At 42.5% G+C, this 72,089-nt stretch overlaps 2 protein-coding genes across 6 annotated transcripts; both read right to left on the bottom strand.

Moving 5' to 3' along the window:
* Positions 1 to 29,705: 29,705 nt before the first annotated feature.
* Positions 29,706 to 45,499, bottom strand: MAPK9 (mitogen-activated protein kinase 9; the record flags this gene model as incomplete). 5 transcript variants are annotated; one of them, XM_079542178.1, is made up of 11 exons in its annotated part: positions 29,706 to 29,897; positions 30,504 to 30,579; positions 31,064 to 31,127; positions 31,629 to 31,753; positions 32,717 to 32,899; positions 36,772 to 36,843; positions 37,806 to 37,971; positions 39,518 to 39,656; positions 40,021 to 40,079; positions 41,236 to 41,365; positions 45,378 to 45,499. In XM_079542178.1, the coding sequence occupies 11 exons, from the start codon at positions 45,497 to 45,499 to the stop codon at positions 29,750 to 29,752; spliced, it is 1,284 nt and encodes a 427-aa protein (XP_079398304.1). In that variant the 3' UTR covers positions 29,706 to 29,749. The 5 variants fall into 5 exon arrangements, with proteins under 5 accessions (XP_079398304.1, XP_079398302.1, XP_079398303.1 ...); XM_079542176.1 differs by having other exon boundaries at positions 29,706 to 29,892; positions 30,508 to 30,579; XM_079542177.1 differs by lacking the exon at positions 36,772 to 36,843 and adding an exon at positions 36,460 to 36,531.
* Positions 45,500 to 50,937: 5,438 nt separating this feature from the next.
* GFPT2 (glutamine-fructose-6-phosphate transaminase 2) lies at positions 50,938 to 70,170 on the bottom strand (the record flags this gene model as incomplete). The annotated part of the gene is made up of 19 exons (XM_079542184.1): positions 50,938 to 50,982; positions 51,627 to 51,788; positions 52,183 to 52,350; positions 52,997 to 53,124; positions 53,722 to 53,836; positions 53,972 to 54,129; positions 54,414 to 54,534; positions 54,863 to 54,960; positions 55,071 to 55,166; positions 55,275 to 55,438; positions 56,117 to 56,234; positions 56,511 to 56,590; positions 57,423 to 57,484; positions 59,003 to 59,137; positions 59,653 to 59,711; positions 60,250 to 60,375; positions 61,036 to 61,134; positions 61,762 to 61,869; positions 70,137 to 70,170. 19 exons carry the CDS (start codon positions 70,168 to 70,170, stop codon positions 50,938 to 50,940), a joined length of 2,076 nt encoding a protein of 691 aa, XP_079398310.1.
* Positions 70,171 to 72,089: the final 1,919 nt, after the last annotated feature.

Below are 72,089 nucleotides of genomic sequence, written 5' to 3'. Positions count from 1 at the left end.
CTGGCAGTCACTTAGAGCCCCACACAGTGAGGTTCTGCAGGTGTGCACAGGGACAAGCCCTTTGGCTTTATGAGGTGGGAATCAGCCCTTTGAGTCACCCATTGAGAACTACCCCATGTGCCACAGCGCAGACAGGCAACCCAGACCTTCACTCAGTAGCTGAACCTGTGTTTATTTCAGTCATCACCAGACCCTACAGAGAGCTGTGAGAGCTTCTCCTTCACCACCATCACCCGAGACACCCAAAGTATTTCCAACCAGAGATTCAGCATATTCTTACCATAATAGATGTGCATAGCATTAAAAATAATTGCATTTTTTTCATTATTTTTTATGACTTAACAACTACAATTGCCAAATGCTTTTCTGCAGCCTGGCTATTAGAAGACTGCATTAGCGAATGGGAGTTCATTTGCTCCAGCTGACTCACTTTGGGCCTCATCTAAGCCCATTAAAATGACTTTCTGCTGTCTTGAGAATATTTTGGATGAGGCTCTGCTGGTGCTAAGCACACTTGGAAGAGCACCCCTTCCTAGCAGAGTGCAGATGAGCCAAGGCCATGCCTGCAGTGCTCTGCTGGTGCCCAAAGGGCAGTGCCAGGACAGGATGGGGCCATTCCAGGTCTGACTCTATTGTGCACATCTTTGGGAAGCATCAAACTTGTTAACCACGAGAGCAGCAGAAAAAGAATTCTCACTATAAATATTCACAAGATCACACGCAGCCCAGCAAATCCTCTCTAAATGAAGGAAAATAAATTAGGAGAGGACGCTGGCCTGCTGATTAAATCTTAACCCCCACTCCCTGCGATGAGCTGACATTTGCTGGCTCAGATGCAGCAGTTGCACAGACAGCCCCTCCGGCTGCTGGTGACATTCAGGGATGACTCTGCCTTGGTTCTAGCACAAGAAGGTTTGATGGCACCAGTTCTGCAAGGAAAGATGAGCGCTGGTGCCCCACCACCACTGCACGGTGCAGGTGGTGCTCACCCCCAGCTTTCCTTCGTCATACTGACAGCAAACCTGTTGGCTGTTGTATAGCCAGATCCCAATTCGCCTCAAAGAAAGGCAAAGAGGAAGAAAAGGAATGCCCTTTGCAGTGTGTACTGAGCCCTGTTTAATTTTTCATTTACAATTATTTCCTGAGCAGCACTCGAGAGTTCAGGTGGTAACATTAAAAATTCCCCGCGCCCTCAGCTTTCCCTAATTAAAATTGACAACCCTCATTTTGAACCACAAACATAATTATCCAGTCCTGCTCACCGGCATGATGGCTGAGATTGTTTGTTGATAATTTATGAGCGCTGGGGAAGATGAATAACAAAGCGGAGGCTCCGAGAAGCCTCTCAGCTCCTGCCTTTGAAGTCACAGAGGTGCCAACACAGACATCCCCTTCCCGTGCCATCACTGCTAAGGTGACATCCGTGGGACGTGGGGTTCTGCTACTTTGGGGGTGCTTTTCTGGAAGGTTTCTAGGAATACCAGGGCAAGTGCTCAACCCCAGCTGCTCTGTAGTAGGGAAAGCATCCCAGGTGGCTCAGGGCACCCTTGGAGGGGTTGTCATTGGGTGAGCTCTGCCCCTGCATGAGAAGGCTGTGCCACAAACCAAGCCAACAACACACACCGAGTGACTGCCCAGGAACAGCTTGAAAAAATAGCTCCCCCAAACCAAACTGATCTTTCCCCCTTGGTTATCCCATACTTTCCTTACTATCTACGAAAAAATAGTTGTATCATAAAGCCGTAATAAATCATTTTTTTTGTGCTTAGCTCATCCACAGACCACTGTGCACAGCAGCAGCTCCTACAGCAGCAATTAGCCCCTCCATATGCTGGAGATGGAGCAGGATGCAGGGGGGCAAGCAGGGGAACATCAGCCACAGAACCCAGACTCCTTCCTCAGAGCCATCACAGCTTCTTTACAGCTGTGCAGTACTGCAGGGGAGGAAGTCGCTACAGAGGAAACAGCAAGAGGACGAAGATCAGTGCATCCTCTTCGAGGTACTTTTTGCCTTCTGGAGCCCATATCTCAAGTGGGCTCTTCAAAGCCAGCCCCATAAAGCATGCTTGTTCCACACAGGCTGTTTTGGGGAGGGTTTTTCATTGGTAGCCATGCAGCTGCAGGTGGAAAATCAGGTTAAACGATCCAGAGGACATGAGCAGCACCAACCACCCCAGTGATGGAGCAGACAGGCACCAGGTGTTGGCCAAGTCACTGTTTACCAGGTGAGGGGAAGCAGTGAAATAAAAGAGATGCATTTCAGTGATTGTTCAGCGTTGGGGTTATTTAGGGAAAGTTTTTGCTCTCAGGCATTTCTAGCATGGGAAATGAAGTGCTAGTTGGATTGGAGTTTTTTTCTGATAAAAACTATTGCTTGTGTTTGCAGATGGCAAGAGTGTGGGGTTATTCTGCAGACCAAAGCTGCTGTATATCTGCATCTGGAAAGAAGCTGGAATTAACATTGCGTGGCCATATACATTTATCTGTAAAAGATTCCCCTCCTGAGAGCTGGCTCAAGATGGCCATGAGGATGTTGGGTTGGACTCAGCATAGACCAATTACAGTATTCTCCATCCAAGCTCTGTCCATGCTCAAGGGTTCATCAGGTCCAACATCAATAGATGAACTACTGCCACTGCAGAAGTTTGTCCCCAGCAGGAAAAATAATTGTGATTATCATCAGAATTCATTTGCAAGATGACACCACACTGAAAGAAACAGATAGAAAAGATTCATATCTTCCAGGAATCAAACAACTCATACCTTTAGAGTAAAAGTCCTTCTCCTGTTTTCATTTTGGAGTTGCATTAGGTCTGTTTGGTAATTTTTTCCCCCCTTCCCAAAATGGAAGTGAAAGATTTAAAGGAAAATCAAGAATGGCTCTTTCTGAAAGTGTTAAAGTTTCGATCCGAAGAGATTTTTTTATACCAGCAGCTTGGTGAAGCCAAGAAGAATGCCTGAAATATTAAAATATTGGCACATCCACTCAAAACCCTTCTGCTTAAAGCAGAACCTGTCTCTGCCTCCAGCTGTTACAGGGGTTTTCCTCTGATTTCAGGTCATTCTCAACCTGTTTCCCTGCTGCTGTTACCATTATTCCATCAATAAGCTACATGAAAAATGACAAACCGCTGAGAAACAATTAATATCCATCTATATCCTTTGACATTAGCAAAATGTTTCATTTACAAACCAGCTCTGCATGCAGCAACCCAGACACATGCCTCAATTGCACCCATTTGTCACCAACCCATCCCTCAGAGCACATAGGGTGAGTGCCAGACCCTGAACCAGGATGGGACCCTCAGCTCCTGGAAAGAAATAATAGGGGAGCTCAGCATCACCCCAAACGTGGCCTGGGTAAATCAGGAGTGTGGTTTTCTCCAAAGACTCATGAAGGCTTTGGTTATGTGTGAGCATCACAGGTAGCTTGTTACCTGACTTGGCTGTGCTATCAATCCCAGGCAGGAGCTACCAAGATCTGTACTAAAGCTGCAGAGGAGAAGTGTCACTACAGACTCTCTACTTTTCCCTCCAAAGCATGAGGGGCAGAGGTATGAGGTGGGCACAGATGGGATCGTGGAATCTTTAAGTTGGAAGAGACCACTAAGTTCATCCAAGCCAACCACCAACCCATCCCCACCATGCCCACTGACCACATCGCTCAGTGCCACATCTACCCTTTTCTTGAACACCTCTAGGGATACAGGCAGTCTCAGAAAGAAGGGCTCTTCCATGAGATCACCGGCATGCGCTGAATTAAGAAGTACACAGCAAGTTGTGTGTACACAGCTGCTGGCACCAGCTCTTATCATAGGTTTGCTATCAGCACAAAAACAGCTTTAAACAATCTCTCATGAAAAACAAGGGTCAGGATTTCCCCAGTCAACACAAAGAAATCGCACATCTTGGTGTGCTGCGTGCAGGAGCAGAGCTCGCGTCTGGGATCACGCTGCTACTCCAATGCATATTAATGGCCTGAATTTAAAGCAGAGTGGGGGAAGCAGGCAGCTGGGTTGCCAAAATTCCCCATGCACACTGTGACCCAGGCAGGATGCCACCATAGCTCCCAGTGCTGGGGTCAGCATCACACCCTGTGACAAGAGGACCCGTTGCTTGGCACAGCTACCAGTAAGCAGAGCTTGAGATCATTATTCAGCTCAATCACTGGCACAATTGTCAGAAATTTCTTTTAATTTTAATCTGCCCTGTTCAGCATCTTGGTTATGCAGAATCAGAGATACTGCCATGCCCGGTGCTCACTATGTTATGTAGTTCTGGTGGTTCAAAGACAGCAAGTACTGCTACCAAGGCAGGAGTGGAGTCCCAGCATCTGCAGCTGATGGATGGAAATGAGAGGGTTTGTGTTAATTGAATACATGGATTTCATTTTCTTGTGGGAGCTTAGATTTTAGGTTACATTTCACTCTCTGTACTACAAAATAGAAGAAAATGTGTTTTTTAGTATTGAGCTAGTATTTGCACAGCTCTTGTCATTCAAGCAGAGCATCTTACAGTCACCAATTACCTCTATCTTCCCAGCATCTGCGTGAAGTAGAAAATCCCTGCCTGCAATGAAGGGTGGAGAAATAAAGCACTGCAAGTTTCAGCTATCTGCAGATCCAGGAGACTCTGAACACTGCCATGGGGAAAACCCAGGGCTATGCTGAAAACCATCCAAACCTATTCTGAGCACCACAAATCCCACGGCCATGTTGGGCAGCCTGCTGACAGTGGCCAAGTGCAACTCCGGTGACATCCGTAAGACTGAACTACAACCAGCCCTTCTCCTGAGCTGGGAAGGCCAGGGCAGGTTCTCCCAACCACAGACCGTGTTGTGGTGTTTGCCTGAATCCAACATCAGCACAAGCCTCCATGAGCCTACCTTGCACCTCTGCTGCCTTCATGAGTTCTGTGTTGGCAAAGGAAAGCCCTGCAGCGTGGTGATGCTCACCATCCAACAAGGGAGGAGTGCAGCAAGCCACCACCTGGGATTATGAGAGCGAGTGGTTGGCACAAAGCTTAAGGGAAGGAAAAAAAAAAGCCCTAAAACTACCCATCCCACCTCCCCTTAAAACTCATCCCTTAAATTAATGACACCCTCAGCCCATCCACGCCGGTACAAAGCCACAGCAGACACCGCACTGCTGTTGTCAGTGTCTTCAAACAAAAAATGGGACAATATACATAATACAAAGAAACCTGCACATAATGTAATCATTGTGGTTATAATTTCCAGTAAGATCTACATGGGTTAGACTTTCTATATAATTAAATCTATAGATTTCTTTCTCGTGCTTACCTTGCAGTTCCCTGAGCTCTGATGAAAAGTGTGCTGTTTGCAACAAGATTTATTGCATCCAGCACTCTATATTATAGCTGCTCTGCTAACCACAGTAAACAAGATATGAAAAGCAATCACACAGATAATGCCATGGAGGAACAAGCACCCACTCTGTCTTTAACCCTTTCCTTCATGCTGGAGGTGTCAGGCAGCATTTCCGTGCCACCAGTCTGCTGTATTAGGGGTCTTGTTTCTGTTCTTACAGAGCCAGGGCTTGGGTTTCTCATTCACCTCATTTCCAAATTGTCAGGAGAGGTGGCTTTAACCTCCAGTTCTACCAGGGGGCACAGCCCACAGAGGGAAGAACACTAAATAGGCAGAGCCAGGCCAGCTGCCCTGCTGGGACATCCTGGTGCTGCTCTGGGCTCAGCAGGATGCCGGCCCAGGAGATGGTGCTCTCATTTGTAGTGGTTTGCACCACAAAAGCTTGGATTTGACCCTAGAGACTTAGAACCATTATTTAAAGGGCACATTTTCATACAGAGGTCAAGTGGAGATGTGTACGCTTAATCAAGTCATTGCTCACAAGCGGAATAGGTCCCCTGCTGCCCACATGGCACAGAGCATTCCCTCAGCCTCCCCTTTTTCCCTCCTTTAAATCTTCACCAGATCCAGAAAAACACCCCGGGGACAGGAACAGCAAACAAAGACAAGAGTAACAATGATAAAAATCTGCTTTTCACCATTCCCATCCTACTTATGCAAACAGTGAGCACATATCCCGTGCACCTAACCAAATAAATAAAGCCCTGCTAAACATCAGCACGCGGGAGGATGAGGAAGCAAGCAGCCACTTGTTTGCTGCCTTACAGATGGAAATTGTTGTCCACTCCAATTCAGTGGAATGAGAAAAATCACTGCTCTATTACAGTATTTTCCATCCCAAACTCAGTTAACCATTTACAAACAGGACAAAGGCTCCAAAGATGCTTAATTGCTCCTTTATACAGAAGCAGCTGCTCCCTTTCCTTCCTGCCCACTTTCCTCCAGCTGTAAGCCTGCCTGCAGCCAGACAGGAGCTGTCACAGCTCTCATCCAGGCAGAAGTCCTCCAGAATAATGAGCTCCTTCTGAGTGATGCTGAGGTCGGACAGCAGCTGAAGTACAGATCGAACTGTTCTATCAAGGATAGAGAAGTTTCCCGTGCTGGAAATAAATGTAAAAATAGACCGGGGTCTGCAGCCCAAACAGAGCATATATTTAGAAGCTGTGAGTGGGAAAGAGCATAACATTCCTGGAAAACATTCAAAAAGCATCCAAAGAAGATTAAAAGATTTCCAAGCAGAGGTTTTTAAGGCAGGTTGCTAGGGATGTTGGAGAGGGCCATTAAACTCCACCCCTCAAAACACATTCCTTAAAAAGCCATTTTTGCAAGGGGAATGTTGGTTCTGGAAACTTCCGAGAAAGGAGTTCTTTGGTATCTAGCAGGCCTGAGAAACAGCTTCAGGGCTGGTGACAAACAGCTCTGGGAAGGACCCAGAGTGACCCAACCCTTTCCTCACCCTGGCAGTAAGGGTTTGTCAGAAGCATTTTCCCCATACAGGCTGTTCTTCAATTTCTCGATGCAGAGACTGTCATAAAATCATTAAGGTTGGAAAAGACCACTAAGATCATCCAGCCCACATGCCACCCAACCACCCCATCCACCTCCTCAAGTCAACCCCATCCCCAGCCTCCCTTCCTATGCCCCACATGCCCTGCTCACTGCAGCTTAACACCGCTCTTCCCTGCCCCATCCATTATATACATACATATATATAATTTTTTTTCTGTATAACATATTCAGATGTTTATGCCAAATAAACTTTGGCAGGAGTGGGTCTTTCAGGCTGATAGAGAGACAGCAAGAGTCTCATCTTCTGAGAAAATGACACTAATAAGGCTGAAGCTTTCTTTGCTAGTTTTTTTCCTTGTTATTTCTCTTAAGAAAATAAACCTTTGTGACACACGCTGCATATACAGCTCATTAGTGCAATGCATTTGATGGAGACAGGGTGTGTAAGAAAGGGCAAGAGGCAGAGCTGGCCCTCAAGAGCCACCAAAAGCTCTCTGTGCCCCAATTTCTGCCTTCACAAGCGTGGTTCCCTGTGACATAAGCTGGATCCATTGATTTTTGGCCCAGCTGAGAAACAGTCCAAGACTTGTATACAAAAATGAGGATTCTGTTATTGAAAGATTACTGTCAAGGAGCTGAAACGTGCCTGTTGTTCCAGAGCACAACCACGAGCATCTTTCTAGAACACAAAAGCAGTGATTGCTCTTGCCAGGGACAGGGGCTTAGTCTATTTGTAATATAATAGAAGAATTTCAGAGATTTGTGCCTTATTGATTTTGCCTAATGGAACAAGCATATTTCCAAGGGTTACTGTGTACTCCAGTCTGCAACACAAAGGGCAGGAGAAATCCCCTCTCCCATTCTAGCAGGCTGTCAGCATTTAATTAATCCAGCAGCTGCAGGGTAGATCCTTAGTGCAACCCTTCAAAAAAAAGACAAAACACCAATTTATGTTCTGAATGCCCCGGTGCATTATTATACTCTTACAACTCCTAAACTGGAGGCTCCAAGGCGGAACTGCCAGGAGCAGCTGAGCACCTGTCAGATTTCTCCCCTTTAAGGCCATTTCAGATGCTCTCTATCCTTTAAAGCATCAAACGCTTTCCAGCAGGAAGTCCTCTTTGATGCTCATTTTCTGAATGTAGATAAATGAATGCTTCCTCTGTATTTGGAAGCATGGAGGAAGTACCTGGCATTCCGTAACTGCAGCATGCACAGCACAGTGAACCTGGACATGTTCTTTGGCAGCATCCCATAATGCTCCAGCCAGTCACTCCTGCTTGTCCCCACCTCCCCTGTCATTCTGAATGCCACCACTCAATAGGTTTTCTCCCCATCAGTGCTATAAGCTACTAACTGCTTTGTCACTCCAATCTCTCCTCTTCCCAGCCCTGCAAAGACCTCCAGTTCACATGAATGGCACTGGTAACCATCACCTGGTTTGGTTCATCTAGAAAAAAAAAAAAAGAAAAAAAAAAAAGCAACACCAATTTATGAGGAGCAAAATTATTTTTATAAGCTGTAACATCTTCTGTATGCTGGAGCAAAGCCAACACCTCTGTATGCCTTCAGGGAATGATGCAGAGATCAGGTTCACTGCCTGATAATTAGAATCATGCAATCTTTAAGGCTGGAAAAGAGCACTAAGATCACCAACTCCAACCCCAATGCACCCCTACTGACCATGTCCCCAAGTGCAACATCTCCACAGTTCCCAAACACTCCCAGGGACGGTGACCCCTTCCCTCCCCCACCTCCCTGGGCAGCTCTGCCACTGCATCACACTCTATCACAGAAGAAATTTTTCCTAATATCCAACCTGAATCTCTGCTGGTACAATTAAGGCCTTTACAGAATCACAGAATGGCCAGGGTTGGAAGGAATCTCAAGGATCATGAATCTCCAACCCCCATTTACCTCTCATTCCAATTTGAGGCTCCTGGGAGCTCCCTCCCTGGTGCACAGGGTTGCAACAAGTAGTGTTGGCCAAAGGAAGTGGATAAACAAAAGGACCCTGTGTGACCCAAATCTCCTGTTGCTCTGCTGGCCTGAGCATAGGAATGCAGAAAAGCAGCAGGTACCTTCAGAGAGGTATTAACTAAATGGGGAGAAAAAAAACCTTATCACAATACAACATAGCTTTCCATCTCCTAGACTTGGCAGGGAGTGGATAATTTAGGGAAACAAGTGATTTTGCAGCTTGGCATGGCACACTCCCCATTTAGAGGAGAATACTTTCTGGCACTGGGCATGGACCAGAATTTGACACCAGTAGTGACTCACTGTGAAAAGTGGGTGTTGATTGACTTGGCTTCTTCCAAACACAGTGCTACCCACAGATCAGAAGCCACGTGGCACTGATGTGGGAAACTGCTGAATTTTGGGGAGCCTTTCTCAGCTGCCTTTAGATGTTTTCAAACTTTTTGTCTATTTTTTTTTTTAGAATCACGAGGCTTTTACACTTCATGCTTCCTTGGCATTGAGTAAAGTGGTGCAGAACGAGAGACCTGAACGAGATACAAGAGGAGAGAAAGATGACACAACTACAGTGGGTCTCTTTGGATCAAGGCTAGGGTTTCTGTTCTTTTCCATTTCAAGAAAACCTTAATGGGACTTTATTGACTTCACCTGTGGTAAAACATTAGCCTAAATCGTGGTTTATAAACAGTAAGAGAAACAGTGTCTAGGGTACCCATTGCCAAGAGTTCCTCCACAGGGGTTCAGGGTGGTTGAAGAACTCCTTCAGCCATTCATTCAAGTTATACCTCTGCTGCTCATACTCCATCAGCACTGGTGGGATAAATGCTGGTTAAAGCATGACTTCAGGCACCTGATCTCTAGTTCTTACGTTAAAAGTGGATGCAGCAAGAAGGGAAGGCGTAGGAAGATGCCCTACCCCTGAGCAAATTCTTTGCCATCCATCCATCTTCCCCCACGTTAACTCCCAGAGACACCACCAGAGTGCAGATAGCTGCATGCTGGACTGCCGCCAGCCCTGCACAAGTAAGGGCACATTCAAGCCCAGCATGTTCTCTGGCAAAAGCATCGGGCTTCATTTCTAACAGCTAAAGATGCTCAAAGGGCACTGTAATGGCTGCCTGAATACCAGAGGCGTTCCTGCGGCCACTTGGTTTCTTCGTGTGCCAACGCGTGGTCTGATTCACACAAGGTTCGCAAAGGATCAAATCTGCTCTTTTCAGAGACAGCTGGGAATACCCCCGGAAAAATGTGAAAAACACAGCATGTGTTGGGACCAGTGTCTCTCCCTCATTATTCCATGTAAATACACGCAGCCTGACCCTCCAAAAAGACTTTGCATTTCTCAGAAAGTGACCATCTGTCAGGCAGCAAGGGACGCTCGTTATTTAAATTAAGGAGCTATTCCCTGCTGCCATGTTCACTCACATCTTGTTACACCAGCAGTTCTCAGACACCCCATTCCCTTCACACCGTGAGCTGAGATCACAACCCACCCTGCAGCTATTGCCCATAAGGGCCCTGCTAAAGGATGCCAAAAAGGTGTGGGCCAGAAGAGCCCTGGATTTGCCATTCAAGGGTGTTACACAAAGCAGAACAAAAGCATAGGGAGCCCCATAAGCATACAGTGATGATTTTGGGGCACCTTAACATGCTATCTGAGTGCACTTGAGGGGAGTAGAGGTGCCACAGAGAGGTCTGCCTGCAGGCTGGGGCTGGCAGGAGCTGCCCCTGCATGCTCCCTGGGCTGCTCAGAGCCTACTGCTCCTGTGAGTTTCCAAATCACCTACACCATGCCGAGTGAAATCAGGTGAGGCCACCCAAATATTAACAGTCATTGCTGTGACTCACTGCAACACCTCATGCACAATTGCAGAAGCATGGTAATGGAGGATACCCAGCACGGCCCCAACTACACATGGTTGGCCTAAATGCTCTGAAGTGGACTTTTCCAACCCTAATGATTCTAGGACTCCCTTGGCTTCTCAGCAGCTTCCCCAAGCATTTGCTGCACAAGCCACTCTGGAATACATTTTCTGGCTAGTTGTGCTAATCATGGGCCTATCATGTCCAGGGACATCAGGGATGTAAATGAGCAGAGCTGGTCTGAGGAGTCATCTGCAGACTACTGCAGGGGCTGGAGGGTCTCCAGAGGTTCCTCCAACCCCTATGGGTCTATGATTCTATGCATCCCCAGCTCCTGCTCAGCTGCTGGTGGAGCAGGTCCAACTTCTCACAGGCTGCCATCTCCACCACCAGATACCCACAGCACCAGAGAGGCATTGGGATTGGAAATGTGACTTCCCTATGGCCACAGAGACAGGCAGGAAGTCTGTGCCAACCACAAATAGAGGGCTGACTGTGGCACAACATCCAGAGGTGCCATGCAGGCTGAGAGCATTTTGCTAGAGGTAAGCTGCATGGCCAGGCACCAGAAAGGGTTGTGAAGAGCTGGAAAGAGCCATGGGAGGGCAAACTGTTTATTAAACTGAAAGAAAAAAAGCTCTGCACTTTATGTTTTACATGAAGGGAAATGAATCCATTTTCTCATTTTTAATAAGGCAAGTCCTAAATGCCATCATCAGAATAGATCCCTTTCCTGTTCTAAGAGAGCAAATATTCTCCACAAGCAATCCCAGGCTGTGTTTATTATGGATATTGCCACATTTTTCGAGATGCAGAAATAAGAATCAACAAAGCACAGGCTGTTTATCAAACTGTTCTAAAAAAAGCCAGGAGGGAGCGGAGCTTTAGGAATGCTGAAATGACATCAGCTCTTCTTCTGATCAAAATCAAGACTGAACAAGTAGAGGTATGTGATCTTCTCAAGTGCTGAATGCTAAGTGACCACACACCAGGAAATCCTGAGCACCACATTGTAGATGGAGGTTGATGTTGCTCAAGGGGAAGCAAAGAGAAATGGAGTTGATGTATGGCAGTGCTGGAGCTGGCAATGGGTGGCCGCAGGCCTGATCAAATACTAGGATAACTGGACAGCTCGAGAACATGCAAAGAAATCCTGTTAAGCAAGGCTAAGCAAAGATTTAGAAGGATGGATGGTCTAACAGTGCCTGCTGCCTGCCTTCTTGGCATGGCTGGGATTGGGATTTTCAAGACTTGAAGCTCTGCATCCTGAGCATTTGAGTGTTCAGTGTCCAGCCACAAAAACAGCCTCTCCTGAGCTCCTGCTACTGCCAGCCATACGATGGGGGAAAAACAAGTAAGCAAACAATATCACCGGTACACAATTTTGGAGAGCTGGACAAAAATAAATCAGAGCTTATTTCTGGAGTGTTCTTCAAAAGAAGAAAGTTGAAAGCAAGTCAAAGGCTATCATTCAGAAACAGCAACGGAAATGCCTCCTAGTGACACCAGTTCAAGCAGCCACTACAGAAGATAACCAAGCACAAGCAAGAGAATGCAGCACTTTGTGCCTGCCCTCTGGAAGTCCTATTTCTATCACAAGGCGCTTTGCCCCTCTGTGTGCCTCTAGGAACAGGCTGTACGAGGTGCAGAAGCCCCCCAGCTGCACACACAAACAAGGAATTCATTTCTTCTTGATGGCCCACAGGAGAGAGATTCCAGCAGGAAGCCCTGCTGAAAAATGGTGCTGTCATTGCACAAGCAGGAACCCAGCCCTACAAGAGTGAACCCCCTCTGTTTTGCACTGGAAGAACCTGAGCTGAATTATTTGGTCTAGATGTGCATCACACCTCAGCAGGCCCAGAGGAAAACAAGAACAGCCCAAGGAACAGTGGGAAAAAAAGGCTGAATGAACAGGAACTGAAACAAAGAGATGAGTGATAACCTTAGGTACACAGACACTCACACAATCTCTTGTAAAAGTCCAGCTCTGCAAATAGGGAGCTGTGTGCTTTAACATCCCAGAGCACAAGAGCCCCTTCCACCCATCTCACGACCGATATCTGCTGGGTCCTATGGGACTGGAGAGGGTCAATTCATCTCCGTGTCTCCCATTAAAGCTTTCTCCTGCTGCTTCCTGAGCAGGAGAAGCAATTCTTCACAGCCAACAAAGCACCTTTGCTACCAAATTGAGGTTAAATGAGAATTCAAAGAAATGCTTAAAAATTTCATCAGTGCCACTTGGACATATGCCTTCAGGCTGTTTATCTTTAAATGAGATGTCACATGTAATTTAGTGGCTAGATTAAGCACTGTTTTTCACACGGTCGCTTGCTGTGGGCAGCCCTGTATCAGTGCACACCTTCGTTCTTTATTAGGCAAGATAAATGAAAATGGCACCATTTTTCTGCATTAGAGCCCAAATATCTGACACGTCAACACCATCTAATGGAACAAAGCACTACAGATTTCTAGAGCAGGTGTTTAATTTGCATGCTATTACCAACAAGCAGGATTAATGCTTTACTAAGTACTTACGTTGCAGTAATGAGCAAAGCAGGGTGGGGTTCTTCCTCAGCATGGCAAACAAGCACTAAAGCTCCATGCTCCTTTTACTTCTCAGGTTGTACTGTCTCAAGAGCACCAGGTGTGCTCAGCCTTGACTTCTTAGATGCGATGCTCTCCCTACCTCTACTGCCAAGCAAGCTTGGAAGCATCTTTTTTCTCTCTAGTTAATGTTTCTAGCTGTGAAGTGGAAGCTGTGTTATTAATCCTGCTTTATAAAGCCCTTTAGAACACACTGAAGTTTAGAACACACATCAAGAAGTTTCCTTTGCAGGCTGATGGGAAGTCTCACTTTTGGGTTTCACAGGCATTGGCAACCACTGCTCTCACCTGCAACTGCCCTACATATCATATACAGAAAGAAGAATGCCTGAACTTCCTGAAAGTTGCTTTCATTAGCAGGGATGCCTCCTGTTTTTCACCAGGTTGGTAAGTCCCAAGTGAGCTGCACCTGGGGCACAACACATGCACATGATGACAGCTCCCACAGCAATATGGGCCATCCCCTGCCTCATGAACCAGAGGGAAGGGAAGAAAACTGAGGAGTACGACAAACTGAGCTGGAGGTGGACACACCAAGCTCTCCTGCAAATTACTACATTAATGAGTTTAATTTTTAAGAAACACATCTCACCTGGTTTTTCCTTCAGTCAGTCAGAGGATTCTCTGCAGGTCCTTATGCCCATCAGGTCAGGAATCTTTGGTAAAAATAACTCATTCTCAGTCTGGGGCTGCCCTTCATTTTTATCACCCACCCCACCTTTTGCAGAGGCTCCACCTCTCTCTCCCAGCTGTAAGGGACTCATCCATCCTTGGGTACCTCGTGGCAAATTGGGCTATGAGGGATGCGGGCCCTGAGCTGATCACACAGCTGAGAGCACCTTACCTCATCCTTAGCACTGCTTTGTTAAAAGCCATCCTCATTTTCCTGAGGAGGAACCATGCTAACAAGCGGCTCCTTCAGCTGCTCCTCCTGTGACAGCTGATATGATGCAGCCCACAGGCTGGAGGGAACTGCTGCATCCAGTCATTAAATAAAGGAAAAACCTCACCTGCCGTGTTGCTGTAATCCTGCTGCATTGCCTATCATAGGAGAAATGAGGAAAAAATTCATTACTATTGATTTAAATATCCGTGCTCGCATTATTGGGTGGTGGCAACAAACAGCCAGCTGCAGGGAACGCACTTCTGCACAGCTGTGTAAGCACTCAGGTCGTGCTGGAGCCTCAGCAGAAATGCTGCAACAAATGGGGGTGTTTCAGTCTTCTAGTCCCAATGAAAACAGCGCTCAGTGATGTCAGCAGAAACTGCAGTGCGTGCACTGCTTGCTGCTGGGGCACTTCTGGCACCTGAGGGGTCTCACGGCACCTTTTAATAAAAAATAATGCATCCCCAGCTCTCCCATTCCTTCAGAGGTGGCTCATTCCCCATTTCCTAGAGCCCCATTTCTGCTGAGTGCAATTGTAAATTGAAAAACTCCTTTCAGAACAGGCAGATGAGAAATTTGTTCCCCTTTCCACTTTATGTCCAGGCATTTGCTGTGCACGAAGCTCAGATCTGTGTAAATGCCACAGCAGCAGGTGCCGTGCTCGGGGTGCCACTCTGGGGACAACACTGAACACTGTAAAATGAGTCAGGTGCTATTTACCCACCTCTAAAGAGACACAGTGAAGGTCACTGTTAGGGAAATACAGTGGGGATGTATTGGTGGCCTTTGGGGGAAGTGTCCCCATGCCGTGCCTGCTGGTTCCTGGCCAGCAGTGACTGTGGAGCCTGCACAGCCTGCAGTTATCATGGAGCCTGGAGGACGATGAACAATGACTGAAAGAGGGTTGTATAGAAAATGTGAATTTCTGGAAAGCTTGCATTATTTACATGGGAACACACAGCCAGCAGAGCACAGGGTGCACAGCCCCGAGCTCAGTGTGGCAGTGGTGCTGAGCGGCTGTACATGAGCAGCTGAAAGGCATTTAACAGCTCACCGTGGCCAGCAAGCAATGAATTATTTACAATATTTTACTAAGAATAATTGCTGTTTTTAAAAGTGAATTTTTCCCCCTTCCTCCCCAGGGTCTGTAAATGGTACAGTGGCAGTAATCAGGAGTAAAAGGAAAAAACTGAACTAAAATACAAAGTCACCCAATGGTGGCTGCATGGGGTCCACTCAATCATGGTGCAGACAAGAGCATCTTGAATGTGGATCCAGCAAACGTTTATTCATTCAGCACACAACTGCAGAGATCCAAGTGAACGTGCTGCCAGCAGCCAGCCCCAGCAGCCCAGGGATGGAGCACAGCTCTCATGCATTCATTAGAATGTCCCCAAAATGCTGGGGATGGCGAGAGACCTGCAGATGACAGCATCAGTGCTGTGCTGTGCACAGAGCAGCACCTCCAGTGGTTTGAAACTTGGAGGGTTTTCCAGCTGCTGCTCCCTGCACTCCCCGTGCTTCCCTCAATTAGCAGTGCCCGCTCTTCCTGTGCCTAATGATGATGTGCTCCAGGCACAAGTCCTCAAGCAAGATGCTCTTTATTGATTCTTCTATTGATTTTTTATCTTTTCCCTTCTTGTTGTTGTACATGCAAACGGATGGTAATGACTCTCCATTACCACCACTCTCCAAGTCTGGAAGAAGCAGTGCTGCGCTCGCTCAGTGCCCATGCTGAGCCCTCCCCTTCTGCCTCAGTACAATTTCACTTTTTTCACCCCAAAACAGTGCCCAAGTGCAGGGCATGCATTGATTCCCTCCCTGGGTTTTGCTGGTACCAAACCCTGCTCAGATGAAATAACGCATCTGGTGATGGGCACAGGAGGGAAGGTCCCTTCAGGAAGGGGTTTTCTTAAGAAATCAATGAAGAGTCAGCAGCACGTGGGACAGACGCACAGCACCACGTTAAGGGGAGAGAAACTCAGAGGCAGTTGCAGAAAATCCATCAGTTCCAATTGGCAGCAGATTCCAAGTGCAGTGTTGGTGGCAAAATGCAAATAGTGCCTGGAGAATAATTGCAGAGGGGTGAGGGGAACAGGAAAATGACCTCTTTTCTTCCCTATTCTTCAGCATCTTTCCTGGGGTGGGAAGACTTAACAGCATTCCTCCAGAGCAGAGCAGTGCTGCACTGAGCAATCCTCACACTTATGGCATGTCCCATCCCACTCCATGCAAACGGTTCCTTGCACATCAACCTCATACACTGCCCAATGCAATTGTGTCAGTGGGAATCACAAGGAAAAGAAAAAACACAAAAGCATAAAATAAGTTCTGTCTGAATGTGGTTTTGCTGGTTTTTTTTTTTTTTTTTTTGTTTTGTTTTGTTTTGTTTTGTTTGTTTGTTTCCTTAATCCCTGTCAAAGATGACCTCGGAGCTCATGGTGGAGCAGCAAACCCACAAGTTCTGGTTCTGGTCCATCCCATCCAGCTCTGGACAGTTCAGATGAAGAACCAACAGCTGAAGATGATATTGGGAAATTCCTGACATTTTCCCCTTTTGCAGGGGCCAAAGAACAACACAGGAGGAGCCTTTCCCATGGGACTGTGGTGTTCTTTGTCTGACAGCCATCTCAGGGCAGGAATGCAGAGCAACCCAAAACAACAAGAGATGGAGCAAAACACACCTCAGCTCCTGGATGTGCAAACAAAACAAGTACCAGCACTTGCCAAATAGCAAGGGATTGGGCTCATTGCCAACTCCTGTAATGGCTTACAATGCCATCGCCCTGCAATGCAGCTGGCTGCTCTGCCAGAACGAAGCATCCATACTCCTGCCCCAGGAGAATTCCCCTCTGTGAATGCTCTGTAGGAAGCTGAAGATTTCTGAGCACAGGTCTTCCTTGCCCTATTCTGGCCAACGCCAAATGTGCCAGGCTAAGAGCGAGGTTCTTGCTTATAGCTGCTACTAACGAGGTTAACGTCAGTAAATGAGTGTCATCATAGAGTGAAGTTGTTGTTCATGAAGGAGGTCACCAAGTGTGAATAGCAGAGGAGGAAAAGAAACAGGAATGGGATGGAGGAGGGGAGGGATGGAGGAGACAGGGAGCCCCGCAGGGCCGTAGCTGCCGGCAGAGCCACACTGCCTGCTCCTAGATCTTAAGAAGCACAGAGCTGCGGATGTGGAGCGTGCATCACGTTAATCTGATGACTCTCACAGATGTCTGGAGTGTTGTTGGAGCTGATGTGGAGCTGGTGTTATCTGAGCTCATTGAGCCTTTCTTGCTTTCTCTGTTTTTAAACTAGCAGTAAGATTCTTTTCCATATTATGCACTGCTGGAAAGTCCCGTTTGCATGCAGACAGCTGCTGTTTTTATAGACATCATCCAAAATGCAGTTAAACACGACAGCTCGCTTGGAGCAGCAGACATTTGTTACACTGATAGCTTCCAGAGGGATTGCGGGAGCACTCTGCTTTTTTGCTACTTTAAAGCCAAAGCCTTGTCCTTATGCAAGGACAAAAGTCCCAGATGGAAACGTGCCTTGGGAAGACCCTGAGAGAACGCTGGGTGCAGCCCCCCAGCCCTACTTACAGCCCTCAGGGTTCCCTTGGGTTGGCTGCGCTCTCCCCATTACAGAAGCTCACCCCACGCGCACTGCCCTTGATGTAGCCCAGCACATGGAGCGCTCTCCTCCCAGCAGCCTCCACTTTCCACCCGGTCCCCCTCACTCAGCTTTTCGCTTTTAAGTCATGAAAATTAATTCCTGGCTTGCTTTCATAAGGCGTTGCTCCCAAAAGTCTGCTGAGCTTGGCAGCGCTGTGAGTTCCCACATCAACCCAAACCCAACCGTGACACCTAGTGGGTAAAAGGTGAATACCTTTCTCAGAGTGAAAAATAAAACTTCCTTTTTGCTTTCCCATCCCGCTTCGGACTCCAGCAGCAGGAGCCCATACACCGGGCCATCAGCTGCAGGGAAGGGCTTCCCGGCCTCATCCCCAGGCACAGCCCAGCTGCTGGGGACGGCTGCATTGCACCATCGAGTTATGAATGTTTGCTTTTCTGTTTGTTTTTCTTTGCCAAAAACTTGCTATCCAACAGGACGGGACTGCTGCCAAGAGATGGGAAATACCGAGAGACACCTGAGTGGGGCAGCCAGGAACAGGAGCCGAGCCAAGCAGGGCACAGCAGCTTTGCTGCAGGTGCAGAGCAGAGCTTTGCTCTTGTTCCCATTTGTTCAACATTTCCAGCACAGCAAATAGATCATTTACTGTTAAAAAGATCGAGTGGGACGTGGAGAAAAAAAAAGACACAACAACACAAGGAACTTATTTTCCTCTTGCAGTCAATCGATTAAAAATAAAATTATAGATGAGACCACGGGATTCACTGTTCTAAAATCATTGAAACCTGGGCTGAAAACCGACACGAGAGCAAAAAAAGCAATTCTTTAACAGAAAAACCAAGACAGCACTACAGTCAATTTCAGATGCAGAGCACCCTGACTGCGGGTGGTTTAATTTCCTACAAAAATCAATTCACGCGTTTTCATCAAGTTCTGATTTCTAAACACAGCTCGCGACAAACCCACGTGTAAAAGGCTCAATCCTCGAAAACTGCTTCTTTCATTGCAGCACACAGGTCTGGAAGCTCTGTCTGAATAATGCACGCAGGTGCCACGCAGCCCCAAAGCAATGGCACTGTGCTATCTCAAGGCACAGAGCTGAGGCCCCAGGAGCCATCCTGTTGCACCAGGCTCTCCCTGGAGGAACCGTTTCCAACGCATCAGGTTTTGACCACACTCTGTGCTCAGGATGAAGCACAAGCTCCATTCCGAGTCAGTCCAAAATAAGACATAATTTTGCAAGATATCTCAACTCCATGCAGAGTCTGGAATGGAGTTCTGCTGTCTCAAGACAAAACCACAACGCTTTGCCTTGCTGATCTTTCATTGATGAGGAAAGTAATATAAATCAAGGTGAAAGAATATGGTGCACAAATAAGTCAGTACAGAGGTGGAGCAGTGCCAGCAGTCTGGGTGAGCAGCACACAGCATGGGGCTGTTGTGCCCCACTGATGCTCTGAGGGCTGCACATTCCCCACCTGGAGCTCAGTAGCCCCCGCTGTGAGGTTGCCTGCAGACATGGGCAAAGATGGTATCCAGCCTGAAGAAGCCATTTCTTCCCTTCCCACATGCCCCGCTGCCAGCACGGAGCTCCAGGAGCAGTGGGAAGCCACGTCCCTGCCGCTCCCTGTAGTGGCCATGGGCTGTGCTGCTTCATGGCACTGTGAGCAGTAGGGCTCAGCGCACCCATCAGTATCTTCTCGTTATACATCAGCTCTGGGATGGCTTCAGGGTGAGCAATCAGCAAAATGCAGAGAGTTCTCCTGCAAGCATTAGAGCGAATGGAAGTGTCTGTGGCAGCGCTGAGGCCCACAGGTGAATGAGAGGGGCCATCCTGGCACTGAGCACCCATCAGCTCTGCACACTGACCGAAACCTGCAGCCACCACAGGGTCCCGGCGGCCTCAAGCAGAGGGATGTGCCTCATCCACTGCCCAGAGCTCCTCTGCACTGCTGTCTCCATGTCACCCTTCCACATCACCAACCGTGCCGTCACAGCAGGGAACAGCAGCTGCTGCCTCCCTTCTCAGTGGAAGAAAACATCCATCCACGAAACTGAATCTGATCCATCCAAAACTGCAGCCATCTGTCACGTTATTAATAGGCACAGAGCTTGCGCAGAGCGCCAGCACTGTCAATGCAGGAGTGGTTTTGCCGCTGGAAGAGAAGTTCAGGTTAGCAGTGCTGCTCCATCATCTGACTCGTGTCTTTCCTGACCCATGCAAAGGGAGCACGAGGAGCCCTGCACCTGCAGAGTGAAACACTTTCTTGTCACTTTTTGGTCATGTCCCAAATCTCCCAGCCCAGAAATGAAATGGCTGAGGGCAGCTCTGCAATAGGTTGTTGGTCAAATAACGTCAAAAGGAGAGGGAAAAGGAGCAGATCGTGGGGACAAGAGCCAGACTTGCAGGCAAGTGGATGCAAAAACAAGCGCCTGCAAGGAACCCAGGCTCCAGCAAAGTCAACTGCTTCCAAATATCTGAAAAGCTCCAAACAGATGCGGGGAGAGAGAAAGCTCTCACAAGCTGTGACAAGGCAAAGAAAGATGGGCACCAAAACACATCCTGCTGTAACAGAAAGGCACTGAGCTCTGGCAGGCACCTGCCCTGAGCAACGTTCAAGGGAAATCCTCCTCTGAGAAACCTGACAGGGCTAAGCTGGCACAGAGATGCCCAAGAAGCACAGACAGCTGCCCTGGGGGCACAGAACACGGACCCAGGGGACAGCAGTGACAGCCACTGTCCCACAGGCCCTGGCCCCTGGCAGTACTGCTGGCCGGGCAGAGTGCGAGGCCAGAATTGCATGACACGGCTTTAACCCAAGGCAGCATTGCTGTGGGCCTCCAGATGCTGAACACGAGGGACACCATTTCCAAATGGTGCTTTTCCATCACATAAATAAGAGGAATGAATGCATCACATAAATAACCCTGATGAACCGACATCATTGGCTGTAACTTGGAGGTATGTCATGCAAGCTGACCATTTGATTAAAACACAATACACCTCAACATGCATCTTTTCCACAGATAGAAGCAAGTGGCTTAATTTAGCATTTACCATCCTTTGCCTTGAACACTGTAAAGAAAGAAATCCATTACATCTTTTTACGTTTCTTTATTCCCTTCTATTTTTTTCACTCATCTCTTTCTTCTTAGAAAGCAAACTTCTCCTAGGCTTTGGCTTACCATTCTTATTAAACTCGTTACTGTGTTCTGCTTACATTTTTACCACCCTGGAAGTCACATAAGTGAATAACTCTTCTACCTGCTGCAGAGCTGTAACATGAACAGTGGCATCTGTATACTTAAACCTGTACTGAATGTAAAATTGTACCTTCTATGATAGAAACACGTGGCTCAGCCTTTGTTCTTCAGAAGGAATCCCAGCAGTGACCATGCAGCTGATAGCCACATGTCTCACTGGAAGATCTCATGACGTGTACACAGAAACAGCAGATTTTTCTCCTTCCCCACAGAACAGTTTGTTTAAAGATCAAATATGAATCCATCTTATTGCACGAGGTGAGAGGGGTGAGGCAGCACTTCCTTGCAGGTGTGTCAGGATGCTGCTTTTTTGCTTTTGTACTCTTCTACTGAAAGCATTAGGTCTACCTCTGTAGCTTAAGCAACCTGAAAAACATTCTATCATCACATAAGCAGGAGCTGTGGGATCTGCTGTGCATCCCTTTATCCAGATAGTCCGCTGCAAAGCCCTGCGGAGAAGAGATAAAACTACAAGTTCTCCATAAAAGAGCAATATTCCTGTAGGAATTAATTCACGCCATCACATCACAGGTGAAGCTTTTTCAAAGCCAAAGCCTGGCTGAGACCCAGCCCCTTAGTATTAGAAAGAAAAATGAAAAGCAATTAGATCAAAGTAGCAGATAAGTTTCACTACAGCTCTCTCGGATGGTTTACAGAGCAAACAAAAAACCATATCAGCATCTTTACAAGCTTAACTCTTCCAAATGCTACAACTGAACATTTTTTTTTTCCTTTTTTTCCATTTAGCTGTACATCTGCCTTGTTCGGTGAGAACAAAGGGAAACACAACACTGTTAGAGCACAAGGTGAAAAGAGATTTCTACCAGTGTCCTTTTATATACATGCAGATAAATCACACATGCCCCTGTGGCCACCAGTAGTCCACCTGCAGCCGGCAATGAAGTCTGAAAATCCAATTATGGCACGATCTGGATGTGAATACAGACCTGTCAATATTACCCAGAAGGGTTCTGCAATTCAGAAAAACAAATTTGAAAACACACTCCTTACTTGGCAGTAAAACCAAGAGTTGTTTGTGTGCCCAAACGTTTCAGTTCATCAGCAGAAAGCAGCTCCCAGCAGCCTCAGAAAGCTGTTATTCATTTATTTTTCATACTGAGAGTTTTTTGGTGAAATGAAAACTCAAGTGGTAAACAAAACATTTCTGTTTTAAGATAACTAAGAACACTTTCTCTTGGTTAGATAAAACATTCCACTTCAACACAAAAAAACAAGAGAAAGAAAACAGCCACAGTAAATAAACAGACGGCTCAAATTGCTTAAGTATACATATTTATTTGTCATTTTACAGTGGCTTTAGTACTGTTTTATGGTAAGATTTTTGGAGAAAAAAGCTTCAGAACAAGGCTTTAACTAGCACTTCAGAACTAGTTATTGGCAGCTTTCCTCACGGAATTCTAGTTTCCTTAGAAAAAGAATCCAAAAAACGAAACAAAACAAAACAACCAAGGAAGCATGACTGCTGTCCGTCCAACAAAAATACCTTCCATCATCCTGAAAACAAAGTCCAGCATCAGACAGAATAGTCACTGCACCGAAGGGAACATGTTCCTATTGCACGAGCGTCAAGAACGAGATACGACAATCAAAGCCTGTCATAGGCAGAAGAGGCCACGTGTTTATGGAATCAGACTCCAAAGCACATCTTTCTTCTGAAATTATACACCGTATCGTCACGAATATTAAGGCCAAAATATCAGAACACTGTGACAGGTGACAGGGCTTGATGCTGCTCCGTGACGTTTGGGAAAGGGGCTGCAAACAGGGCCCAAAGGGGACGGACAGAGCGTTTGAGGGCAGGTACAGCCTGAAGGCATTTCCAACAGAGTTCTCACAGAACAGAGAGCCTGGGGGCGGTTAAATCATGGGTAATGTCAGATTTCCTAACAAATCACTCGAGGAGCCTACCGTTCCCTTTCATAGCATGTGTTCTGGAGCAAAGCACAGAATACATTCTCTGGAATTCATACAACAACAGTTCATTATTTCCATTTGTTCCATTTCTCTGAAAAATAGATGAAAAAAAATCATGATCTCTCTAAGTTATCTTAAGGACCCAAGAAGGTTTCGCTGCACGGGGTACCTGCACACAAGGATTTCTGATTTGCCCTGATGGAGGTTTCTGGATGAACAACTCTCCTGGAACCACCTGTGGGACACAGTATGCCCCAGAACTTAAATAACACGATTGTAGTTATGTGTTGCTATCTTTTCTAATCATGTTGATTTAATTAGCGTAGAAAACACTTGAAACAATTGCTCCAAAGAAGCAGTAACTGCCATGGAATTTTAAACACTTTAGGAAAATTTGGAAACCCGATGAAGCTGAAAATGCACATCAGTCATTTTATAAAGTTCGGTTTGCCAACATTTAAGAAAAATATAAGTATCAAAAACAGACAAATACGTTGCTAACCATCTGTTACATTTTCTTTTAAAAAATTAGCACCAATTTAAGCATCTGAATTCATAGAAAAGCTAGTGACACACACGGCTCTTCAAAGTTATTCCCCACTAGCAGACACAATCATAGCTTGTGTTACAGGCATTAACCAGGCTTCATTACCACCAACAAACAGAACTACCGATTCAGGTAGTGGGCACAAAATGTGGCTCTTACCTGATTGCCTTCTCCTCTGCTTTTGTTACCTAGAAACTACGAAGTAAAGACACAGCCTGGGGAATGCACACGTGAGCAAGCACGTCACAGAGCATCAGGCTGCTGGAGAGCTGCTCCGGGGACTCTCCTCCTATGGGATCCATAGAGCATCTATTACAGTAGAGTCCCAATGGGAGCAGATGTTGCTGCCTCACACTGTATACACATCTGGATTAGGATTAAGAGTCAAATGGTAATAGGAGATTTTTGCTTTAAGAAAAAATCCTAGTGCCCACAGCTAGCTGAGCCTTCTATCAAGCTAGAAATAAAGACTTTGCCATACTTTATACAATAGATGCCTGGGTAGTCACGCTGCTGTTGAAGTCACCCTGCACGTATTTATTTATGTGGGGAGATGGTTCTCAAGTGATCTCTTACTACATGTTAAATTTTAGCCCATAAAAAAAATCTCAAATATTACATCTCTGAGAACAGCTTCAAATTTAAAGGAAAACGCTGATCAAATTATCAGAATAGCAACCAAACGTAAATACATCAAATATTTTTATGTCATTCCTTCTTGCGCCGTATGCCGGTTTTGTTTAGAAGAACCCTAAAGTGCTTCAAACCCAACAATTAACAAAGCTGATTTCTGTTGTGCAAAACCGCAAGCACCTTTTCAAAAAACAAGCAGCAGCATCAAGGAGTATAAACTTAAATAGTTACGTGTATATTCTCTATTTCCTTTTGAATACTTGGACCAAAATAATTTGCCATATTTTCAGTAACAAACTGCAGAAGACTTTTATTTTCTTAATAGTATACTGGACTTGTTCTACGTATATTCTTTGAAATATAGGACCCAGGTAAATTTCCATCCACAAAGCAAAGCTGTGGGATTAAAAACCAACAACTGAAATGCGAGCTACAAAAATAGTCATTTTATAAAACAAACAGAAACGTTGATCTCTTCACTTTCCTCCAACACTGATATGAGAAAGGACGGTTTACGTAAAACATCAGTTCAGCTCCAGACATTTTCAGCATGCGGTGGGCAAAATTAAAAGTGATTTGGTAAGCTGTGTAATAAGCTTTAAGACACCACTATTACTCATGTAATAGACAATCTAAGATACACGTAAGAGAATGAGCCAGAATGCATTTTTTTTCTGTCATACTTTGAACATGTTAAAAAAAAAATTGAAGACGCAGTGGCAAAGCAAAGTTATTGGATTCACCTATAGGAACTTCCGTCCAAATTCTGCATCTGGGTGCACATATCCCCGGAGCAAAACCAGTTTTGAGCAGGAATTACACAGCACACATCCCAGGAAAGAATTTGGCTCCCAGCATACAGCATCACTAAGTTTAGCATCAAGCCCTGATAGAATCCAGGTGACATACGTAGAACACACAGACAAAGGCTGGTCAGCAGTTACCCCTGCACTCCAGTACTGCCATTTCAAGAGTCACATTTCAAATGAAACGCTCCACACAAAACCAAGCCCGTGTTCAGAACCAGCACTGTGCTCAGGAAAGATTTGTCTGCACATCAACAGCTCAATTCCAGCACACACTGACTGAGGGGACTGCACTGCTGCCCAAAGCAGCACTCCCTGCTGGAAGGCTCAGCGGCTCACTTTTATTCTGAACGTCCAAATCTTACTTCATTTGTCAAATGGTAATTTTAAGCCAAACAGAAACCAATCCAGCACTGCAATTTAGCAATTGAGGTACTTGCTTTAGGTCAGAAAAACAAAAAATGTGGTATTACGTTTTTTTTTTCCCCCTCCCACTTAATTTTGAATAAACATATATATACTCTGTTAGGACTTAAAGAGATAAAAGCCCTCTGGTCCTGAACAGGTTTTGAAACTTACCAACAAATTAGTTAATTATGAGTTTAGGTTGAGTTTTGTTTTCATTATTTTGATGACACTAACCTTTGCAGGAAAGAACACAAAGCCCCAAAAGCTGTTTGCAAACACTGGTTCTCATCGGACTTGCTTGTTGTGTATGCTCTGTGCAGACAAAGCCCTCATTTTAACATTTGCTTCTTGTGTTTTTGGCATTTTCAATTAAAATAAACACAATTTGTCATACCATACCATTTCCTCAAAGCGTACTTACAGGTTTCAAAACGCCAGGGTTCTCCTTCTAAGGGTTTTTGGGGTTTTTTTCTTTTTGAGGAAAAACGATATGAGCGCAGATAAACCTTTAAAACGTACTCCATTTCTGCAATGCCAGTCAGCTACTCAGTGTTCATACATCTTTCAAGGTTTCTGGTAAAGAATCTGATTAATAGCCATAGATTTTCCTTTTTTTTTTTTTTTTTTTTCCCTCTTCAGGTGAGCAGTTAAGATTACAGATTGCATCTATGTTGACCATCACTTATTTTTAGTTGTACTTCATAAATTGCATATGTTCACTGCAGTAGTGTTAACACTAAACAAAGCCTCCCATACTCATACAGAAAGGTAACATTTGTGTTTACAAAACTGAGCAGGTTTCCATTATATATATGCATATGTATACACACAATCTTTAAATACATATAAATATTTATAAATGCCAAAGTGCAAAAAAATGGTCAATTGCATCACTTTACATACATGATTTTAGTATTAGGAATAAAAGGGATTATATTGCACACCAAACTCTCTATACTTTCAAACCCCTGTGAAGTTACATGTGCATTTTGCTTTCCACAGTGATGGGATCTCACAGCATCCATAACCATTACACAGATGTTGCACCAAACTTAACCTGCAGCCAGGAATACAACCAACGTAAAGCCTGCATGCAGTGCATGTGCAGTCTCTATGTGCACACTGGAACAGCATGGGAACTTCAGCATGCATCTATTCTGCATGTGCTTTGCTGAATATAATCTGCTTATCTGCTTTCTCTGAGAACTGGATGTTTATTTGGGTTCTTAGCAGTTTGTTTTCAGTTATTCTGGAAATCCACAATCATACTTTTCATCTCATGCATACTCCATAGGCAAGGATGTTTTGGTAGAATCTAGAAACTTCAAAGTGTGCAACAGCGTGAAGCCATTAAGAACATGAGGTATGGAACAGCTTTTCTTACAGGAAGATTCACAAAGAAGCTCAATCTCAGGGCTTTTTTTGCTCAAAACATGTGAGATAACAGTATATACCAGGAGAAGGTCAGATATCAGTTCACATCATGCAGATAGGGCTGTTCTGTGTTCAAAACCAAAAAACAACATAAGAAAACCACTTGAATCACAGAGTAATTTGGGTTGGAAGAGACCTGGAGGCCATCTGGTATCTAAATGACACGAAAAATCTTTGCAGCATTAAACCTTCTGAAACAGTAAAGGTTAAAATGATGAATGTATTACAGTGCAACTTCAGTTGAAAATGATAAAAATAAATCTTGAATAATAAACTCCAGAAGATTACTGCCATAGTGAATCAGGAATATCAAAATGCACGGTGGTGACTTTACAGAGGGCTCTGGTGTAAAACAGGAAGAGACATAGTCAGTTACTAGGCAGGTAAATGGGACAGATTTGCTCTGCAGTTGTTAGAGCAGGAGATTAATAAACTGCTGGAGATCTTTGTCCCTCATGTTCATATAAACAAAAAAGCTTTTTCATCAAGTGTAACATGAAATGTATAAAATGCTGTATTCTACCACTCCTCAAAGACTTCAGACAGCCTTCTAAAAAAGGAAGGCAGAGACTACAGATGACCAGTATGAGATTGTTCACAGGATGCTGTTTTTGAAGAGAATGCTAAACTTGTATTGTCAGGAAAGCCATCCCTTTATGAAGAACTACTGGCTTAACATCATTATGCCACTGGTCACTTCTGAAAACATTGCTAGGAACAATCAGTAAAGCATGGCTAACTTCTGAGATTTAACTACTAGCTTCTCTGTTATTTTGGGTTTTTTTTGCTTGTTTTTAGTCTTATTCCATAGTGGTTGCAGCTTTTGATGGGCTGAAGAGGAAGGGAACAAAACCACAGCTAGTCTGAAATCACTAATAGTAATTTTCAATAGGTGTCTTTAATAATTTTAATTTACATATATAATAGTGATTAAAAAAATACAAAAGAACAGCAACCTGTACTGTATTGCTGTACAGTAGTAGCTATTTTATATATATATATATATTTTTGTCAGTGACAAAAATGCACTAAAAATACTCCATATATATCATCAATATCCAAATAAACTGGTTTTAAACCAAACAGCTAAAAACCCAAGCCCTCAATGTCCTACAACTCAGATTTCTTTAGAAAAAAAAAATCATAATTGCAGATGAACATTCTGAAGTTAACATAATAGCACTGCATTGCATTTTAGTTTCTGGGACAGCCAAACTCAGTATTTTTGCTACAGCTTCTTAAGCTGTTTATAACCATACAGGTACAATTTGTAACATGAAAGCAATGTTTGCATTAGAAAAAACTGCTGCTTTCAAATCCTAAGGTCAGAAACAAGGGTCAGTTCTCTTCTACAAGAGTGTACTAAACATCTCCATAATGCAGCAGCTAGCTATGCAAGCACATTTGTAAGTTCTCTGTATATATTCAGGTCAGCAATAGCTGGATCATCAGCTGAATACAGTGCCTTTAAGAAAGTGGTGTTTTACCTTGTCTTGCACATCTCTGTTACTGTCACAGTCATACAGTTTATCTCAAACACTCACACACACACGAGATCCTTTAGCAGAACTTCACACAACTGCTCTGAAGGGATGTGCACACATTCAGGTGTGCAGTACCTGGTAATTTAAGCCCTACTCTATCACAAACATTTTCTAAGAATGGTGCCTGTGTTATACAGTCCTGAAAACTGCATTGAGAAGTGCGTGTTGAAACAGAAATAATCTCCTCTCCTCTGACACTGTATTTAGAAAATGTACATATTCAATACATTATGATTTCCTCTCCCAGTAAAAATAGAGAGGATTTCTCAATTTGGAACTACAGCTAAGTTCTGTTCAGTAAATAATTAATTGACAAATGACTCAAAGCTACTATATCTTTATTTTTTTAATTACTCCCTAGATAGAATGGACCCATTTAAAAAAATGGAAAACATTTATGCAGCTCTTTTTCAGGCCACTTAGACTGCAAGTCTCTCCAATTCACCTGTTACTGAATGAAGAGCATCACATATGTAATTTCCTTTTCTGTTTCAATTAAAGGATCAGTATCACGAGCTAAAAAAATACGAAACAATTTAGCACTCTGCCCTCCTTTAAACAGGCACAGCCTCACAAATGTCACCCATCCTTCCTTAAAATTGAACTAAGCCACTGTATCTTCCATCCACGTTTAAATAACGAGAAAAGAGTCAGATATTTGTTGATGAAATATGAAGGTATGGCTATACTCTTTGAACACTGTGTTTTTCTCTTCTACAAGAAGATAGAACCGTTGGGAAGCGAAGATAGAAAGGGCTCAAAAAAGTGCTATATGGAAAAGTAACTGCCCTTAAACACAGTACTGAGAGTGTTCAACATGCGAGTTAACACTTACACACAACACTCCAGTCGTTAAATAATGCACGCTGCCATAGTCACACATTAAAACAAACTTCATAGACACTGTACATTCAAAAAACCTACAAGTGAGCAATACTGTACTAAAATGTAAACAACCACTGATGTCACAAAGCCTGCCAGTTAGGACTGAAGATGCATGAACTCACTCAAGAGAAGTTATTGGCTAGAAGCCTATTATAACTGCTCACCTGAAATAGGCTGAAACAAAGAAAAGCCTGTAATAGTGTCTAAACTTTTTTTTTTTTTTTTTTTTTTTTTTTTTGCTCCTTAGACATTGATTTGCTTTCATTCTACAACATTAAGCAGGCAGTTTCATAACAACTGAGTAAACATAAAAACAGGCATTACTTTAGCAGAACATGCAGAACATGGAGTTTTTCTACTTTGTTCCATTAACTTACAAGCAATTCAGGCCCAATGGAAGCAAGAGTTCTTTTCCAAAGATAAGTCTGCAATCCCGGCTGATCATCGGCATCCTTCGAGGGGTCCTGTCAAGGCATCGAGGCTGCTGTCTGTATCTGAAGCCAATGTTTGCTCTGTTGACATGGATGAAATGTCATTGATAGATGATGACTGGGAAGGACTGGTGTTGCTATTCACTGCTGCATCTGTGCTAAGTAAACCAAACATAATAAAATCTGAGGCAAGACAATACCGCAAGCACAAATAACCACACTTCTAGGTTTGAGCACATCGTTTTCCTCAGAGAAATTCTTCGAAAACAAACCATTTAACAGTAGAAATGCAAGCACTAAGTTTCCTAACACTTAAAACCTGCAGCACAACATTCCAATTACTGAACCAAGAGAACAGCAGCAAACATCAAGATTCAACAGCAGGCAAAAATACTTCATACTATTAGCTCTCTTAAAATAAAAAGCTCTAAAGATGTCTGAATGTGCTTGAAAGGTACACATTCATTCAAAGCCAAGAGAAAGCATTCAGCATAACATACACGTGCACAACAGCTGATGTAAGGTGGCATCAATTATTTCAGCTTACGAGGGAGCCTTCAGTGCGTTGGATTTCCAGGACTTACAACTTGCTTTCATACAACTCATTTCACAACGATGAAAAATTACTGCCCACAGATCAGAATCTTTGTCTGTAACAACAGAACTTTTGCCTACCTGCATTAAGTAGGATTTTTTTCATTCCTTTAGTCCAACAGATCACTCTATGCAGCACAACATTATAGAAGAACTACTGAAACGATGACTAACCTGAGGGCTGATCTTTTACCACACCATTCTTGCTTCTTTCTTCCCAATCCATTACCTCTTTGTATATTAATTCTTATAAGGTAGGAGGAATAGTAGCAGAGACAGAAAAAACATTGTTAAGATCACAAGGGATTTAAGTACTATTTACAAATGCATAAAGGTACAATTAAATAGCTACAGGTCAGTCCTGTACCACTACATTGCTCAGAACTAGACTTCAGAACAGCACCTGAATTAAAATATCACAGACTTCTAAATGTAACAAAGATCCACTATTTTGCTTTGGTTCTCTGTGATATGGTACATGCAAGATGGCTCACCCTCAACTCTTCTAGAGGAAAGGATTTACTACTGCAGAGCATACGTACACACACACATATTTATTCCAAACAGAATATTTTTCCATTATCAATTTATTTTCGTATTACCATAAGCAGTACTGCACATTTTGAACATGCTCCAGTCAGTTACACAATCCAGCACAAGCACAACAAGAACGCACAGCTCACAGTACAAGTTGTTACAATGAATGTCATTGCTCATGCTCCCTTCTTACCTTTCCATTCTTCAATTGCATGTTCTCTCTCTTCCAGCTGTGCATCATAAATTTGAGGTGGAGGCTACAAAGAAAAGTAAGTCTACATGTTACCTATTACACTGCAGGCAAAACTCAAAATGATTTTCTTAGCCAATTGTTACCTTCCTCTGGCAGTCTATTCCCTACATCTCTAATTTTACATTCATTTTACATCTACAGAATTTAGGTTCTACCACCCACTGATATGCTGTTTAAAAGCATCAGCTAAAAATGAACTTTTCCAAGGTTTGGCAGGGCCTCAGATGAAGCCCACTACCCAAAATATAGCAGATTATCACCCTGCAGGCAACACTTTCCACAAAGGGAGCTACCTTCCTTTCTACAACCACTTTCAAAACTGTATCAATTCCATTTCACCAACAGCTCTTCAGGTGGTACCACTTTGAACATTAACCTGAATGCTTACGTGCATCTCTCACTAAGCAAAAAACTCAACTCAAGGCATGCACTTGGATCCAAACTAAAGTTGTCCTTTTAAATTATCAAACTGGTATCTTAACATTTATTTTAAATGCAAACTTACAGCTTCTGCTTCAGCTGGATCATACCAGACAGTAATATAGGGATGACGTAAGGCCTCATCTACGGAAATTCTCTTGTCTGGATCTACTACAAGCATTTTTGATAATAAATCTCTAGCTTGACTGGCTAGAAAGTAAAAATGAAAAAGAACATACGTGTAAGGAGCTGTAGATTTTAAACACCTGACAAAGCATACACAAACAGATCTGCTAAGCTTCTATGCCTCCCAACAAGTTCCATTTGTTAGTGACATGCGAATATTTAACTTCTAATCCCTTGGAGTTAAATAGGTCTCACTGAGCACCGTTTTTCAATCAGCAGTGTAGGACTGGAGCTCCACATCTTGCTCAGTACCCAGCAGCATTAGGCTGCACTGCCAGGACAGGCACAGAGATGACAGCTTTCCTACGCCGCTGCAGATTTCCTTCAAAAGGAGGTCACAATCCTCTAATGTCAATGTTATTTTACTGTAATCCAAAACACAAACCCTGCAGCTGACATAAACCAATCTCCATTTTGAACAGTTGTGCTGCTGCGTAGGTCACAGTTTGTCATCAACTATTGCTCATAAACCACATTTTTAAGTGCACAGTAAATGTCTACTCGTCGCAGTGCCATCTGACTGACAGTTTTTTTGTCTCAACTACAAATGTAGCATAATAAAATAACTTGGTGTAGCCTATTTTGTATAAAACCTTATATCTGTTCATAGGATAGATTTTTTCAACTTTTTTGGTCATTTATCTAAAGTGCAGGTATAGCTGATAAGAATTACATTCCCATATGAACCAGAAAAATACAAATAACTTTAATGAGTACTACTTTCTGAAATGTTTCAGCCACAAACATTATTCAACACGTTCAAATGAAGCGAACTAAACAGAACAGTGAAATATCTTTGTATTTCTCAACTAATACTGAAAAATCAGAATCTGTCATACATGAAAAAAACAACAGGTATGGAACTTAAGTCAACACCTATTGCAATACAGTTATTTTATATTAGTTGTTGTTGTTGTTGTTTTTAATTAAATGTATTACAAACATTTTAAATTCACACCTTCAGAAGAAGAAAAAAATCTGTCTTACTTTTTAACTTGTCACGGTCTGATTCTGATGGAAATATCCAGTCTGGAAAGAGCTCTTCAAATTTAATACCTGGATATTTTGGCCTGTTTTCTACATAATTCCTCACTGTAGGCTGTAGTTTCTTCATGAATTCTGCTGAAGGCGTTCCTAGTTGTTCAATTACTTTATTCCATTGATCAATATCTGCACCATATCTTTAGGAAAATCAGCTGCAGAATTTGAAGTCTGTGCTACACAAAAACATCGCTTACAGAAATCTGAAAAGCTGAAAACCTGAACTAATAATAAAACAAGAACTTCAATCTGACATCAACACCATTCCAGAACTGCCATGCAAAAGGCTACCCTGGCAAAAATCTAAAATGTCAGTTTTGTAAGATAGGGACGGACAAGAAATGCTGCACAACTCATTAGGCTTCAATGTCTTCAGTGAATTTGTACCTACTGGCCAGTTTTAAAAACGACTTATGAAGATTCAAAATGAAGCTTCATTCTGTAATTATGCCCATAACATAACAACTACAGGGACAGAAAAGAAAGAAAAAGAAAGGCTGCTGGTGTATCATCTGCCCTACACCTAACAGTACCACGTGAAAGATTTTTGATGGCAGGGAAAAGTACATGAAAGAATACATAAAACGTGGTATTTCTTCCACATACTTCTACAGTATCAACAATCCTAACACAGTAAGTTTACTCAGATCAACACTTTACATTTTTCCGGATAAAAGGGATGGGCAGCTCTAGCAATCTAAACACAAACCTTGCAAATGAATCTGAACTCAGAATCTTTTATTTCAAACTACTGATTTTTCTCATACCAATTTCTTAACAAGACACATTTACTGCACTTTGAATTATAATTAAAAAACACTATCATTTAAGAAGCACTTAGTTTTGTTTGCATGCCAAAAACACATCCAGAAATAATTCCCACTAAAGCTTTAGACTTCTGATGCAAAGATTAAAAATGGTATCCGCTTATTTAACACATTCCGATGGAAAGACAATATTAAAATAAGAATTAAGACGTCAGTATTATTAACTCTCATGCTAAAACAGAGCACATACAAAGCAAGTTTTGACACACGCCAGGAAATTTTGTTGGAAAAGTAATTTGTGCAAGAACTCCACCAATCCAGATTCAAGAAAAGGTTGATGATTTGAGCGGCAGCAGCGCAGAACACCAGCTAGCCAAATTCGAGGGCATTCTGTGGTGGTTTGGGGGTGGGGGACCTACTCCAGGAATAAGAACGTGGGGAAAAAAATTGAAACAATATTTCCCCCAACATAGGTTGAGTATGAAATAAGCGATGCCCATTACCAGAAACCCTATCAGAAGAAAATCTTACTGCTGATGCAAAGCATGCAGTGTCCCTCTGAATAACCTTGCAGTCTGCAGACAAAATTACCCTTTCTGTTCAACTAATGACCCTGAGGTCAAAAGTAACCCAGGACCTTGAGTCCATAGCAGAGTATCTGTCTGCTTTGTGAGACTCTGCAAGAAAATGTTGAAAACAGAGTCCGTATTATAATCAATGAATAATAAAGCATGACTTTTCCCAAGAAATCATGACTATGCTCAGTCAGGCAGGCAGTTTCCTTCACCTCTTGCGTAGAAGAGCACTGAAAACATTCTCTGGTGTGTCCACGTTTTCCATTACTTCATCTTCAGTATCTATGCTGAGTGTTTTTTCTACGTTTCTCATCTCTAGTGCAACAGCAATTGCCAGCCTCTCAGTTCGGGCTATGGCCAGGAGCAGCTGGAGCCCCTCCTCCACCCTGATGGTGTGGAGCACATCAGCCCAAGCAGGGCTTTGCTGCAACTCTCCAAGAAATCCCTGCTGACCACACAGCAATGTACAAAGCACTGGATCCAAGAACAGTTCTCATGAAGACAGCCACAGGTACATCGTTAGGCAACACAGTGAACTTGGTTCCCTGATCTAAGTACCAAAGCACTAGGACATATCAAAATTTAATTTAAAGAAGGAAAATCCCGAGGCCATGCACAGTAGCATCCATTCCCCTTAACCCATGTAGTCAAAACAGACTTGAGGCTGCAGCTAGAAGAAAATGACCATTGCAATTATTCCAGACCAATAACTGCAAAAGTCAACGTGACTTATCTGCCAGTACCTCACATTAAAGGGAACTGAAAGACTCAGAAGGAAAAACCCTAAGCACAGCCACGCATTCTGAAAAGATAGAGGGAGAGACTCTTTGAAATATGGACTGGTGGAGCTTCAGTGACCTCCAGTGAACTACAAATGGTAACTTGCATATTCAATGAATACAGACAAAATTTCCTTCCTTTTTCATGAACAAACCAAAATAGCCCATGCTGACATGCAGGTGAAAGACACATAACATATATGAAGAATTGTGTTAGGTTGGTCTGAAGGCTTTAAAAGGTAAAACAATATAGAAAGGAAGAAAGGTAGAAAACAGACTTATTTAACAATCATTTATGCAACTAACTGATAAACGATCAACTGCTGAAGATTAGTGTCATGAAACTTTAAATTAAAAGTAGCCTCTACACGACATATATCTATGAAAAGATTTTAGGAACATATACTTGGTATTCTAAGTGGTGGAGCCAGCGTTTCCTTGCTGACAAGCAGAAATATTATACAACGTATTATTTCTATATCTTGGACCACAGGTCCTTTGGTTTCGCGTGCCTTACAGCCCTCAGGGGCAATTGTGGTTTAATTGTATCTTCTGCATTCTATGTACTTACTGATCAATTTGGGATATCTTGCCCTAGAACACTACTCCTATGCAAGACTATTTTTTATAAAGAATGAAATTAGCTTAAATCCAAGTTTTCCTCTAACTGGAACTTGATAATGAGTCCACTGTTTTAATTTCTTTGTCTAGGAAATATTTTTAAACGCATACAATTATTTGAAGAATATGCATTTGATTAAATGCTCATTTTTATTCACCTCACAAAGTGTAAAGGCTTCTTTCTGATCCAGTAATACGTTATTGAGATTTCCCAAGTCTAAGGGCATGAGGGCATAAAATTTTCTATTTCTAATACAGAAAGGTTCCCACACTTTCTATCATGTAACAAAGTACAATTCTGTGAAGACAAACTTGGGTCAAAAATACTGGAGGAGAAAGTGAAAGAATGATCATCTCAGAGAAAAAGTAAGTCCAAAATAAAGTTTTCATAAAATGATTATAAAAAATAAAAACATCGTTTTTCTATTAAATCATAATAGTAAGAAAAAGAGATTTCATGCAGTGTGCTTGCAATTAGCACTCACTGGACAGCAGCATCCTAATGAGTGAGAAAAAAAGTTGGGTTGAAACTCAAAAACCTCGTACATTAAAAAATAAGTTGAACAAAATAGGAAGCAAAACCCCCATGCGCAGTGAATGCTGACTTTGTAGAGTTCTGCTTCTAACACTTGTCTACTAAGAACAACAGTAAGAAAAAACAGATAACGCTTTCTTTTTCCTTTAACCTTCCAGCATTCTATTAAAGATAGAAAAGCTGAAGCTCTTAATACAAATTCTACAGATTCAATCAGTACAAATTACAGTAAATACAGTCTGCTAAGAAAATAAAATAGGAAGCTCAACAATTTGGTCAATGACACTAATTTCATAGTTTACAGTAGATCCACTAAAACATGATTGAAAACAGTGCTTTACGTTTTTATACGGATCAAAGTATGTTTCTGTTGGGAGTGGAATGAGGTTCAAGGATGACTAGGGAAGGATACGATCAGTGCCTTGGAATATCACACAACCTTTCACCAATTCTCCCATGATGCAACCAACTGACCAGATATCAACTGAAAGTAAAAATGAAATGATCAAATTATGAAGTATCATGAACAAAAGTGAGGAAAACAAACAAAATGAAGACATCTAGCATCTACAATAAAACACAACGATGTGGAAAACCAAACTGCTAACATGAATTTTGAATCATTTCAACGCCAACTAATTAAACTTTTGCTAAATTTTGTTTTCAGCACTTTGTAAAATATAATCAGCAATTACACTTCTGAAACGACCGTGAAGAAGGATACAATCTCTTCCTGGGAACAGGACTTTATGGAGGACCATTTCTGCCATAATGCACCCAACAGACCAGATATCCACTATCATATGTTAGGTGTAACAAGGACAAAAGATTAAAGAGGTTTTTTAAATATCACAATTATTTATTTGTAAATTCACACTGTTTATTTACAGTCGTGCAGATAAGCATTTTTGTCCCATCCAGAACTGCCTCCATAGATGTTCTCATCCACGTGAGCACTTGCAGCAGAACAAATGCCACGTGCACCAATATAAATTTTTCAGTGGCTCAGCAAGGTCCTGCGAGTCCCTTGTATCACACAGCTAAAGTTATAAACAGAAAGGTATCCCCAAGCCCCAGTGAAAAACCAAGAAGATATACTAGGTTAGAAGACCAGAGGAGGCAGAATGTTACTTCACAGCTAGAAAATATCAGCAAGTAAAACAGTAATGTGGGTCAAGGACAGTTTCCTTGCCAGCAGTTTTGTTGGCTGAATGTTCAATATATTAAAGCCTGTATATGTACATAGTACAACACCCAGCCTCTTTAAGTGCTATTTATATAGATTAAGGAGAATAAACTACATGGTTTATTGGAGAATCTGAAATAGATTTTTAATGAAGTCATCACAGACACTGAGGGGACAGACTTAAAATATGCTTCACAGTAAAAATCACAGTGATAAAAAGGTTTATTATTTATGCACTGATCATTGGTTAGTTGGTTTTCTAAAACATCATGCAGCATAGGTATCTCATAGATTGGTAAGTTAAAGAAAATGGCAACAGGACAACAAAGGAAAAGGTAAGACAGCAGGGAAGCAGAAACAGTACATGCTAAATGGAGATATGGATACAGTAGAAAACTCCTCCACAAAATACTTATTGTACTTTTTATGTTTTAATAATCTCCAGTAACATGATTAGCATTAAAAATAGACATAGCAGAGGGAAATTAGCTCTGTTCCAGCCTTTTAAAGCTATTATGTTTGGAGACACATGCTTTAGACAAACAATTTAAAGCATTACTCCAGTAACTTACCATTCTCTTTATATCCCATTCCAAGGATAACCTCTGGCGCTCTGTAATATCGTGTTACTACATATGGAGTCATCATAAAATTAGTACACGCTGTTCTTGCCAGTCCAAAATCAAGGATTTTGAGTGTACAATCTGATTTTACTACTATGTTGCTGGGTTTCAAATCCTAACAAGAAATTAGTGCAGTTAAGGAAGGCTCTACATACTGAATTACACCCCCCCCCCCCCCGAAGTCAGTGACGCCACCAGTTCACCTCACAGTAGCAGTTTTACATTCATTTACACTCACAAGAGTTTGAATTACAGATGTACATTTTGACTCTCAAAGTTCAAGTATTTGACGTGGTTTCAACCACATGAATCATGCTTTCAGGTGCAGAACTTCCTTTTCTTAAGAGAGACAGGGACATCCAAATAGGAAAGCAACAAATTTTTGCAGAATGGTATTGAATCACAGCTTGCTTGCATTTTCTAATCTTCCACACAGACTTTTCTCTTGAAATAACTGAATAATTATTTACAGTAGTTGGCAGTGAAATTTGTTATCTCATCTTGTTATAATGCTGGGCCATGTGAAGCATATCAGATTTCAATATTCATCTATTAATAACAGAGGTTGGTGTCACATACATTATTTCAAGCTGTGTTTAGTCACAGACTCTTTTAAGTCATCCCTAGACATATTCCTTTGAGCTATCCAAGTTCTGTCCCTTTCCTAGCCTGGCTTCTTTCCAAAATTTGACTTCTCATCTAATCCAGAGTTTCCACTCAAGGTCTTGACAGGTCTTTTTGCTTTGGTCCCAGACAAACCCAACACAATCCATTTTTGCTTCCCTATTTAAAGAAACTTCCTGCCTTTGTTTAGCTATTCACAGTCTGGTTAGTTTGGTTCCACCAATGGCCCTTTTCCACGTTCAACCAGCATCAGTTCTGTCCTGCTCTGTCAGCTCCAATGGGTTCAAATTTCTCAGCAAACATTTTGTCTCCCCTGTTGCTCCAAATCACAGCCAACGAGTCAGGCGGAGTTCAGCTGGAGTTCCAGCCCTCCCCCCCTCCCTTCAGTCTTACACATGTTAACTATACACAACGGTAGATTTTTTCAGCAAGGCAAAGAAGTTTGTTGCAATTTACACAGGTTCTTAATTCTGTTTATGGATTGAACGTGAAGCAAAAAAGCACATTAGACCAGAAGCTGACTGAATTTTTCAACTACCAGGGAAAAGAGATTTAAAAGATGTGTCCAGGAAATAGGAGAAAAGAAGAACAGGAAAGGAACAAAAAAACTAAGCATGACTGTCAGGTAGACTGCTGGTCATGGAAAATATAAAGAGCAGCTGCAGGAAACCAGAATCAGAGTTGCATGAAGTACGCTCAGGACTTGAAAGTTCTGAGCAACCATTTGGTAACATAACTTACAAAAGTCAAATGTTAAATTAGAAAGACTCATTCTTCAGTAACTTGGAAGGTATACAGTTTCTCATGTTTTATGAGTTGATCAGTTCAGCATCACTTAAACCCACAGAACCGATCTGTTTTAAGATCTGTTAACAATATGTTGGTCTTCACCTTCAAATCTGAAAATCTCCAGGTTTAATAATGGTATGAACAAAATAACTACAAACATACAAAAGAGCAATTCCCTGCCTACCCCTCAGGTTCATAAGAACATCTGTGTTCATAAAGAATATCAGTAATGATCTAATACTACCTACTCTGTGGATGATACCAGCTGAGTGGAGATGTTTGATACCACATAGCATCTGGTAAAGGAGATAAGACATCCTTTCATGATCCAATTCCATATGAATAACTTGGCACAAGTTGGCATCCATCAGCTCCATAACCAAATATCTGAAGCATAAGAAAACATTCATAAACTGTAAGAATATGAAGAAAGCTTATCATTTTAAGAAAAGATCATGCATTAACACAATTTCAAAATTAGGGTCGCTCACTGGAACATATGAATACCCCAAAATTAAATCACCATGGATAAAAGATAAATAACTATTTCCCACTTCCATTTCATGTTTGAAGCGAAACAATTTTATCTCTCAATTTATTTCAGAAGCGTCAAGAAAGACTAACTAAAACTTAAACTTAGACTTCAGTTACCCTCAACTTTCAGCATAAAGACTGTAAGACACCGGAGCTATGCTGCTACGGCTTAGATGAATATTTGTCAGGAAAACTGTAACAAAAGTCTAGTACTTACACATCCTGAAATTCTTCTAGTGACTTCTGCGGTGTAAATACATTTAATAAACTAATTATCTATAAAGAAAAAAGAAACTTCAGCTTTAATTCAAATAAAAATCCAATTATTACAGAAATTATTATTCAAAGCCAAATTATTCAAATTATTATTCAAAACATACTGATACTAAACACAACTTAATATTACTTGTTTCACTTAACTCACGCTGAAGAACTGTTGTTCCAAATATAGTTGAAAACTGCAGCACACGTGCTGCAGGGACTAAAACAGGGCACAGACTTTTTTTCCCTCCAAGTTATATGACACCCCTTTGTCCTTCTTCAGTACCTGAAATGTATTCCTTTTTTCCCCACATAAACAATAATCTCTTTTTTAAACCATGTATTGGGCAAGAAATTTTAACTAATGCCGTCCAACAAGAGCAGAGGCGCCCCATGCCACCCCATTCAATTTACATTGTTACACACTATTTCTGAAAGAACTCCTACCATTACTATGTTGCCATCCTTAATTACAACCTTGCCTTTATTCTGCTACTTCTGGACTTCACCAAAAGCTATTTCAGCAGCCCTAGTAGCTTTGACACCCCAGTACAAAACTTTCACAATCAGCGCTGTTCCCAGTTCGCGTTGGCAGCACAATGCAACACACTGTGATCCTATATTCTTGTACGTTCAAGTGTTGACATTATGGCTTAGTATCTCAGAAGGCTCAATGACTTTGTATGCATGTATGGCATGCCTGCATTTCAGTTGTGTACATTGGCAAGTTTTCAAGCTGCACCACTATACCTTCCAAATCTACCAGTCAAACATTATATTTAATAAAACTCTTGCATAAACTCAGGACATATAACTAGAGAGAAGCTGGAAGAGCCAAACCCACAACCAAACCCAGCGCCAAACAGGCCTTGCTGTAGTTGGATGTAAAAAGGCAAATGCACCACAGCAAAACCATCTCTGAAGTCTATACTGATGATAAACCCATAGTGACACTGCAACAAGAGCCTCCTGCTCTTGGCACTTCATCCTCCAAACAGCTCACCCAAGAGCTGAACCTCACACTGGGAATAACTGTAAAACCCACTGCAAATGTTTCTAGTTTCTCTCACCATTTTTTTTTCACTAGTTTGGTTAAAGATTTGCAAGAAAGCAAATCTTGAGCTTTTTAGATATGAGAGAACGAGAGAGGGAAACACAAAGGCAGACTTACATTTTTGTGATTGACACATTTTAAAAGAACAAGCTCTCTGTAAGCTCTTTTTGCGTGGGTTTGATTCTGAAAAGGACGACTCAACTTCTTTACAGCAACGTTTATTCCAAGGACCGTATCGAACGCAGCACTGCAAGTTGTCAAAGACAAACAGCTTAAGTTGAAGTCTGCTTGGGGGAGAGGCGAGGGAAGAGAGGAGATGGGAACACAGAAAGACATCAAGATTTGAGGAAATAAATACCAAATTAGCTGCTTACACTAACTTCCTTTTACATTTAGAAAAAACACATTAAAAGAGAATCTAAACAGTCCTTAAAAAACAAAGGTAGGCTGAACAGAAGCCACCAACATTCTTATGAAAAGCCTCCTGTGCCCTTCCTTCCCTCAAATAAGACAGAATCTGCTGACTTGAGACTTTTGCTCAAAATTGAGAGATCTAAAAATCCGTTAAGCATGCTTTTAAGTAATATTTCAGCTGTCTGTATTTCCAGCTTAGTCTGTACACTTGGGAATTTTTCTGGACACTGCTGCTGACTGACAGTCATTTAACATTTGCAGTATTAGCTTATCTTTCCTAAAGAACAGTCACAACATCTGATCAGTCCTGCAGGTGTCAGTGCTCTCATCTGTGCGGACAGCTTACAACTCCAAGCAATTTTAGTGCAGAAAATGAATTGCCTGGTTTCAGCAAAAACAAAAATCAATATGGAAGATTTACACGCTGCAAGAAGCCATGCAACAGCTTAAAAATGAAAATGAGCATTAATTCCATAGCTTTTTTCAGTTGTTCTTTCCCTCTGTAGTTCAAGGTACAGGTGCAAACACTTTAAAAACTGTAAGAATCTAAGGGCTAAATTACTTGTATATCCAGAACAAGACTAAGGTTGGAATATTCTTCATTAATAACACACAGGGGATTTGACAAAATACCTGCAAATGCATGCCAGGAATGACACAGGAGTTCCAATCCATTACCTCTCTGGCTTTAAATAAGGATTCCCACATGATCTCCATTCAATGCTACTTTCATATGGTAGGAAAGAATTCTCACTCATGTCTTTTCCAAAGCTGCCACTCAGTGAGCTCCTTCCCTGCCTCATCAGGACACATAGAGCACATACAGATGTGAAGAACCACCCTATTACAGCACTCTTACAAGAAGTGCAGCTCATCTCCAGCAGCAATACTCAAACTGTATGAAGTTTATCAGCATCAAATCACTGCCTTCCCTATTGGAAAAGGTACCACCAGCATGTGGCAGGGTTCACCCACAAGATGCTATTTACTGGGAGGCACAGTTCAGTGCCCACATTTCAATCACTGCACCATTTTCATTAAAGGCTTGCTACTTTCCATTTTGATTCAGTTCTGTGACACACACAAGCTGTTATTCAGTGATATGATCACTCTCAGATTTAAAGGTTTTTAATTTAACTATGCAAAACAAAACACAAAATGGGAGGAAGGGAACAAGTGAGAAACTGTTTTTCTCCCAGATATGAAAGCTCTGGTGTTTCCAATATTTCATCTAAAAGGCATTTTATGTACAATTTCATTTATATTAATGGCTTTAACAGCACCCTGGTATTAGCAAACAACCAGTAACCAACAGGGTACACAATAAACAACTGCTCAAGCCAGCCATGAGCAGCAAGATCACTGCAACAGTGGGACAGACATTTTAGGGAAGATACCCCTAGCAATCTGAGCAACCAGGTATGTGTCAAGGCTCCATCCCAGCACATACAAACAACTTCACCTCCACCTTTTTTTTTTGCTTATCCACATGAGAGTAACTGACACTGCATCTCAATAATGAATCTGTATTTGGTATCTGTGAAGAACCTCCACGTTTGTCCTTCCACCCAAAAGCAACATCAACCTGATCACAGTCAGTTCTATTAAGGTTTTCAGAGCACTTTTAAAAGTTTGTATTTTAATATTAGGAGCAAAGACACCACGTGCACGATGGACTTATAAACAAAACATCTTAACTAAATTACAGCAAGAAATCATGCTTCAGTTCTGTAGGCAAAGGACTTTTGCGTCGAACTGCAATGTGCTCCTGCTGTGGATTCCTGCTTTACCAGCTCTGCTTTGCTCACTCTTTCCCTACCGCCCAAACACGGCTTTGCAAACAGCAACAAACTCCTGACTGTTTCTTCAAGTGCAACCATAGGGAAAATTATGGACAAAGCAAAACTCACACAAGTTGGTAAGATCACAGTTTTGCTATCTTGAAGGACAGGATCAATTTGTTGGGACACAAAAATCATATTGACTAATTAAACATCGGAAATCCAGGGCAAGAAAGGAAAAACTGATATCAAGACTGAAACAAAAACTAGTTCAAGAAAATCATTTTGTGCAAGCAGATACTCATTTGTAAATAGATTCTAAGGTTTTGAGTATGCTAGAACTTCAGAAGTGTGAAAAGTCACACATAGAAGCACACTTTGTATATAAAATACCCAAATAAACTCTACATAAACAACCAAGTTCCTTTTTCATTTTCTGGAGTTCTCATTTGTATTTCATTTATGCAACATGCAAATGACACCGAGATTTTCCTAGCCAAAAAATGACAGGACAGCACTCTTCGTATGGTGAGATTTCCACACCACGTACCCCTACATTTTGCATATTTCCCCTGTGTATTTTAGGGACTTTTACAGAGAAATTTAGATTTTGCACCTTCTTCAATTTGGACATAGTTTTCAGATGTTTCACATGAAGAAAATTTATGCAATGTTTGATTCTGTTGTTCCAAAAATCAAGTTTTCTCAAAACAAGTCAATAAATCACTTCATCCCTTTCTCCACCCAAGATGCTGACCTTAGCACGACCCCAACTGTTTTGAAGCAATGCCTAGTTTTACTCATCTCATTTAGACATTAGGCACTACTTCCAATGAAAGGAGAAGCAATTACAACCAACCTAAATTCTTACATGCAATCTAGAACCAGCATATCACTAAGAATATTTATACCCAGAACACGTTTGCACTACACTAACACTTACCCAAACACCAATACCAAGATCTAGCACGCCCACCCATTCCCCACTCAACCCACTGAAGAATGAAATACAGTGTTCTCTTCTCACTTATTTTTTCACCTGTTAGCACTCCTTTCCTAAGTATAAAACATTTTTTAAGGTCTTAAAAAAGCCAGAAAGTCACGGGCAGGTGCTGCATAAGGGTTGCTCTCAATATGAGTCATCACACTTATTCTGCAGAATTTATTGGCAGACAGAAACTGCAGATTGGATTTAAAGCACCAACAACCCATCACGCGTTTCTGACTGTGATATGACAGAGTTCCTCAGTACATCTGTTTGCTCCCTCATGTATGGAATTGTAAAACCGCATCGATAAGATCTGCTGCTGTGACCCAGTAAGTTTTGCCCAACAAAATAAGGGCTGGCAGTGAGTGGTGCAGAATAGACTGCTGCAGTCTAAAAAACATTTGAAAGTGTTTACCTTTAGCTGGCCCAGAGGTGTGGTGCCATACAAGAGACTAAGGTTCAGGATCAGACTAACGACTCTCACGTCCTGGGCCAGTGGAGGCTGGACACATAGCTGAGGTGACACAGCAAGGAAGACGGCCAGCCCAACCCCTCACAGCATCCCTTCCTGGTTAATCCATGGAGTGACAATGACACTGATTTGCCTCGTCCTGCCAGTTAATGGCAAGGCACTGCATTGATGGCTCCTAGAAATGGACAGGAGTGACTGGGAATAAAAGGGGGGAAAGAAAGGGGGCCATGATGAAGAAACGAGTAAAACCCAGAATCTCTCACCATCTCATTGCCATTCCTTACACTGTAATAGCATAACTACATGGGGAAGGTGACAACTAAAACAAAAATAAAGTGGTTAATGAGAAGGAAATCTGTTGACCCTCTTCATTTATGTTGTTATCCAAATATTATTTTCCCCTAAAATCAAAACAAAAGCTAGTTTCCCACACAAACTACTGCAGGCAGGTATTCTAGTAACTGTCCATCATAACCTGTAGCAAGAGACAAAGCATTCATTGATTTTGATAACATTTGATATCCTGGCGCCCCTATCAGAACACATTCAAGTTTTGTTATGCATGTAGAGCTTTTTAGGTTTAAATAAAATATTTATTACTCACCAAACAATGCCCTGTGCCCCTGATCCTATAGGCTTCAATTGCTGGTAACGTTTTAGTACAGTGAATGTTGAATCTGCAACTTGAACACTGTAAAACTGACTATCGGATTTACTGTCACTCATGGTGTAGTGTCATGTAGTTTTCTCTCTCGAGGACCTGGTACAGGCTTCAAGATCTTAAAGAAAAAAAAGAAAAATGTTCAATCTGAGTAATTCAAGGCAGACAAGATGGAAAATAGATTATGCATATTTTAACACATATGAATTTTTCAATAGCATACTATTAAGTAAGCATTAGTTCAGCTTCACTTACAACTACTGCTAATGAAAAACCCCTGCAGAAGAGACAACAAATAATCATACCTTACTGAGCTGTAAGCAAACATTTCCATTCCAATCCCTAAAACAAAAAGCAGCTAAGTAAACAACTGTGAAAACAAACACCACCACCCTCAGGCAACCCTTGTAGGAGACTCCAGGACTCAGAACTTCCCTAACTTTGAGTTCCTGCTATCACCACCCACTCTCCCTCCTCCTGTCTTTAATACACACTGACATCCCATGCCACAGTCAGTGTTCTTCAAGTCCTACAAGAATTAAGAGAGTTGGTACTAAAGTTTGAAAGAACTGGCCATGTTGTAACAGTAAGTCTTATCCCAAATGCATTACAGTGCTTGAGGACCATTATGTTTGTATGTTAACATCCCCTTTAATGAAGGCAAAAGAAAACTGCAAGCAAAAGGCAATTCCATCCAGGTAGTTACACTGCAGTTCACCTCTCTCATCTGCCTTGCTCTTAAAGCTGGGACTAGACTTTCTGAAAGACGAGTCCAGAGGGCAGCAAGGAGCTAGGAGGAAAAGTCATCTCATTAACTGGGTTACTTACAGGAAACAGATGAGAGGAGGAAGAGCACAAAAGCCCAAAGAAAGGAGGAATAAAATAATGTACGAACACAATGGATGTGGTGATTAGCAGTGAGCTATGAAGATTCTGATTAGACATTTTAGAAGATATGAAGAGAAGGAGGGGAAACAAAGCCCATTTTGCAAAGGTAGAAGAGATGTAGTGCTAGAGAAGATTCCCTAAGGAAGTTACAGGCTCTCCCTCACTGGATGTTGGTGCTACGCTAAAAACTGTCCGTAATGAATCAGATGTAGGTAATTACACCTGAGATTGAGGTAGTGTACTACACCTCTTCAATTCCAAATCACTACAGTAGCAAGAGCACAGACCTTGCTTTCCCAGGCACCCATCTTCCCTCCATGCCTTATAACAATTACCTCAGTGATAACCAAAGAGATCTCTGAGAAACTCTCCACTTTTTAATTTCACATGCATCATGATAGTGCCATTACAACCCAGACTAAATTGCACAGCCAAGAGTTCCCCAAAACAGGAAATGAAAGCAGATCACCTCCCTATAAGCAGCTGGCCCAACCACCCAGCTGTACTGCATCATTTGTAGCTAAAGAAAGAGCAGTTATTCTCTCCTTCTTCACCAGTCAACAGAACATTGGCGAGCCCATGCAAAGCAGAAGAGCCTTGACAGCAACCCAGAAGCACATCCTGGAAGGGCACAGAGCTATATAAGTAGTTTCTAGTAGCTTCAGGAATTAGAATATGGGCCTCTCCCTTCCAGCCAGCAGCAGGATGGATCAGTGTCTTCTCCATGGCCTGGGCACAGGAACACAGGAAACATGCAAGGAAAAAAGATGTAAAGCTGCAAATGCTAATGGAGACTAAAGTCAAAATGGTAACAGTTAGCTTTGAGGCATTCTGAAGAAATATCTAGAGTCCTCTTTAATTTCTAGTATCTCAAAATCTAAGCAGCATTTTACAAAGTAAATACTCAATCTGGTCACCTCCAGCAGCTATTTAGACAGTAAGGAATGAACCCCCTCTTCCTTCCTGTGTTTTATCACTCCAGAGCTATAGACACTGATGCACCACATTTTTTGATTAACAACCCCTGAGCAGCCCTGGTATTTTCTGTACATCTCCAAATGCTGGAAGACAGACACAGCTGGAAATACAAGACTAAGGAAAAGATCAAGATTCTCTCTCTGAAAAGGGGCTTAAAGGGGGGGGGGGGGGGGGGGGGGGGAAGTGTAGAGGTGGATTACACTGGAAATCAAATGAAATATGTTAGTTACGTGGGATCTATGCTGGTACTTCTTCAAAGGTTAATGAGGATCACTGCTGTTCATTAAGTGATAAAGAAGCAGAGGAAAAGGAAGTGATCCTGAACCAAAGAAACCTCACTTTAAGAAATCTTGCCTGTACAAAGTCATAATTTGAAAACAGTTTAAAGACCAGGATAAGCTCTTTACACAAGACCCAAAGAGGGATTTGTGAATCACAACACACAAGCTCTATGCATTCAGACATCCTCTGGAGCTCACTGTGCTGGGCAACAGCCTACCCTGAGCCCTAGGCAGGAGTTAGGTTATTTCAGGTATACACACTAATGTAAAGCTAAATGCCATGAGACTGTAAGTATTGACATAATTTAAGGCTCTGAGACTATTTTGAGGCTAAGCCCACTGAATAAGAAGGTTGCCCATCACTCAAGAGGGAAAAGTGCATCTGACAAGTTTCTTAAACCTGGAGCTGCTACTCTGCTACCTGAGGCAATTTGATTCATCACTCCTCCTCGCAGGTACACAACATATCCCACACATCTCCCATACTGGAATCTCTTGGAAGTTGGCATTACTTCCATTTCAGAAATACACATTTTCATTCATGGCTTCCTAGCTGCAGCAAACAGGAGCAGTGCCAAATGTGGAAGTCATTCATTCATACTTCTGCATATTGATAAGGGCACTCAATCAGTGCTTCAAGATAGTTTTCTTTTTTGAGAAAAATTGAAATTTTTGAGATGCGGATAAATTAAGTGCAGGTTTCTGTGTTTCAATAAGGTGCTTGTAGAATTGGAAAAATTAAAAAGCATAAAGCTGATTTTACTCTATGCAAAGAGATCACAAGTGCTTACAGAAGTGGTTTTCAGCCTCAGTTCATGCAAAGTAAAATAATTTAAAGAAAAAAGGAAAACAGACACACCAAATCCACCTCCTATAAACGTTTTAGCTGTCATACAGAATTGCTGTAGGGAAGTACTTAGGGGTTGAAAGCAACTGCATTACAGTGTATGTACATACTGCACCAGTCACCTCTGCAAAAGGCACCTATTAAAATGGCAACTTAGTATTAACCAGATCCATTCTCTGGATATTTTCCACGTCAAAAGCTTCTGAAGCAAACAGGTTGGAACAGCTGGGAACGTTCCCTGTGCTGTTTTGGATACAGAAATGTTATCACAGTGAACATCAAGAAACTAACTTCAGGCTAAACTGCACTGCAGACAGAAAGAACCCAGGGTGCACACGCATACGAAACGACAGGGAAACCACACAGAACATTCACCTTCACAGACGTACTCTGCAAATTAACCAATACTTGCTCTATCCACTCAGCTCTCTGAGAAGCACCTCAGCCTTCAACCAGCCGAAGCTATCAGCGAGCAGATCTCACCGACTGCCACCAGCCCCGCCGTCATTTAGCTGCCAAACAAACGCTGAAAGCAAACACTGGGCGCACCTCGGCCGGGAGACGGAGGGGAAAAGTTCAATCGTGTATCTGCCGTGCAACGAGTCCGCCGTGAAATGACGGAGCAGCCGTCGAGCCGAGCGAGCGCGCTCACGGAATTCCTTCACTCGTGCGGTTTGCGTCGCGGGGCGGCACAGCGCGGCTCCCCGCCGGCACCGAGCGCGGCCAGGACGGCACGGGGCGCCGAGGCCGGGCAGGGGCGGCGGTACGGCACGGGAAGGGCGAGGGGCACGGCAGGGCCGAGAAGAAGGAAAGGGCCCCCGGCTCGGCCCCTCCGCCTCCTCCCCCTCTCCGGAGGGCCGGGCCCGGGGCAGCGACGCGGGGGGAAGCCCGGCCCCGGCCCCGGCTGCGCCTCGGCGGGCGGGGCCCGCGGGAAGAGCCGGGGACTCCTCTCGGCACAGGGCCGGGGGGCTCGGCTCGGCTCACTCCGGCTCCAGCCCCGCCGCACGCAAAGCCCTCCTCGCGGCCTCCCTCACCGTCTCCTCACTCGGTCGGGCTCCAGCGGGACGGGGTGCGGCGCTCGCGAGCCGCGCAGCCACCTCCGCCGCCGCCTCCACCTCCTCCGGCGCGCAGGGCCGCCCCAGCCACAATGGCCTCCCGGTGCTCCGCGCAGGCCGCGCCAGGCCTGAGCGCGTTGACGGGCAGCCACTCGGACCAATCGCGAGCCCATACCGCGAAGCTCAGCCAACGGTGGCCCGGGGGCGGGACAGACCTGGCGCTATATAAGGCAGGGCAGCGGGGAAGCACTGCAGTGGGAGAGGGGAGGTTGAGCCAATCCGGGCCCGATCCCCGCCCTCCGGCGTGATGTCATCACCGTACGTCAGACTGTCACCGCACTTCTGACGTCACTGGCAGCGGTGGCATCAATTGGGACTGCAGGGTGGGACCGTCTCTCCACCACAGCAAAACAAGGAGAACTTATTCAAATACACCAGTAACTCTTTACCAAATACATGTGCCACACATGTGCGTTTTTATATGGTGATGTTCTGTTCTTGACTGTTGGAACACAACAGCCCTCCTGGTGGTGTTTTGTGCTGTTGTTGCAGCTTTCAGATCATACAAGTGACTAAGAGGGGAAAAAAAAGCCCCAAAACAAGAAGCATCTGTATAATATTTTCTTTAATTGCATATTAATTACATTGTACACACTTCAACCAGAAGTACCTTTCAGAAGATACACTATTTTGGAAGTTCCCTTATTTTGTTGCTCTATACAAGCCAGGCAATAAGAACTGGGGCGGTATACAAAACACTGCTGGGCCTTCTCACAGCATTAGCTTGAAAGTAGGAGGAAGAGCTGAAAACACAGCTGAGAATTTACGGCCACAGGAACTCTTTGCAAAAGGTGGTGAAATACAAACCAGGTGCAAACTGTAGGAGGAGGGGGGCAGGAAACTGGGAGGAAGAGGACAAACAATTTCCAGTTTGAAGCTGTAGTAGAAAAATCTAAAAAACTGTACACAAACTCCCCATGAGTACTGAGCATGTCGACTCATTACCAATGCTGTAGTTAAGCAATGTACTAAAAAAAATAACTTAAGAAATGCTATACAGTTGTACTTATAAATACTTTATCTTTAAAACTAGTTAAGTAGTGTAGGCTAAAAAAAAAAAAAAAAAAAAAAAGTTCACAGTTACTCTGAAGAGAGCTGTATATATATATATATATTGCACAGTAGAAAAGTTCATTCAGTATACCATGTGTAAACATTGATTTTTATCTTATCCTTTGGCAATTTCGGGACTTAGAAATATTTGCTGTGAGCAAAAGCACTTGGGTAACAAGGCACATTGGGAGCTTTTAAAGCTGCAAGATAAATCCTTCTGACACTGACCAGTTATCACTCTCATTCCCTTTGAAAAACATGTACCTATTGATTCAGAACAACACATTTCAATAAGCATAACACAGAGGTCTGGTGATAAAAATATCCACTATTCTTGGCTGTTATTCTACAGTAACCGATTTGGCCAAATTCCTTGGGAAATCCACCTAGAATGAAAAGACAGGCTGTCAGTGTGTGACAGAACATAACTGGCATTCTGCATTTGATAGTTCATTTAGTGTGCTGTTCAGTTTGGTGTTTTTTGCTTTTTTTAGAAAAGAATTCCTACTGAGTTCTGCTTTATTCTGGACACACTAATGCACACAAGAGACTACAAGATCTGCAGATAACTCACTGCTGAATTCATCATTACCTGCAAGAACCTCCTAACAAATCTTAATATATTGTTTTGCACAGGATGCCTTTCCAACAGGGTCATCTTTACCAAACTGACACACCTAGACAGAGTCAACAAACTAAGCTGTACAAAGCAATAAACTCTTCTCTGTTAAAGTGCAATATCACTCTTCAATGCTTAGTTTTCTGACAAATTATTATCTGCATTCTTCACTAATCAAACTAAGCAAACAATCTTTACGTTTTTCTAGAACCATCATCCATGCCAATTCAAGAAAAGGCTGAAGAATTGGCAGTGAAATGCCACCTCTACTACCACAATAAGTACCAGTTGCAGCAACTATCATCATAGTTCTTTGTTAGAAATGCTATGTAACCTTGCCTCTCCCTTAACATTGGTAGGAGGAAGTGCAAAACTGCTCCAACTGGAATGCTATACATAGAAAGCACTTACATCATATCCTCTGAGAACAGCCAGGTGGAATGAAAGCAACTGGAGAGGAATAACACTCAAGATTCCTTGAAGGCAGTCAACTGTGTGAGGCAGCTCAATAGTTTTGTAGGCAAATTTTGAGCTTTCTGTGTCTTCCTTAGAACACAGGATGATTGGACGACCCTGAAAGTAAAGTTCTACAGTTAAGAGCTGCTTTGAAATATTAGTTCACAGCATATCTGTACTATGTTTGAAAAAATAACAAAGATAGCTAACCAAGAAAATGTTATTCCTGCATAATGGGTCCTGTCACTCACTGAAAACATTCAAGTCTCATGCAACAATCATTAGAGTTTTAACATTATTCTCTTTGATTCAAGATCAAGAAACATCTACATACAATCACTTACCATTACTGGTGTTAAACTGCAAGCCGAATGAAGCTATAGCACCTTATTTATAACTTTTTAAGTAGAAAAAAAATACCCTCACCAAATCCTGCCTCTGAAATGTATTTGGCAACAATCCAGCGTGCACAATTTCTTTCCCTACAACACTGCATTACTTTACTGCTTACCTGTCGAGCTGTGACCTGTTGCAGAGCATTCTGGCACTTGGTGAAGCAAGGATCCTTCATTATGACCATGATAACAGGCATCTGTTTATCTATTAGGGCTAGCGGACCATGTTTAAGCTCACCAGCCAGGATACCTTCAGAGTGCATATAGGTGATTTCTTTTATTTTCTAACAAAACAAATGCAAATACCAGAAAGTTAGAAGTAAATTAGATTAGAAATAAAAGCTGCAAGAAGCAAAATATCCATCAGATAAATGCAATTGCTATTTTCAAAAATCAGTTAATGGCTAGAATAGACATTCCCGTACACTGGGATTTCCAGCAGGCTGCTGGTGGAAATGGAGCTTGCTCATGCACATGCATTTGCAGAGAATGAAACGGAGTGATCAACAGGAATTTTTAAGAGCTTAACATCTAGCACCACATTTCTAACTTCTATGAGAGATGGACATAGCTCCATTACATGAGGGTATCTGTAATTAATTTAGCAATTACCTGCATGAACATCTTGCCTGAACACCAGCATACTGAACAGTGTTTTATGAGGATATTTTCAAACAACCAGCATTTTAAGTGGTATTAAGTTGTAGGGTTTTTTCATTTTCTTTTTTTAAATACACTCCTTAAGCGTATTTAAGAATGACACCAAATTCACCTTATGTGTGTGTTCAGTCCAACAGGATTAATCGTTCTAATTACACATGGCAGCAGTTTTACAGCAGCAGAATTAAACTGTAAATAAATATGAGAAAAAGTGCTGCAGAAACAAAAGCTCATTTCAAGTAGTATCCAATGACTTTGAGAGATTCCTACCAGAGCTCCTTCCAGACAAGTGGCATAATTATATCCACGACCCATAACCAGCAGTGACCTTTGTTTGTACAGCTCAAGAGCCAAGTCATGTATTTTCTCATCCAAGGACAAGACTTCTTTAATCATCTCTATTGGATCACATAAAAAGCACATATAAATTCTCCATCAACTGGAAAAAAAAATAGTATTTCCTAGCTTTTTGCAGTATGATTCTCTAATGATATTTTTGTAACAAATATACTTAACATAATTCAGGTGTTAACTTCCTATATCTGCAACTTTGATAGAGCTTTAAACATGCTTTGTCCGATCTTATGTACAGTAACAAATTTAAGATGACTATTAGTTTAAGCAGAGTCAATGCATCCCATCTGAAATACTAAAGGAAGTTCTGAACATCTGTTTTAAAGTCAGTTTGGATTAGTTTTGTTTCCCCTATACTGGTTTAAAGTGAAAGGCATTACAAATTGTAGATCATCTATAAGAGATCAAGGAATAATTCTCAAAGCTATCCTACTGTAATTCTGATCTTTCTGCCAAGTTTTCTGGAAGTATATTTGTAAAACTGCCAATTGGTGTAGAAACTAGTAGCCTATTTTTCTTATGTTATCTACCTTTCAGGGAGAAAGGAAAAGAGCAACTTAAATATTTTTCAAAGGTTTTTTACATTTCTGTATTATCCATGAAACAAAATCTCCTCAAACCCAAAATAAATATCAATATACCTGGCAATGATTTTAGTCCACTAATGATTTCCCTTCTCCTTTTCTGCAGAGAAATTCGGTCTTCAGACATCATGAGGCCGAACATTACAAGAGACACAAACTGGCTGGTATAAGCCTGCAGACAAAACAGAGCATTTAGCAGCCAAGCATAAGTGAGTTACTATGATCTCAATCTGAAGTGCTACGATTAAAACTATAATTGGATTACACAGTGGTAAAGTATAAAAATTGAACACCAAATAGCTCCTACCTTTGTGCTTGCCACACCTATCTCAGGTCCAGCATTGATATGTACACCACAGTCAGTCTCTCTGGATATTGAGCTTCCCACGGTGTTTGTGATGCCAACTGTTAGAGCACGGCGTTCTTTGCAATACCTCAAAGCCATAAGGGTATCTGCAGTTTCACCTGGAAAGCATTCACAACTTGATTTAAAGTTCACATTGGACAGCAACAACTCCTGAAAAATACTACAGAAGAAATTATTCTGTGTTCTGAATAACTGTATCCATGCCCAGAACAAACATTTCAGCACTCACCCTTTGTCTGTGTATTTGAATCAAGACCAAAATAAACTTTCATTCAAGACGAACACAGCCCAGCATCCTCCTTTGCAACATTCAGAAAGCAAAGGAGGTTTTTCATTTCTCTTTAGTTTGCACTCAGTAAAACAAACAGCAGAAACAGCTCACCTGACTGACTTATAAAAAAGCAGACATCATCTCTGAACACAGGTGTGTTCCTGTCCAAGAAGTCACTAGCAAGTTCCACCATCACAGGTAATTCAGTTAATTCTTCCAGTACTTGTCGAGTCTGTAATGAAGCAACACACGATATCTGTTAATATCAACACCCATAAAGACCTGACATTGAAAGAGCAAGAAAGAATCTGAATTGATTCCTACTACAAAAATAGACAGTTTGAGCTTACCAAGATGAAAAAAGTTACTTTACTAGCATAGTAGGTAACAGCACCGGAGTTTTAATGAAGAACATGGCACAAAGGCAGATTAAACAAATGCTGCAATGCCGCAGTGAAAAGCAAAGTTTGTGGTACAGAAGGAAAAGCAGATGAAGATCTGTTGTATTAAAACCCAGCAACTAAGAGGTATAGGTGCAGTACAGCTAAGGTTGAACGTACAGCTACTGCAGCATGATAACTGGTCCCACAGCCAATAATGATCAGCCTTCGGCATCTTCTGATTTCTTTCAAATGGTCCTTCAGACCCCCCAGCAGGACTGCAATCAAACAAAAGAAAAAGCATATATCAATCATGTATGGTATTTTCCAGCTAATAGGCTTAAAATCACGTGTGCTCAGTGCAGCTTGAATGCCTAGTCTGAGTTACCTGTGCTGTTCTCAAAATTCACCCTGCCTCTCATAGTATTGACAACTGATTCTGGTTGTTCAAAAATTTCCTTTTGCATGAATGCACTGAAGTTACCTGTTAAGAAAAACATTACAAGGTCATGCTTATATATACACATATGGCTTGTTATTTGGAGACTGTTACAGTTACAAAGAGAATTTTCATTTACACGTTTCAACTCACCCTTCATGATTTGCTGCAATTCCATCTGCAAGGTCTGGATGACCCGGGAAGGATCGTCACTAGCTGAACGCTCCAGACGGTGAATTGAAAGCTTCCCATCAGTTACTGCTGCAATGTCATCATCTTCTAAGAAAATCACTCTGTTGGTGTGCTCAATGATAGCACTACAGAGAAAAACAAAAGGAAGACAAACCCGACATTTCAGTAAGAGGTGGCAGCAGCACTCCTCAAAGCATGGGCTTGTCAGGCCCAAAAGGAAGATAGAAGTGGGCTAAACTACAAATAGAGCCATCTCAAAGGGAATGGCTCCATCTGCTGCTCCTCATGCACTCTCACAGAAAACTGGAGCAGGAAGCTCCAGCACAGCAACTCACTTCAGCAAATTTGTGCCAATGTGATTTTGTCTCTTGTCATCTCGGATAGATCTCCACGGTCAGGATCTTGCTTCTGAGACAAGTGCATACCCAGTACCTAGGTTCCTCTTTAGTTTGGAACTTCACTACTCTTTTCTCCTCTGATATCCCAGATAGCTGGATTAAAATGCCAAAACTCACACCCAATTATAGTCTGCCCAAAGAATTGCCTGATAGTGGCAACCTGTACTCACCTTCCTGCACTGGATGCATTTTACATCGAAGGCAAGGAGGTAAGTAATTTGCAGACACTGCACCAGTAAACAGTTCAAATACTGTTGTCAAGCCTCTACATTACTCAAATGTCTTATCTCATGGGCTTAATGAAGTAACTGATAAGCAGCTATCCTAACAGAACAGAGCTGTGCAGCAACAAAACAGCGTAAGATTTCCAGAATCATCTCACTTCTAAACAAAAGCAGTTCTTACCTTGCATCTGAAGCAAAGAAAAATTCTACTGCTTTATCCCCAACAGCATGAAGGCAGGTAGAGCTGTCCAGTCTTTTCATCCGTGAATTGCACATGTTCTTCATATTCTCAATGTTGCCTGTTGAAGAAATGAGGCACTTAAAATGCAAAACCAGACCTGTTCAAGTTGGAGATTACAGGCTATTCAGGTTAAAGTTATCATAGTTGCACATTATGCAAATACTTTTCAGGGGAAGGGAGCAGTGTAAAAATAGAACACTTTCAGATAAGAAGATATTTGGAGGATCAGCTGGCAATTTTATAGTACAAAGACTAATTAACCTTGTTTCCAATAAAACAAATTAACTACAACTTTCGGCTCTTAAAAACAACATAATTAGATTTATCAACTTACATGTTCCATATAAAACAGGAATCTGTTCAGTGGAAAGCTTGTACTTGCTTCTAACTCCAATGAGCAAAGGACTCCCTCTTCTACAAAGGGAAAACATCCAAGTTTATACAAAGAAAGCTGCATGCAGAGAAGCTAAAGGACAACAGTGAAGATGAAAGACAATATCCCATTTAACCTAAATAGGAAGATCCTCCTCAACTCTGATCCTAGTATTGTTATATGACAGAAACTGTATAAACTTGGCTTATTTAAGACTCTCCAAAGTTTATTATATGACTAAGTGCCATGTGCTTTGGTGATTCCTTCCCAGTGATCTACACCCAGATAGAGGGAGATGTACATGAAGGCACCAGTTTGAGTCCCATTTTTAAATAAAGCTCACTTTGCCTCCAAACCTAACTAGCAAATAGTTCTTTGCTATTGACATACTATTCCACCCTTAAGCATTTTATACTGTCAATCTCCAAAGCTGTAGGATGTTAAGATAATTTTTGAATTATATAGGTCACGTGCTGTATTAAAGAGCTTACTTTAAAAATCTCACAGGAATAAAAAAGTAATTCATTTTCTCAACACCTCAGATCACAAGTTTAGCTCCTGTTAATCCCCTCACTCCTGAAAACCCAAACTCAAACTTGATATAGAATAGTTAGTTCAGAAGATGTTTTTCAGTTTGAATGATGACACAGCTGGCTTTTTCATGACCTTAATATAGTCCCTTTTTAGACCACAGAAGCAATGGGCTTTTTAGTTGTATTACAAGACAGTCTTTATATCCAAAATAAATTGTAATTAAATAAATAAATCTGTACCTTACCCCTCCCCTTTTTAATGAAGCAGAAATATTAGCACAGTCTTAATGTTCTTAACCTAAAATGGCATGAACTACACATAAAACGGGCTTTTACTAACCTGGTAGCAACAGCTTCACCTGGGTAATGGATGCTCTTGAAAACCAGTGCAAAAGCACCCTCCTGAAAACCATGGAGACAGGAAAGGAAGAAAAAAAATCCTGAACGACTTATCTCAATTAGTTGTGCCTCATATAACTGGGGCCCCTCTTCCTGAGGAGGGCCCAAAGGAAAGCTCTTACTACTATCAGGAATCTCTTTCTGAAGGGCAGACTGCACCTTTAAAAGGAATTGGTCACAAAGCTGAACAAGCTAACACACAGGGTGCAGCAGTTGAAAGATCAGGAAGGAAGCACTTAGGCAAGATAATTTGCCTCCTTTTATAAATAAAAACAAAACCTTCCACTGCAAGGATGAAGAAAATTTCAAGAGAGTTACTGATAATTAACATAAAAGTTGAGTTATGAATTTAGTTTTAGTAAGAATATGCACACATAGGTTTGTCTCTCACGCATTTTAAACTAAAAGTTCTGCAGTCACTACTTCTAGTTTAAGCAGCAAAATCTCATTAACTCATTTACCAAAACAAACAAACAAACCAACCACCAGATCCCCGCACCCACAACAAAAACAGGAATGCACAATCAACAGCTCCACAGTATTAATGCAGCTTGCAAAATTGAGAAGTGTTCTAAAGGGAAGAGCAAAAGCTCTCCCACCCAGCAAGGAGATGTAATGCTCCCTTCTCTTACAACGCTCTGGTCTGAGACTACTCTGCGCTTGTTCTCGCACACAGATGAATTTAGCCTTCCTCTCAACTAGGTTACTGCACCACTATTCCCTTCTGACCCATGCAGACCTTTGCTTCATGTGTATTCCAGCCCTGCTCCAAGGAGAACACTACTACAGAGCTGCTTTAGAGAGGAAGAAGAGGTCATAAAGAGTGTAAGAAACTGCAGGAAGGGGAGAGAAACCATGTGCTTGGAGACTGGGCAGGAAACAAAGCAAGCTTTCTCCAAGTTTGCAGTGCATCTATCAAAGATCTTAAGCATTCACAGTGAAGTAACAGTAGATTACTACTTCACAGTTTGGGAACCGGCTAAGCCATGAATCATTACAGCTTGTTAGATCTATTTCCAAACTTAGGAGCCAAGGCATCTTATCAGACTAACTTGAATCACAGCAGTGTTTTAAGTTTTAAAAGATCAGAATAGCCTAAGAATGCATGCTGTCCTTTGTGAGAGATACCAAGGCTCAGAGGCTCCATCAGTTATTTCTAACTTAGTTCTTCACTCAAAAACTGTGATAACCTCTTTCTTAAATTAAAAAAAAAAAAAAGCTAAAACTTTTTATAACTAAAAAGTTAAAACAAACCCAAAAAACAGCAACAATAAAAAACCCCAAAGCCACCCACCACCTTCTAATGCAATTTAAAATTTAGCACTGAAAAGCCTTTGAAGTTTCCAAATTTTTAATCTGATTTCTTGGTCTGTTAAGCATTCTCCAGAGGCCAAAAAGCATTTTTTTAGAATCTTCTAAGGAATCCTGCAGAGGATCCTGAGGCATAAATGCAGAATCCTAAGGAACATCATAAATAGCTTACAGTTGTTAAAGGGAAAAGAAATTGAACCTCCCACTTACCAACTGTTGAATAACTCTTTCTACCAAGGCTGAAAAACTGGTGTCTTCACTCTCTCTGTTGTCATACATATATTTGATCAGTTTAGGGATCGTTTCTGTATCTGTTTCAGACTCAAATTCATAGCCTTTGCCTTCCTGAAACATCATACAGGAAAGTAAGAAGTTTACATCCTCAGGCAACAAACACTTCATCTGTCTCCCACCAGATACTGCACAGTAAAACAGACTGCTCAAAGCACTGCATTGGACTGGTTCATGCATAAACATGCATACATATACACACACACACACACACACACACCACTACAAAGCATAAAGACCCATCTTGTCACAGCTTACTCTCTGAGAAACACTGCAGTAAGACTTGCTTATCATCTGTTAAGCAACGAGACAGGAGGGAGCCCACTCCTCACATGCCTTCCATCAATTTGAACACAATGCTACTCTGTAGGTAATTACTTTGCATGAAGAGTTACAAGAACATACTGCAGCTCACGAGCTTCTGAATACCTTTCTTAGACTCCCTCACACTACTATTTTATAGCTGACATCAAGAATATTGAATTAGAATTCTAACAGTCATGAAAGACCAAACAGCAGATGGTGGGGCATTTACTTTCAGTTTTAGAATCAACAAGCCACAGGCTTACCAAAAATTTTCTCAGGTCTTTGTAATTTGTGATGATTCCATTATGGATAACAACAAATTCTAAAAGAAAGAAAAATAAATTATTAAATACACATGGAAAACTAAGATATTTAACCCAGAATACATGACAAGAGAAAGAAGTGCACTAGAAACTACCTGCTACCATTTTCAGACCTGCAGTTTACTATAACGTGCAGAGCAGCAAGCTGAAGCTTGGGAATTTTGAAGGCATACAAAAGTTGTTCCAAACTATATACCCAAGAGAATAGCAGCAAGACATGCCTTACAGCAATCATTTTCCAGCCGTGACAATACTGATGCACTTAGCTTTTTAGATTCTTATAGAATGTTTTCCTTTGACTAACTTGCATGAGTTTTCAGAGAACAGACCTCTTCAGCTTCTCACAGTGCTACTTTAGCCTCAAAAGAGCCTATGTCATTGTACAAGTGTCTAACCTAAGTAGAACAGCAAAAACTTAGCCCTATGTCATATAAGACGTAGACAGCCCCTTTTCTCACTTGCTTTAGTGTATTTGTACTATGTGGATACCAGGACTTTAAATTCTTACAGTTCTGAAGTGCTGCAGAGGATACGTACCGTTCCCTTTATCTGATCTCTGAGGGTGGCTGTTTATTGCACTTGGTACTCCATGGGTCGCCCAGCGAGTATGAGCAATACCAAAATGCGTTTCAAAATCTGCTTTGGAATCCAAGTCATCTTGTTCTACAGACAAGAAATTCATCTTATTCAGTATTTAAAGTTGAGTCTGTCTCTCACTCACACAAAGTTAGTAAATAAAATTCTAAGAGAATTCTTACAGCAAAAATCTAAAAGTTATCTTCTGGCTTCCTTTTGAACCATTTGCTTACTCGACATTACACTTCAGATAGTTCAAGCGGCTGATTAAAACTTTTTTGTTTGGCAAGACTGAAGCATTCTCAGCCAATACTAACAGCTAGGCCAACAGAACACATTACTACAAATAATAGCATCAACTTATTAAAACACAACTTCACAGACGGAAGCACAGCATAAAGCAGATTGTGATGGCAGCCAGCTGCTTAAACGCTCATAAATTCTGTCAGAGTCCACGTTCTGACATCTCAGCTACCAGGCACAGAAATCACCAAAATAAAGCACCAAGGGAGCCCAAGTACTGAACAAAGAGGCAACTAAACGAGAGGGGAAGTAGACTGATAATTTCACAGCATGGTATCCAGAGGCTGGATTGCTTTTCAAGTGCAGACTCTTTAACCACCATTAGATTACATAATGCAGTTATTTCTGCCACAAAATCATGACAGTAAATTTCACGGTCCAACTTCCTGCTGAGATGCAGATATTACCTGGCCAAAGTAAAGGGGTATTTTTAAAGGTACCTACTGTACAACTCTTCTTCCAGGGCCTTTACTTTTCCTCTTTTCTTGACCAGTTTGATGAACCTTTCTTTATCTTCATTATTATTTCCATCAATTGCCACTCCTGTAATACAGCACACAGACACATATTGAAAGCATGAAATGCACTGGCTGAGAAAATACAATCGAGCACATGCAGATCCAATGGTTATTTCAAAACCATCCTTCCAAGAGATATCTGACACTGCACCTGTGTATGTTCCAATCAAACTATCTGATTTCAAATCACTTAAAAATCAAGCCAGGTTGACATCTAACCACTGCACAGATGAAAAAAGTACAGGGTCATCTCAAATTTTGCTTGAGGATACACTGATATATTTCGCCTGGTAAAATTAGGGGACTCAAATTAAAAGTTCAAGCTTCCTCATCTTTTCACAAGGATTTACATGTACCAAAAACAATGAGGCACAAACTAAATGACCCACAAGTCTTCTTCCTCACACCTTATTTACTTTGCTTAGGTGTACCAAACTTCAACCACCATCTGATTCCAGAGTTGAACACCCAACTGGAAGTCCTGAGTCAAGCTGAAAGAAACAGCTCCAAGAATTGAGACAAATATGCTGATCTTTCAATCTGAAAGATATCAGTGAAAAATCTGATGGTGCTGAAAGCACCCAAGAAGTCACACAGGTAACATACGTAGCTACTGGTTGCTAAAAGCAATGCATTGAGTTAGTTTAGATACCTGCAGAGTCATATCCTCTGTATTCTAGTCTCTGTAATCCTTTTATCAGGGTTTCAAAAATTTCCTTCCGAGTCCTGGGTACTCTGTAGTTCAGATAAGCAAAAATTCCTGTTTAAAGAGAAAAAGTAAAGGAGGATTAAGAAAAGCAAATGTGTATATATATATATATATTTTTAACTCATTATACCTTCAAACCCAGCTTAAAACTCTTTAATATTAGCATTACAGAGAGGCACTAGGAGGATACCACCTCTCATTTACTACAATTCTTGCTAATGGGTTTTTAAATTGAAAGAGCTCAAACACAATAAATGAATCAGGAGTATCACAGCGATCACAAACACAAGCTTTCCTGGCTGACTTTATTCTTCCCATAATACCCACCAGGAGTTAAACAGTTGAGAGAGCTTTAAAAAAAAAAAAAAAAAATTCTACTTTTCATGAAAACCACAGCTGAAAATGGGAACATTGTGATCTAATTTAAATCCAAATCTAAAACTAGACACTCAAAGAAGGAACATATTCAGCAGTCCTAACACAAGGCGATTTTTGTAATCAAAGTCACAGCCCTAAATACCCATGGGTAGGTACTAGGCACAACACTATTTTTGAAAGGCTCCAGCTTAATCTAGTATACAACAGCCACTTCAGCAGGAAGGGAATAGAGAGGCCAACATAAAGAAAGGGCAGAAGTCAAAAGGATAAGACAACAAAGGAAAGAAACAGAAGATGCAGAACAGGCTCACCCACAAACCAAGCACTCACTCCTGGCGCTGCCTCACACAAAGCTGCCTACCAAACCCTGCACAGACATCGGATCCCTTCGCCTGCCCCAAGTCACTCAGGTCAGCTCCTACAGAGGCAGCACAGGAAAGGCACGCACCCCCTTGATGCCTACTTGGCAAACAGAAGGAGCCTGAAAGAGCCTGCATGTCTGACCTCTCTTCTCTTCAATAGGCCACTCATCAACCAAAATACAGCTTTTTTAGGTTTTGGGTTTTTCCACCCCCCCCCCCCCCAGACACACACACACACACACACACACACACACACACACACACAACTCTTAAACTGAGTTTCTTGGGGTGACATCATATCTTTAGGAAAGGTTTAACAAAAAAAAGCATCGCCTGCAAAGGAAAGGAAAAACAAAAGGAAACAACTATTTATTACTTATTTTATTTGCCTACTGCCTTCCTTGGGATTTGTGTAACTATAAGAGTAAACTATGCCTGATATTAACCCTTGTAGATCTGCGCCCCAGTACAACAGAGAAGTCTAATCTCACCGTTTCAATAGTTTCTCCAAGCAGCAAGTCAGGACTGGAACCTAAGCTCACAAAAGCCAGACTTGAAGAGCTCAACAGATAAGCAGTTAAGAGACAAACAAGTGTTTTCAATAGAAAAAGCCTTTGTTTGAAATTCAACACCCTCTCCCCCTTCAATTACACCTTTTGAACTGTAAAGAGTTGTAGGAAGAAACAGTTACAATGATGCTCCAATAAATCTTCTGTATACATATTGTTGGGAATTCGGGACTCCTTGGTCTGAAGCCACGAATGCTGCTGCTCTGACAGTGAGACCAAGGGACTGTTACATTGACATCTGCATTTATCTTGGAAGGCTTATAGGCTGGAATGCAGATTTCTGCTTAAGAAGTGAGATTTATGAGGATCTTCACCTAACTGTTTCTAGAAGCCCTACATTAGTGGAGATATAGAAGCAATGGATACATTTAAAGAGGTATTTGGGAATTTGAACAGCAAAACACTGTTCTTCATGGATGCTTTGAAAAACTGTTCCTCCAGTTACATAAAGCCACCTTAGACTGAGAGCTTGTTGATCATTTTTCCAGACAGACATTTACCGTTCTCTGGCAGTAACCACGAACCTCAAGAGCAGCATACAAATTTCTCAACATCATTCCAAAACATTGCTACACACCTCGTTTCAGACTCAGCTCTACTTTCTAGGCCAGATTTCACAATGTATTTAAGATGCATCAGGCTTGTGTGTTCCATGTGGCATCTCGGACGACGCAGAGCTCCAGGAAAAACCTTCCTTTGGGACCGTCCTCACAATGCTGCCAGTGTGCTGCGATTGTTAAAGGGATCCTTGTTTGCAGGGAGCCGGGGCTGTGCTCACACACGTGAACCAGGGGAGGCTCAGAAGTCACTGGAGCCGTTACAATGAAAGCAATAGTGCAGCCTGACTTCTTAAGAAGTACACTAAGACTCTTCAACTTAAAGGAAATCTATCTTGCTCTCAGCACTGTTTCCCTGCTACTCCTCTGCTTCACAATATACCCACTCGCATATTTTCTTCGCTATCCGTCACCATTTTGACTAGATTTAAAGTGCATTGCTCAACATGCAGAGAAGCAACATTTGATAAAGAGCTCTTATAGCTGAATTCCTTCTGGAAGCAAATCAGTGTGACTGAACCCTTGATGAATCATAAAGAGAGGTCTGTGATGCTAGAAGTCCCTTTGTAACAGCCTCCCCAAGCTGTTAGAGGTTATTTCCAGAGCTTGCTTCTCCCCAATAAAGACCCAAGTGTTCTCAAAGTTAATGCAATACTGATGCGATACGTATCAAGTGCTGGCACAGCATAAGCAATGTAATACTTCCCTAAGTGATACAAACAAACACATAATCCAATGAAATGACTTCAGGGCCATTTCACCAGGGCATTGCTCTCTTGACCTCAATGCTAAGTCTAGTTTACAACTTTCCACTATTACCTAGTTTGCATAAAAACACAAACGACGTCAACTGTAACACAGCTTACCTTCAGGATCAGGCACTCAAAACAGAGGGTTGTTACAGATACAGAAAGCAAGGATGTCCCTCTGCATGCACACCACGACTTTAAACTTTGCCCTTTCGGGATTGCAAGCTGAGCATCAAGAAGAGGGGAGGAAAAAATATTCACTGAGTATTTTTTGTGGGAAAATTCCACAAGAAGCCTTGCAATTGCAAGATTTCACCAAAATCATGAAGGGGGCAGCCTGTACTTGAAGTTTGAGTGAAAATAATAATTTTTTTTTTTTTTTTTTAAATAAATGGGTGCCTTTAATGAGGTAAGCACATTGCTGACGCCAGAAACTTAGCTGTGAAGCAGTCCCAGACAGAACCTCCTATCCCGATGATTTTTTTTTTAAATAGGTAATCAGTTTTAAGATTTTTTTTTTTTTTTTTTTTTTTAATCTGCTACCCTGTCTTTAGATACACGAGCATGGTAAATCTCAACTTCATTTCCTGAAAAGCATGTATATGTCAGTACACAAGGACCTATGCATTTTCAAAACCCTGAACGTTGGCATCAAACCTTCATGCGCAAGTTCCTAGAGCAAGAGGAAACATAACAGGACATATTTCTATCCCTAAACCTCAAAAACTCCTGCAGTTCCTACATCAGGGCAGGGGCAGCTGCAGCTAAATGGTCTTTAGATCAATCCCTTCCAAGTTAAACTATTTTTTGTGATTCTGTACACTCAGCATAGTAAGGAGATACAACACAGCTTTTGGGTTAACAACCACCACATTAAATGGGCCAAGATTTAAGTTTGGGGAACAGACCAGTGATTCCCCAGGACTTTTTACTCTCACCTATTTTGCAATATTTGCCTATTTCGCTACTGCTGAAGGTGGCGGACCTCCAAACACTGATGGAACAAACTAACGTTGTGGCCTCACTGCCTTTGCGAATTACTGCTTTGTGCCATTCCGCACTGAGTCAGTCTCTCCACCCCAAGCTCACTGATCTACCAAACTCATTGAGCAGCGTTAACACCCTCATTTCCCAACCGCAAGTCTCTGACACCATCACGGTGTTCCTCACTTGCGGCCCATACCTTTGGTGTGCGCTGAGCCAATCTCTCACCTGATGCTTCAGGGACAGTCAGTGATTCACGTAGGTGCCAGGTAGCACCTCCTGCTCCCATACAAGCGAAAGGCTCTGAGGCAACTCGCTTTTTGAGGTTATAAAGAGAACGCGGAGGTGGGGAAAAGCTGTCCAGCTCCGAAAGCACGCTTTTGGGGAGAAAAACAGCTTTTTGTCAGCCTGCATCTCACAAAGAAGGTTTTGTCTGTGACTGCTAAAAATGAAAAAGATTTTTCTCCTTTCAACGAAAAACTTCCCTCTGAGGCTCAAAGGAAGTCTTGGGGAGGGGACAGGTGAAGTTCTGCTCCCGTTTCCCTCACAAGCGGAATAATTGCATTAGCGGTCTTCGTGCCTTTTTAATCTCACCCACAGCACACCTTAAGCAAGCCTATACCGGATGCAGACGTTATCTTCACCGTCTTCACGAGATAAGGAAGGTGGATAAACTCTGAGCAGCTAAGAACGGCGCTCCATACCGCCTTTGTTCGCAAACCACAGCCTCTCCGCGGGACTCCGCGCACAGCCTCAGCCCGGCGGGCAGCAGCGCTCAGCGCGGCGTCACAGCCCGGAGCCGCGGGTCCCCGCAGCCGCTCGCCCCTCTCCCCATGCCCACAAAATGGACGCCCCTCGCAGGGTCTCTCGCCCCGCACCGTCCCGCGGGCGCGCACGGAACAAAGCAGCTCTCGTCCAGCTCCCTTCGCGGAGCCACCGGAGAGAACGCGGGTCTCCGCGCTGGCGCTGCCCGCGGCGCCGTCTCTCTCCCCCTCACTCACCGCACATGGCGAACCTTTCTCGCTGACAGGAAGCGCGGCTCCCACCCGACGGCCCGGCTGAGGGCTTGCCGCCTTCTCGGCAGCCTCTTATAATGCGGCCACGCTGCCTCCGCGCTCATTGGCCGGGCCCGGGCCCCGATCCGGGTGCACGGCGGGGGCAGAGCTCTGGCGGAGGCGGAGGGCCGCGCCGGTTCGCGCCCAGACCCCGCCCGGCTTCCCCCTGCCCGGGGCGCCGCGTCTCGCCCGGCCCGGCTCAGCGTGGCGCAGAGGGGGAGCGGCGGAGCCCCGCGGTGCCGCTGGGCGGCCTTCCTGTCAGCGCGGTGCCTGCGGGCTGGGCAGCCCCCCGCCCGGCTGGCCAGGGGAAGCTGTCCGCGCTCTGCCGCTCTGCGCCCTGCCCGCTCGCAAGCACTTAAAAGCACTCCGCAGTCGCTTCATCACCGCCACAAGGGCCAAAGGTGTCCGCCATCGGCCTCTGCCTGCGGCCGAGGATTCCCAGCAGCAGCTGCCTGAGCTCCCGGCTGGGTTGCGTGGTCCTTCTGCCATTGCTCCCTTTGTGAGAAAAGCACCGCGGAGCCTCGCAGTGCTTCAGTCCTGTGCTGTGCGCTCCTTTGGGCTGGACGCAGGGCATGAAGATGCCCAGCCGTGCAGATGCGACCTGCACAGCTTTGCCTTTTTTGACCAAATCTGTGGCGTTTCATCTCAGGAAGCCTCTTCTGAGCAAAGGAACAGCTGAGCATGAGGGCCTTGCAGTGTGCTGCTGGCAAATGTAGCTCAAGCGGCTGTTTGAACACATGTGATTCAAGCACACTGTATTTAAACTCAAAAGCAAGGGCTTAGTTTATGTAACATCTCTTCTTGTAGAAAATCCTTAACATAGGCGAGTGATTGTGCCAAACTTTGTCACTTTTGCTGTTGATGGTAAGGTTGAAAGAAGAATAAAGATCAGAACATCAACACTTCAACTCACTAAAAGCCATGGTTCTTCCTTCCTTAACGTAGAACAGGAGTTTCTAGAGGAAGTTACGCTTCAATTTTAACACAAGATTTAAAATATCTTGAAGTCATAAAATGAAAGAACAGTATACTATCAGAAATTGTGCTTTAAACTAGCTTCTGAGAAGGAACACATCTACGAGTACTTTTACTGCCTGTGCAGTACAGCTGCACGCACCATCCTTGATACCAACCCCTTGTGTTTTCTTCCCTCCACACCTCAGAATGGGGCCAACCAGACCCTGATTTGCCATCGTGGCAGCCCCCGCTGTGCCATCAGATGGGTTGTTTTGACACCATTCCAGTTTGTCTTGTTTTCAGATCACCTTGCTCCTCCCCTCTGAAGCAATCTCTGGTCTTGTGTTTCCCCAGGCCTAGCCCAGATGGAAGGGGAAGTTACTCATCTCAGCCATGTGTAGTAAAGGACATTGTTATTTACATGAAACAATAATAATAATAGGTCTTTTTTACTCTCTGTACAACATGGGTTTTAGTAACTCGTTAGCTCTTGATGGTGTTTTATTTTTTACACAATCATACCAAACTCGTGATCTTTTCTAAGAAAACCAGCACAGGGGCTAAGAAATATACACAAATACAGATGTACAATAGCTCAAAGTTTCACCACTTTCAGCTGTTCTCCCTCCCAGTACTCAAGGTTACCTCCTTCGCAGAGAGCCCATCTGCTCCTCAGCCTCCAGTGTATTACTATAAACTACCATTGATCTCAATTTGTTGCTGTTCACGGGTTGGTGTGTCAGCACCTGGGAAGACTCAGACCTCACTGCTGCTGGTTCTGGGGTGGTAACTAACACGTGGCACAGGCAGTGGGAAAGCAGCGCTGTGGGATTTTTTTTTCCAGACATCACTGCAGCACTAATTAGCAAAGATCACAAATCAGAACCCAAAGTTTCACTCATGCAAGAAATTTCATCTTCCCATGTGATATTCCCATGGAGAATGCTAAACAAAAAAGACTCAGCTGAAAGTCTGAATTGCACTGATTAGTGGTTAATGTGCCGCTTTGACTACTTAACCAGTCAACACTTCCCAGGCTTATCTGTCTAATGCCATTTGGCTTTTCCAAGATTTTTTGGAAGTGTATTAAAGAATACACATACTGTATTTTGGTGGGCCTGTGGCTTCAAGGAACACATTTTACAGCACTCAAACAAGATTATCAAAATGATCCCATCTCTCACTAAAACCTGTTTAAGTCTACAAGTCAAAACACATGAAAGTATCCTCAACCATAAACAACATGAACAGCATATCTCCATTCTGCTGTACTCTGGTGAAGTGCTCTTCTCAGGAGACTGCTTAGAAAATTAGTACTTTTTACAGTCTATAATTCAAAAGTTGTCATTTTTATGCTCTAAGAGGCAGGCAGCTGAGAAGCAAGTAAGGTCAAGTGATGCAATTTCACATGAAAGTCTGAATGCAAATATGAAGCGACGCTCTAAAGATCAGAAATTTTTGCCCAGCTGCTACTTTCTTTTTTCTGTCTTTGCACAAGTGAGCGAAAATAAAAGAAGGAAATAATAGGGTACAGCAAGGAGAATATTATGTCCATGCTTTAGAATCGAGTAACAAGGGAGCTGCCTGGGGCACAGTTAGGCAAAAGTGAGGAGCAATGAAAATCATTTAGCACATGGTTGAAAATAAGGATTTCTGCTTAAGTTCTTTTGTGAGCCTAGTGCTGGTACTAGTTCTTACAGTGCTCATTATCTGCCTCGAAAAGCTTTCAGCAGCAGTTCAAGGACAAACATTTCAAACTACATTTGCATAACCAAGAGATTCCAATACACATCCACGCAGCTTGTTCTTTTCTGCACTAGACACCAAAGGACTGAGCTTCCTACTGAGGAGTTTCAGTAAATACAGTTACCCCAGAGAGTAAAAGAACCAAGACATTGTCACTAGTACACAGTGACAGATGAAGTAATGATGAATGTGAACTGCAGTATAGAAGAAGTGTGATAAACATCAGGAAAAAATGAGGAGCAGCAGATAGGCAGTAGACCAGACTGCTTTATGGCCCTTTCACTGGTGACAGCGCTCAACTTGAGCACTGTCCTACGAGGCAGCACAAGCAAGTGGATCTGGGTGTGATGCTGAAGGTGATGGGTGAGCAAATGGAAGTTCTTTCCGGTTTTATAACCCAGCTCTGATGTTTAGAAACTCCTTGGTCACCACCTTTTTTAGACTACTGAATGAATGGTGCCTGCAGATTCTGAGAACTAATAACCCGCAGCTAGACTCATACTGAAATAAACAGCAGCAGTTCTTGTGTTAATAATGATAACTCACCGAAAAAATAAATTGGAGAAAAGGAATAATAATGAGAATTACTTCAAAATGTAAAAATTGAGACCAAAAGCTGCCTTTGTATGTTGCAGGTCACCACCACCTTCCTCAGATAGACTCCTGTACCTTCTGCAATCCTTAATAAACTCTGCAATCTTCATATACTCCCAAGAAAAATATTTGCAGTGTTAAGAAAAGCTGAGCACTGTCATTGCCATCACTTCAGTTTTAATAACATAGGATGGAATTGCTTCCTACCAAGATCTTCAGGAATATTTGGGCTACCAGCTTGAACTGATTTTTTCTTTCATTTCTTCTTAATCTGGTAGCAGAGTGACTGCTGTCGACCCACAGTCATTCCTTTTAAATTGACCGAGGTTCACAAATAGAGAAAAAAGTATAAATGTAAGGGGCTGACTTTGCTGGTGCTTGAAGAAGGCTGAGTGGTGCATGGCATAGTGCCTGGACAGGACACAGCCGGGTCCTGTGCATCCAGCCCAGTTCCACAGCCAGTCCTGAAGATGATCAGCAAGGCACTTTGAAGTGAAAGCAACACCTTCCTTCTGCTGAGAAGTTGAAAGGAGAGGAAAGGATGTTTGTTGCACTGATGGTTCTCTCAGTGGAGGTGTCAATGAGCAATTCATGTAGGACTTGTCTAGGAAAAGGAAGTCGAAGTCTGTGTCTTCAGTTTAAGAGTACACGGTGGTGATTAACGGCTTTCAAGCTGTTGGAGAACGAGTCCAACAGCTGGGTTGAAAACACTGGAAATTCACGTTAGAAGGAGTTACACACACGTGAATCAACATCATACCTATGACAGAGAATTAAGCATTCAGGATTTAATTCAACGACAGCCTTTCAGCAGAAATACCATGATGATATACTATGTATGTGACATAAAGCCAAATGGCTAATTAGCTAGATTCGCAATACTTGAAAAACACAAAGGTGCATTTAATAATCACCCATTTAAAGCACTGGGTTTTAAACGGCATTAATGAGTTTCCTGAGTTTATGTAAATTCCTCATAGCAGGAGCTGCAAAGAATTTAATTGGAGATGGCAGGGAGAAGAAACAGTGCTTAGAAGCATTCTGTAGCTTTTTCAAGAAAGCTTGCTTTTGGTGCAGGATTAGTTTTCTCAGCATGGTGTGTGGTCCTTAGGTAGAGTGAGAAATGCCGACAGAGGGACGTGAGTATCTGTATAGCTCCCCTACCCCTCTATCTCTGGCTCTCAGGCCTAGCTGCTCAGTATTTTTCCTAAGTACAGGACCTCACAGACCATGTGAGGTTGGAAGGAGCAGAGCAGGCTGCTCTCACCAGCAGGAATTTAGTGCTTTCCAACCTGCACCCACACTGCACAGCAGGGTGAAGTGCAATTCCTGCGCTGTTCTGGTTAATTCCTGCTTCCAAGCACATGAATCTGGCTTGGTATTTTGGTAAGAATAATTTCATTCCATTCTTCTCCTGATTTGTTTTCTCAGCTTTAATACTTCAAGGGTTTAAACTGGCCTTTGAAAGGAACACCTTTGAAGCTAGAAAATAGTTTTGCTGCTGGCTGCCCTCTGGTTTGCCCTTTAGACAGCTCTCTGGCAAGAAGCTTCTGATTATGCAAATCAAAACCTGCTGTTCCCCGGCACACATACCAGCACTATCCACACAGCAAGAGAGGGGAGGGCTGAATAAAAACCTGACTTCCCCCATCCTCAAGCCCCTCTACATGGCTTCTGCCAACCTGCCCTGTAAAAAAACTGCTGCAGGAGCAGCTGGGAAGAGCTGCAGGGGAGCGAGGTGCCAGGAGGATGAAATGCTTCTGCAGAGCTCCTCGTATCTGCAGTTCCAGATGAAGATAAACCAATCCAACTGTCTACAAACAGCCCATGTAACAAGATGCATCTGGCTTTACCTCACACTTTCAAATCCACTGCCCTTATTATTTCAAGATAAGTATCAGAAGGCAACCTATTGAGAACTTAAGACTTTCCTTCTCTTTTTAATGCTGTTTGTGGTTAAAATAAAGGTGAGGGACTGCTGTATTTAGCACTGCAGCTATTGTTTAAAAAGAGACTGGAAGTAAAGAACCACATGCACAAACACTGCTGAATACCCACAGTTCTAAGACATTAACATTTAAGATGGTGGGTATGGGACACTATTGCCCAACAGCTGATGAGATCGAAAGGTGTCACAGTTCTGTGACTTTTGGTTTTCGGTATTCCACATCATAACATCATGTGGGGCACTGGAGTTTAACTGTTAATGCTCAAGTCCTGGGTACCTGTCCAGAAGAGAAGAACTGCATTCCCCAGGGGACCCTGTGGTCACGGAGAGGAGATAGAACTCCTGGCAAGGTCACTGATGCTCCTTTTCATC

Source organism: Tetrao urogallus (assembly GCF_951394365.1).
Source record: "Tetrao urogallus genome assembly, chromosome: 14".
Classification (NCBI taxonomy): Eukaryota; Metazoa; Chordata; class Aves; order Galliformes; family Phasianidae; genus Tetrao; species Tetrao urogallus.
The sequence above is the reverse complement of the archived record's forward strand: the minus strand, read 5'-3'. Positions and strand labels throughout refer to the sequence as shown.